The sequence below is a fragment of the Cryptomeria japonica genome, chromosome 5, assembly GCF_030272615.1.
Source record: "Cryptomeria japonica chromosome 5, Sugi_1.0, whole genome shotgun sequence".
Lineage (NCBI taxonomy): Eukaryota > Viridiplantae > Streptophyta > Pinopsida > Cupressales > Cupressaceae > Cryptomeria > Cryptomeria japonica.
This window is the reverse complement of record NC_081409.1, coordinates 266,463,233-266,535,321: the sequence shown is the minus strand read 5'-3', so window position 1 is coordinate 266,535,321 and position 72,089 is coordinate 266,463,233. Positions and strand designations below refer to the sequence as shown.

Sequence of the window (72,089 nt, the reverse complement as noted above, 5' to 3'; positions counted from 1 at the left end):
TGAGGAAAATCTTAATTATTGGTCTATAAAAATCCATCTATCATTTCTTAGATAGTAGGCCATTGGTATCCATCTTGCAAGATAATGGCACCTTAAGAAAGAGGAAGACAATTATTAAGTTAAGAAGCTTATTATTATTGTATCAACCTATAATATTGAAATGTTGTTTAAGAGATTATGTGATGGTAAAGAAAACTTGGCTCCACTAGTGTTCGAATCTTTTATGTTGTCTTATGCCATCCTTATGTTGCTTCGTGCCTTAAACATAGGAAAGCCTTTAATCTCTCACGTTTATTATGGATTTTTTAAGAAGTCATTTTTATGGCCTCAAATGGCTTCAACCCATTAATTCATGTCGGTATTGATGGTTTAGTGGCTTTAAGCAATGACACCTCCAAACAAGCATCCTCAAAATTTAGTTTTGAAGGTCTTTCACAAGACAAGCACTTTGATTCTCTAGTGGATGTGGTTTAAGCCATCCCTCAATTTGATAATGCATGTGATTGGTTCAAGCATTTTACTTTGTGTCATGACCCCTCCCTAAACATTATATATATAAAACCTAAATGAAATTATTATTATTAATTAATGTTTATTAATGTAAGATTAATTGAAATTATTATTTAAATATTATTATTTAATTAATATTCATTAATAGTATTATTCTGAAAATATTCAAATAAGAGTAAATCGGTATTATTATGAACATTACTTATTCTATAACAATCATGGATGTAGACACACAACTAGCCAACCCACCAGATCAATCCTTTATAAGAATCACATATGTAACAACTAATGATATAGCACGAAGAGATCATTCAGGATTACCGTGGATAATAATACATATCGTAGCTATGGTGCTACCAACCCTTCATTAACTGCTGATTACTATGGATTAGTCATGGGAAAGACTTAATTTAAACCAAGGCTTTCACTGTCTACATAAAAGAATATCCAAACAGATTGGAAGAATATTAATCGTTGGGGAAATAGGAACAGTACGGAGTGGTTGTAAACACGAATCAATGGATGAATAAGCGGTGATGATTACGAACTATATGTTCATGGATTGATTAGTCATGTTCACTGATCATAACAGAATAATGAAATCATTTATAATAGACATCTCTCAACTATATTGTAAACAATAAACAAAAATATAGATTAGATTAACTACACAAATATAATTGACATTAAGAGCTAATTGGACAACAATCAAGTCTTCAAATAGAATTACTAAGAGAAGCCACCTTTAAAGAAGATTGATTATCAACCAAATTGTTGGCAATCACTAAGAGTGTTATTGGTATAATGAACTGATGCGAATGAGGAAGATGTGACTTATCAAAGAGGTGTGACCGTTAAGAGATGACGAATAAATGAAGAATCAAATACATTTAATGGGGGGCATAAGAGGTGCAATGGAAATAAAGAAGGATAAATGTATATTATCTGCAACACCGATCAGAGCATATCAGAACTGTTATTAAGTAACAAGCAGTAACATCCCTGTTCTGGGTGGTATGCATAGGGGATGTGTTTTAATAAAGATTGCTTAATATATGTAGCCCGATAATGTTTGTATGCAGAATTTAATAATAATAATATTAACATAGACTACAACAAAATGTATAATAGTAATACTAATATAAAGGCATTCCTACTTATTTTCACATGATGTGGCAGACCAGATCTGACGCATGTCAGATTTGTCTGCCATCACAACCATTAGGTAGAATAATGATCAGTGTTTTGGTAAATGGCAGTGCTAGTAATTTATATTATAGGAAATATAATTTTATATATATATATATATAAACAAGGGTTGATCTTACAAATAATATTTTATAAAGAATTACTCTGTAGTAAAACATATGGTTTAATACTATCTGAAAATAAATATATAAATATATATATATATAGAATTAGTAATTTAAATGAATAAAATAAATCTGAAACTATGAGTCGGATTGAATTATCAATTCAATAAATAGAAAAGATTACGTTATCATTGATTTGATTCATGTTAAAATAGATTTGTCTCCTACTCAAGTTAGTTTTTAAGTTAAAATGTATAGAAATAGATGAATTATGGTTAAAACAGGCCTAAACTAAGTAGGGGACATTACACTTTGATTGCATATTTTGGGGGAAAACTCCCCTAGAAAGCTTGCTTTGTGATCGGTTTAACAAGCATTGTTCTAAACAAATAGAAATTGAATTCTAGCTGCGATTCCCACCCAGGCATTTTCAAATAGCCCTTGTGCCCCTGCCGTTGCGAATGGTGCAACTGTTGGGGATGTCGCTGTTGTGGGTAGCGGTGGGGGCTGCTCTGCGCCCTTTACCGTTGCCTCCCCTCTCCTTTTTGTTGAGCGTTCTATGCGATATGCTCCCCTGGTGGTGGGTTGTGCTGGTTCCCTCACGGCCGGTGTCCCTGATCTGGTTTTGGATTTGGATGCCCTTGTTGTTGTTGTCGATGCTCAGGTTAATAGGGACTCTCCTCATACTGGTGGTGCTCTTGACGACCCTCCTACGGCTGCTAATGCTCTGCCCAGACCTTCTTTTGCTAGGAACTATAGCTTTGCTCGTGTGGCCAGATCTGTTGCCCATCCTTCCAAGGGGCTTCATCCTCTTCCTTGTGCCAAGACTTCCTCTATTGTGGTTTGTGGCCAAGAGGTTGTGGAGAATACCGATTTCTACCAACACAGTGCTTTGGTCTGCAGATTTGCTAGGTTTTGGCCTTCCCTTCCAAAGCTTCATCATTGGGTGAGTAATTCTTGGAAGCCTTTAGTTGCTTATGGCATTGAGCTTTTCTCGTGTGCTAAAGGTTTTTTCATTGCTTCTTTTACCTCTACTCTTGACCGTGATTTGGTTTTGGAAAAGTTGTGGTCTTGGAAGGATCACTCTCTCTCCATTAAGCCTCAGTCTTCTTCCTTCAACCCCCTTACTGAATCTCTATCTATTCGTTCAGTTTGGTTCTGCCTCCCCAATCTCCCCCTCCATTTCTGGGAGCCTTCTTGCTTTGAGGCCATCGGTAACTCCATTGGCAGTTTCTTGAAGGTTGACGATGCCACGACCTCCATGGGTCACTCTACCTTTGCTTGCCTATTAATTGATGTTGACATATCTCTGGCCCTCCCCAGGGATGTGGTTCTTATGGTTGGGGATAAGCCATGGGCTCAACCGCTGGATTATGAGGGCCTCCCCTTTTGCTGTCGAAGGTGCTTCTCAACGGGCCACTTAGCTTCAAACTGCTCTCTCTCCCACCGCAGAGGCGCTGCTACTTGGTGGAAGGACGCTACTGAAGATCACTTGACAATTAATGCTTCTGACTCTGTCTCTGTTGAATCCTCTCGAGATGAGGTGCCCCTTACTGCTAATGATGCCTTTGTTGAGGTTACTACTATTGTAGACTCTTTCGTCCCCTTGGCTCCTACATTTGTTACTCCTGATCCTCAGCTTCGCTCTTCTCCTGGAAATTATGTTCTTCTTCAGCAACAGTCTATTGTGTTTCTGCAACAACAGTCCACTAGTGTTTTGTTGCAGCAGTCTGGCAGTGTCTCTGCGGGGTCTCCCCCGCCTGATTTGTCTTTGAATATTCCTAATGGTAGTGTTGCCTAGACGGTTGTTTGTCGCAGGCGGAAAGGAAAATCTACCCCTCTTCCCTAGCCCCCCCTTCGTCAAGTTGTGGATTCTCCCCACTCTTGAGCTGGGTTGGTTTGTTGATGGTTTGATAGATGGGTTTGTTTGGCCTTTCTAACTTTGTTTGTTTGGGGTTTACACCCCTGCTTGGTCTGTTTATTTCAGTTAGCCTGTTAGCTTTGTAAAGGGTCAACGCCCTTGTTATCATTGCTTTATTTGTCAAAAACAAGCATTGTTCTATGCATGAGTCCAATTTAATTCTATTCAAAACCTTAGTAAAGGGTTCTTTCTTTTTCACTTTGTTGATTCCAACCATGCCAAGGCCATTTCAAGCATGTCCCATGGTATTTTTGTGTGTTTTGATTAGTCTTTTAGCCTTGGATGCATGATTTTGCCATCTCGAATGAAAATATGCTTTGTGTGCCAATTTGGCTTGAGTTCCTTGGTTTATCCCTTCCCTACTAGAACTTTTTAAACACCATTGTTGCTTCCCTTGGGAAGGTCATATGTGTTGAGTTTCTTATGTTTTGTCAAGATCATTCAGGAAACGTGTATGTGTTGATATTGACCTATACAAGAATTTGAAAGAATTTGTGGGCATTCAAATTGGACATCTTTGCCACATTTAGCATGTGTTATTGTTGTCACATGGATTTGCACCCGATGCAAGCTTGAAATTCCTACAATCCAGTGACACATTGGACTGCTCTCAGGATATGGGTATCCTATTATGAGAGCAAACCTCCGGATTATAGGTCGGCTTCCTATTTGATCACCTAAAAACTTAATTGAATTTCTGAGAAAAGGGAAGAAGGATATGCATAAAATGAAACTATAGATAAAAAGGTGATCCACCAATGACTAAAATTGACTTGCAAATGCTTACAAACCTCACAAAATAATCAAATAATGAAGCTTTGTAATCTCACAACTTAAATATGCATGCTTGCAAAAATGATTCATATGAAAAGTTTAAACTTTTATATGTTTGCAGGAGGAAAACACTGATATTTTCACAACTTCAAACATTAAAAATAACAACACATTCACTGACTTGCACTATAACATGTTGCATATGATCATAACACCGAGGCAATAAGATGAAAAGAAGGATTCTATAAAAATCACAAAAAATCACTCTAAGATCTCACACACAATGCTCGAACAACACAAATCTGAGAAGGAAAATGGACTTCTTTATTGATCAATAGGAGGTATCTGCATTACAAATCTTGAAAACTCATAAGAAATGAGTTACAGGAGCATGAGTATCTTCTGCTCCCTTATCTCCAAACTCCAAAACTCTCTTTAAAAGAGTGAAAAACAATCACTTATACAAAAGCTTGCAAGGCTCCAAGATGGATCAGTTGTCTAAGCCTTTCCTCAAAATCAGGGGCTTAACTGAGAGAGAAACTCCTTCAAAACTGCAAAAAGAGTAGCCAAACTAAAAACAATTTCACATCATTTCGCGTCGAATTCACCTGGACGGATAGTTTACAACTCGCGCACCTTCCTATCGGGTTATCGGTGTAGCGTCAAAACACTCCCGCCGATATTCTAATGGCAACATTCCCAACAGTGTGATATCTGATGGCGCGCTCCCAACAGTATACTTTCCTATCGGGTTACCGGGCGACACAAAAACTAGTCTTGCCGATACCTGATGGCGTGCTCCGCCACGCACTCTGACTCGCTCCCATCTGCTCCAATTCGCTGGTGACCTCATCAGGATATCGGGGTAGGTGGAAAATGCTTCCACCGATATCCGATAGCTCCTTTTCGGCCAAACTCATCGGGCATCGGGGTAGGGTGAAACCGGTTGTTCTGATAGCCAGTGGTAGCACTCAACAAAATTCTTGTCGGGCCCCACCATTTGGTTCTTTCTCGTATCCAATCAACCACTATCTGACTTGCCACGTGTCTGCCATCTCACCTTAGGCCAGACCCACCACTGGACTTCTCCTTTCTTTTTCGTTGATCCGCGATAGGTAACTGTCAATCATCTTTGCATTGTGGAATAGCAACAGCCATTGGATCGGCTCCAACCTACTCGCTCCTTATCTCCTTGTCCATCCGTGCCATGTGTCAACCTCTGTTTCACCTCGTGGATCCACCTAATTGCCACTTGGACTTGCCACTAGACTTGGGCCCACCCTGGTTCTTCTTCTACGCTCTGCCACATGGCACATCCTGATTCTTTCTAAGCCCACCTGGATGGCCACCTTAACTGCCACGTCATCAGTCACTAAGTTGCAAGGAATAACTATCGAGCATCTTCATCTCGCGGTATAACGACGACCGTTGGATCTTCTCGAACTTGCTCAACCCTTATCTCATATGGGCACTCACCTTTTCTGCACGTTCTTTGTCGCTAAGCGCGGTGAGTATTCGGCGATCATCTTTGCATCGCGACATAGCGATAGCCATTGGATCTTTCTTGATCACCGTTGATCTATCTAATTTGCTCGGACTTTACCTCTTCGTCCATCCGTGCCACATGTCAATCTCTGGTTTGCCACCTGATCCACTTGAGCACAGCCTCATCCGCCACCTCAGCGCCACCAGACCCATCGTTTTACTTTGGTTTGTTCGACATCAATCTTTCGGCCAAACTACCTCCCTCGATGAACAGTTTTCATGTCTCATCGAAACTACAGTTTCATCGATACCTCTTATTTCGATGAAACTGATGCATTCGGTGAAACCATTTAGAGATACATTGCGGCCAAGGTTTGTTCGACATTCACTTTGATGACATGCCACATGTTCTGCCATGTGTCACCACGTGTCACCTTGTGATTTGCTTAGAGTCCACCTCGGCATCACCTAACCTGCCACCTGTAACGAGGGTATTCATTCTGGGCACTTCACAACCGCGGTACAACGATAGTCATGGATAGCCCCAGAATGTCACTCCACCGTTCGATCTTCCTTGATCTACCGTTGCATCTCAGCGATCTGCTCGAGCTTTAATTTTCCCTTTTCGGCACGTGCTTTGTCGCCAAGTTGCAGGGAGTATTTGGCAATTATCTTCCCATTGCGACATAGCGACAGCCGTCGGATCATCTTGATCACCATTGATCTATCTCGAACCTGCATGACCTTTAGCCTCTCTGAGCGGCTCTCTCTTATGCCACGGTGTCACCACGTGTCAACCTTTGTTTTGCCACATGATCCACCTGGGTGCCACCTCAACTTCCACATGGACGCCACCTCACCAGTTGCTAAGTCGCAGAGATTAACAGTCGAGCACTTTCGCATAGCGGTATAGCGATGGTCGTCAGATCCTTTGCAACCTGCTCGCTTGTTAATTTGCCCTTTTACTGCAAAATTTGGTCGCTTTGAGACGTGCGCACATGCGGGGGGCATACCAATGCTGAGTTGCTCCTTGTCAAAAGCCCATAAGCTTTGACACTTAATATGTGTGGGACTTTGCCTTTAAATACTAAAATGCTCCTCCCCGCGGTCAATGTGGGATAAATGGACTACGCCTAGGCCTTTCCATCGGGTCATCAGGATAACCTGAGATAGCTCCTTCTGATAGTCGATGATTTCACACACCTCTTTGCACTTTCCATCGGGTCATCGAGATAACATAAAATATCTCCTTCCGATAGTTGATGACAACATTCTGCACTCTGCACCACTCATCAGGTCATTGGGGTAAGTCTTGCCAATCAGGATAGGTCTCGTCGATAAGGCAAAAATTCAAAAAACTGCGAAGAAACACCCATCTCCAACAACATGTTGGGCTCAATCCTTGTGGGAAACACATTTTAGCCCACATGCTATAATTCAATGAACAAAAAGTTGTTTTCCCTGTGTCTGCACATGAAGCAAACAAGTTAGACAAAAACATGTATTGTTTTCATACTTAGCACTTGTTTCTCCTTCTAAGGCATATTGAGCTTGTAGCGAAAATAGGTAACATTTTTATTTTTAATTTTCCCAATATGTGATTTTGGTGCCAATCTACTGAGCATAAAATTAATGATGTTCCCCTTAGGTCAAATCACTCCTTGGTTTGTTGAGGTTTCTTCCATGAAAATTGCAAAAAATGAACTATGGTTTCACATTGCAAAAATAAGAATGCCAACTTTGGTGACTCCTAGGCTAAAGTCCAACCCACTTTGGATCAACTAGCTACCAAGACACAATGAAGAAAAGCTTCAAACCCTTCTAAGAAGGGGAAAGAGGTTATCGCACCTAGTGGTTAGCCTTCCTCCAAGCCAAGTTCTCTTGAATGCCACAATTGGTGTTTGTTTCATCTTCTCAACCAAAAGCTCCTATCCATTCTTCCCTCTCTCCTAATTATTTGTGGAGTTCTTGCAATGTTACTGGGTAATTGGAGGAGGGAGAGTATATTGCTAATACAAAGATTGTCAATTTCCAACATTTAGTTGGGCAGTTTTCCACTAGAAGAATTAAAATACATTAAATAATATTTCATGAAATACTAAAATATTATGTCTATGATACTCCCTTTCACCATTTTGTTATTATTATCTCCTCACATTGTTATCTCAATGCTTCATTATTAGTGTAACCATTCACACTAATATCATTTCTTAAAGAATCTTCTTTCATGACTTGTATGAATTGACTTAATAGCACTTTGAGGGTCTTATACAAGTGAACTTTTTTCCTCTGTGTTGTAATTGAGTGAACATTAAGATGCTATGTGTAACTACCAAAATATATAGCTCTCTAAAAAATGTGAGTTAAAAACTAAACTTGAACATCTAAGTATAATTTACTACCACAAAAGTTGATATTTTTTTATTTGTAGGGATAGTTGGTCATATGGTGCATGTCAATTAGAGCATTGACATAAAAACTAGTATACATATCTAAAATATATTTATCTAAAAAATATCTAGAAAAGTCTTGAATTATTCTATTTTATTACAAAACTATTAAACATGTTTATTTTTATTTTATGTATATGATCATGACATGATGCTTCTTGTCTTGTTACCAACAGAGTACACCTTTTAATGGAACTATCAACCAAAAAAATGAAAAATTTCAACAATATAATAAAAAGAATATGGTGATAAAAATTATGACATCAAAGGTATCTATAACTAAAATTGTAGAACGAACTTATGTGTTTTGTACTCATTTTAAGATGATTTTAATGAGTAACCATTATATTAATGATATTTCTCTTTATTTATGTTAATAGTAATCAAAAGGTAAGGTGACTCACCTAACACACAAGCACCTTTAAATATTTGTTAATAAAAAAAGGATCAATAGATAGATGTAATCAACTAATTTAGACTTTTCATTTATAACCTATTCAAAGGGAGAATCAAAACCCTTTAACATCAATCGGGAATGATAAATAAATAATGAAGCATTGAGAATCTATCATATATCAAAAGAGATGGATCTAGAGTAAATAAGTAACATAAGCATTTAAAATATATCCTAGATTAAGATCAAAAGAGTTGGGGATATAATTAATGTATTAAATAAAAAATTTAAATAATTAATTAATGAAATAATGGTGCTTAGTTGGAAATATTATGACAAGTGATAGAATATGATTGTCAATTGTGTAGGGATATCAATGATGACCAAGCAAATGCTTCAAAATCAATAAATATTTCAGTTGTCAGGTTGAGTCACTTTTGTGACTGTGGAATCGATCCTTTGGGTGCATCATTGACCTCTACCTCACAATTTCATCTCTAACTTCATTTGATCCCTACAAACTTTCGAAATACCAATTCATCCATCCTTGATGTCCTTATTTTGCCTTTGCATAAAACTATTTTTTGGTGTTCATTGGTTTACACTTGCAGCATAGTTGTTTCCCTTGAGTCAAATAATATAAAGATGTCAGTTTAAATGGCATATAAGAGACCAAGGATAACACTCTCAAACATACAAGTTGTCCTAGATGATTGTCCAATATACATTTTTGGAGAAATGCTCCCTTGATAATGCATACAAATAATAATTGATAGTTTAAATATGAGATCTAGAATGTAATTATTATATCTAGGTAATTATATTGAAATGATCTTAAATGAACTAAGGTTACCTTTTAAATACAATACCAAAGGTTAAATGAAATGTTTCCTTCTTTGGTTGACACATAATAATCGCAATAAGAGGTAAAGTGGATCCCAAATTTGAATTTTGAATTTTAGAAATTGAGATATTGTTTTTGCAACTACTGATCTTGCTAGAGAGAAAAAAAACATAAAATAAAGATCAAATTTGAAACGTGAAAATAAATACAATATAAATAAATAAAACTCAACATATATCCCTCTCAACTAAAAATATATCTTTCGTTACAAAAACTATTAGAAAGCTGACATATAAAAATAATAAAAATTAAAACTAAAATCATAAAATAGCTATTAAGTGGATACAATTAAATAAAACAATTTCAAAGTAAATACTATTTACTAATTTATATTTTATTTACTTAAGTATATAATTATTTACTATTTTAATTATCAAATTACATAATAAATATTTTTTATTACAATAATAAAAATAACTATTTCAACAAAAAATAAAAATAAATAAAGAACAATGTAAATAAATAAAAATACAATTAAAATAGTACCTCCACAATGAATGATATCTCACGATATATTTTACATAAAAAAAAATTAAAAATAGATCTATACTAGTATATTTATTATTATATAAAAATTAATCAGATTATAATAAATTAAAAATAAAAATACAAAATATACGAACTCTTAAAATAGCTTTAAACAACTTAAGATAAATAAAACCCAACAAAGAACTCATGAAAGAAAGGAAGTACTTGTTTGAGGGGTCCACAACCCTTTTCATTCCAACCATTGAAATCGCTTCATTTTATGCATTCCCCAAATAAAGTGACTCAAAAAAGCTGAAAGCACGCTAGTTATGATCCCACTATGTGTGTTTGATGGGTCACATGAAAAACACCCTAATAATGGCAATCCCTTTATCAAAAGGAAGTGACTATCTCTTTAAGCCCCTCCCATGCATTCCTTGTTTATTCCAACAAACATTATATCTTTCCCCACATATCCATCATAATATGTCGTGAAAAACATTTTATTTTACTCTCTTAAAACTTCTTTTATTTTATTTTATTTTATGACTTCCATAATTTTTATTTTTTTTTGGATTTTATGTTTTTTAAATAAATTAAAAATAATGATCTATTTTGTTTATAAAATTCATTTATGTTAACATTTAAATATTTATTTTTTAGTTTATTTATACACAAAAGTAATAAAAATTATACATATTTATTTATATCCAAGTATCATATTTACATGATGGTAGGCATTGGTATCTATATCAAATTCAAGTATTTATTTAGGTTGCTCCTATCATATGAAGTCCTCTAAGGAGTGGTTTTCTATATGTATAACTTATGATTGAGGAGAATTTTTCCTTGGAATCAACAATATAAAGTTGGTTGTTGGTAAGTAGAGTAGTATTTTAGTGATGGATTGTTAAAGCCCTTAATGATGTTATACATATTCCAAGACTTGCAAGAATTTTTTTTTTTTGTATCCAAGTTGAATCGTTCTAAACATGTATGATATTTGAGAAGTTTGATTACAAGTTGGTAAAAGCAAACTTCATGATTGCTAAATGATATCAGTTTGAGACCTTTTTTAGGTTTAATGCATCCACATTTTAGAATTCTGCCAATGTTATTGGCACTAAAAATGTATATATGTTCTGGCATCAAATTTGGGCCACACAAGTAAAAAAACGTCTTATGACCATTACTAATAAAAAGGTTATTGACTCTTTTTCTACTTATTTTGTTGGCAAAAAAAATTATGAGCATTATGTATTTGACAAACATAACGGATATTTATTTTCTATTGGAAGAAATAGAGCCAAGAGATTGTTATAAAGTATTCATTTGGATATGTTTAGTTGAATGGATGTGGGTTCTATGGAAAAATATCTTTATTATATTGCATTAATTGATGATCCCTCGAGATACACTTTTATTTATTTTATACATTCGAAATCCAAAGTTTTCACTAAGTTTAAATAATTCAAATTTTTAGTTGAAAAACAAATGGATTATAAGATAAGGGTGTCGAGATATGATAATGGTGGTAAATATTACTCCAAGTAATTTGATGAAACATGTAAGCATGCAAGTATTATTTAGAAGAAGACTACTCCTTATACTCCCAAAAAAATTAGTTAGTAGAAAGGATGAACCAAACTTTGATGGAAAGAACTAGAAGTACGGTAAGTGGTACATAAATAGATAAACATTCTTAGGAAGAGCATGTAAGTATTGCTTGTTATTTTATTAATTTTTATCCGTGTTTACCTCTTGATGATAAAAATCATGCTAAAGTGTGGATAAATAAAAATCTTTTACTTTAATATTTAAGGATATTTAGTTGTGAAGCTTATGCTCATGTCCTTAGAAAAATAAATATATATTGGATCTAAAATCTTAGAAATGTATCTTCGTCAGTTACAATGAGAATATTAAATGTTATAAGCTTTAGGACCCTCTAAAATAGAAAATATTATTTTTATTTTGAGATACCTTTTTCAAGGATTTTAGAGCTTATTGAATTGAATAATAACCAAAATAAAAGTAAATAACAAAATTAATGCGCTTAAAATAAAAATAAAATATTAGGAAGATGCACGTAGAAGAATAGTTAGATGGATCAAAGGATGGAGAAGGAGAGCCTTCAATGAGGATGTGTAGGTTGAGCACATAAAGGGATAATAGGTAGAGCCCATCCATCATACCTCAAGGAGATCCACAAGACAATGGAATCCAATTGATAGGTATAGGCCACTAGATTTATATTATGTGTTTTCTTTGTTGAGTACTAACAATAAACCTAGAGCTTTTAGGGAGGCACTCTCTTTGAAGGATAGTGAATCTTTGATGTGCGGAATGTAGGAATATATGATAACCTTGGATGGTTATGGCACTTGGGATCTTGTTAGTTTTCCCAAAGGAAGAAAACCCATCGATTACAAGTGAGTGTAGAATAAATTTGGTCTAGATAATTAGTTATGGAAGAAGGGCTAGTCCCAAACAAAGGGAGTTAATTTTGGCGAAATTTTCCTCCAAACAATCAATTATCTTATATTAAATTCATTTTATCTAATGTTGTGGTTTACAATTTTTAGATTGAGTAAGTATATATTAAAACTATTGCATTTAAATCAATTCATTGATTTACCAAAAGTAGAACTATTGATCAGTCGATTATTTAGGGACAATCATCTATTCTCATTTGAATTGAAAGGTTGGGCTAACAATTTGATAGGATTTTTTTTTTTAAGGGAAAGTGTGAGCAATTGGTTCATAGGTTCCAACAACCATTATATGGTCTAAAATAGTCTCCCAAAATATAGTATAAAAAAATTGACGCTTCCACATTAATCTTGGATTTTGTTAAGAGCAAGGAAGATCATTGTGATTATACTAAGATTACCAAATCTTAGTCATTGTCTTGCACGTGGATGATTAATTATTTATTGTTAACGATAAGGTCGTGATTAGGGAGCTCAAAAGCCAATTTTGTATCACATTTGATATGAAGGAATCAAGAATTATAAAGTATATTTTTCAATTATTTATTAAGAATGATCAAGTACACAAAAACCATTAGTTGAGTCAAAATAAGTATGTAGATACCATTTTGTGATAGTTTCTTATGCATAAATATAAAGTAATAAATATTTTACTTCTTGTTGGTACTAAGCTTACTTTTTACATGTCCTAAAGTTCATTATGGTTTTGTTGGGACTTCTAATATTTCATATGCTAGTGTTGTTGGTAGTTTGATGTATGTAGTGGTTTGCACTATACTAAATATTACTGAAGTACTCAGAGTTTTAAACGAGTTTATGTTTGACCGCAATAGAGAGTATTGGAATTTTGTTAAAACAGTGTTTATTTAACTACATGAAACTTCTAATTATGATTTGTGAGCTATCGAGGTACTAATGATGTGAATAAGTCATTGGACATACAAGGGTTTATTGATGTCGATTAGGTAGGCGACTTGGATAGTTGAAAGCTTGCTAGTGGTTGTGTGTTTTCTTTGTTTGGAATTGTAGTGTGTTGGATGAGTAAAATTAAGCCAATGATTAATTTTTCCACCACTAAAATAGAATGTTTCACATGCCTCTACGGAGGTGGTTTGGTTTCATATATTTGTGTAGATATTGATTTTGATTACATAATTGTTAGAATTGAATGTGATAATCAAAATGATATTTTTTGGCTAGGAATATCATGTATCATTTGTATACTAAGTATGTTTATGTTTAGTATCATTTTATGCAATAAAATGGTTGAGAATGGTAAGGTCTTGTTAGAGAAGCTTGACACTTTGGACAATGCTACAGATTCACTTACAAAGCCAATTACTACAGATTCACTTACAAAGCCAATTACTACAGATACGTTTTCTTGGTTCAAGAAGGCCATGTGCCTTGATTCTTCTACTTATGTTTTTTTTTTCAAGTGGATGTATTTGGAATACATAATTTCAAGTGGGATAATGTTAGGATTAAGGTTCCATTTACCTTGTAATCCTACATATATTTTATGTATCTCCAACGTTTTTGTAAAATTGTTCTTAAACACCTAAGGTGAAATTAGGAAATAATTTATAATATAAAGTTCCTTGAGAATATTGCAATCAGTTGTTATATGCATTCATGATGGAGGTGGGGCATAATGGCGGCAATTATTGTTGACTTTGAACTCATTAAATACACTTTCTTTATTATGGGTGCTAGGATTGAGGAGTAGAGGAAATTTGCATATCAAATAGGACCCACATGATTTGGCCTCTCTAGAATGCAATGATGATCTCACCACTCTAGAATGGAATGCTACACTTCAACATGTGATTCATTAGGAGACATGGAATTATTAGATCCCTAAATTCCTCTCCATGCTCCTAGAGGAATGAATCCACACCAAAGCTAACAAGATGAGATGTTGAAGTGGAAGTGATTATTTTACCAATAAAATATATGGGATTTAGGACTAATTTTTGAGAGTTCATATTTTCTCCTTTAGTTCAAGCTCAACTAGAAGGTCCTAGGAGGATTTTCATAGAGATATCCTTAACAAGATTTATCACAATTAAAGATAAACAACCTAGAAGTGTTATAGTAGTATTTAATGTATGTTTGGCCTAACCTATACACATAAAACCTCTATCAAATTGATATGAAAATCATTACAAAAGTGCAAGATGAAGGTATTCAAAAGATGACCCCTTAGAGTAAAAAATCTTATGGATCACTATATATACACATTTGTATGGATATCTATAGACATACATACATACATGCATACATACATACGTACGTACATAGAGGGAGACACACACACATATATATGCATATACATATATTCTTTTGTGAGTATATAAAAAAAATAAAACACTTGCCTTGCAAAAGGGGATATTTTTAAAATTGAATATACACACACATACATAACACATGTTTTCCTATATATATTTATATTTTATTTATCTTGTATTTATAAATGTAATAACCATGCATTTTTTTGTGATGGTAATCTTATCACGTGAACAACAATCTGAACAAGAAAGAATGCAAACAAAGTTAATGTCCAATTATCAAAGGTACAATGTCAATCGAATAAGGCAAAAATAATCATAATGATATACCTATGACTACGTTATGATGTGAAGTACTACCATACCAATGACACATGAAAGTATCAAATCAATATATGCAACAAGATAATATACTTTGTGGGTTCTTGGAGTAATGATGTCTCATCATTCTCTCTGATATTCTTCCCTCTCTACAGTGATACTCTCCCTCCTTATCTGAGAAGGGAAACTAGTTTCATCTATAATCCTCATTTAACCAACAAGGTAGTTAGTCCAACCATAATATCCATAACATAATATAGACATTCATTGAGCAATAATCATTGAGATAAGAAATCACATATTTTTATTTTAACATATCATAAATAAAACAAAACAATCTCAACATAATTATCCTCAATTCACAGTTTTCATGACATAATTTAAAATGCATAACAAAGTATTTGACTGATAAGTAGTTAAAATAACATAATCAAATCAATCCAAAAACAGTGTATGACAACATATGATTTGTTAAAATTGATTTTGAGTAAATTTCATCAATCTATATTTAATTATATATAGGGGAATTGTAAAATAACAAGAAGGAATCTCATGGCGTGATAATGTACATTAAAAACTTCCAACTTCAAATTAATAGGCATCTGCATATTAATATTATCATCTAATAATATTAAAAACAATGTATGACATCATCTAATAATAAACATAATATTAATGACATCATCTAATAATAAACATAATATTAATGACATCATCTAACAATAAACATAATATAAGTGATATCTTATTAAAATACATTAGAATTACTAGAATTATTGTGTTATATTATATGTTTTATTAATATGAAAAAATAAATAAAGCTTAAAGATATTAATTTATTTAAATAAAAATAAAAATAATTCCTAAATACAATTAAAAGTTATATAAAAAAGCAAAATAACTCTTCAAATAAAAATAACAATAGAGATAAATAAAATAATTCTAGAGTTATTTGATTTATTTACATTGTTTATTTTATTTGAACAATTATTTTTATTTACTTAAGAGTTATTTTATACCTATTTTATTTATTTATGAATATTTTTATCTAAATCAATATGGAAAAGGTCCTCGTGAGCCATAGAAAGAACTTTGAAGCATTCATATTCCAATAATTAGCTAGTTCATTGAATCCATTCATAAACAAATAGTAGTTGTTGGCATCTAAAAATGGTCAACGCTTGCGGTGCCATACTTTAACATGTCCATGCGACCTTATTTTAGGGTTGTTTGCATCTTATTGACATTTCCTCTATGTTGTGCATTCGATCTTCATTGTTTGTCGACAATGCATCTTTCTTTTGCATTTCTTTCCTATTCGATTCTAATTCTCTCACTTTCGAATTAGGTCTTGTCAATGTCATCTTCGAATTGCAATCATGGGTCGTGATCTACCTTATCATGTCAATTGGACATCATCAATCCTAATTTGTGTCAAATTAGGGTTTTGTCCTAGATCTTCAACATTTTCAATAATTTTCAATCAAGCTTCAATCATCTTTGATCAATTATCAATCAATTTCAATCAATTTGGATCTCTTTTCAATATTTGATTGTTAATCCCTTATCATTGTCAATTGATTTGTCACCGGTTCTTTTGTCATTTGACCTTCATCAAGTTGACCTTTTCATCAATCTTTGATCGATTTGTCATCGATCTCAATCAGTCATCAATCCTCGTCGCTTTTGGATCGATTAGTCATTGATCCTTTATCAATTGTCATCTATCAATTTGATTATTTTTGTCAATTTTAATCAATTTGTCATTGATCTCCATCAATCAATACCAATTTTGTATCAATTATCAAGTCTTCATCATTTAATCTTTTGATCACGATTGACCTTATATCAATTGCTTCGATTGTGTCTTGTCCTAATTCATTTTCTAAGTCTCTTGGGGTTTTATGATTTAATTATTTAATCCTACTAACATTTCTTCTCTCTAGGTTAAATAAATTTATTTATTTATCCTAGGTCTCTCATGCCACAATTAAATACTTTATTTAATTGGCTAATTTGTCTTTTTGTGAGTTAATTAATAAATGTGAATTTATTAATTAATGTCACTCTTTTTCCTAATTTCTTTAATTTTCCTTTTCCCACCTAATTTGCTAATTTTTCGAATTCAAGTATTCCCTCCTAACTTTTCCCACTAATTTCTCCTCTTTTCATGCTTCCCTTTTGTCATAATTTATGAAGCTATTTTCATGGTCATTTTGTCATATTTTTGAAAGCCACTTTTGCTCAAATTTGTCACAATTCAATGAGAAAAATTTGTGGCCAATTTGTCACAATTGATTTGCACAAAATTGCTCTCAATTTGTCATATTTGCACATAGTAATTTGTAATAAAAATTTGTCATTCAATCATTGCCAATTTGTGAGTCACTTGCCCTTCTTCAATCTGGAGACTTTTGCCTTTGAATTGAAATCTTTTCTTCATCAAAACTAACCACACTTTGAGTACCCTTATGTTGTTGTTTTCACTTTGCAATCTTGCTTCCAATCACACTTTGCATCTTTGTAGGTGAGATCCACAAAAGTCCTATTTGAAGGTGAAAGAAGAACAATGAAGAATCATGGAGGAGACATTTGTAATGATTTGCATTTAATTTGATTGTCTTGTCTTCATAGCTCTCATTGATTGAATTAGGAGTTTTTATCATAGCTTGTTAGGTTTGTGGTTGCCCAATTGTGTGCTTTTGATGCTTGTTCCCAAATTCCTAGTTACAATAGCTCTTTCAAATCTTCAAAGATACAACTAACGTAGTCCCAAAATCCAAAAATCACAAGCCCTAGCCTTGCAATATAAAATAAAAACTCAAAATATTAATCATTCTACTATTTTATTAATGTTATCATTCTTTTCTACTTGTCCATACATATGTTAGAAAACCCGGATAATCTCACTAACCTATTGGTCTAGAATATCTATCCATATGAGAGGGAGAGCAAACTACCGCGACCCTCCTCCTATAAGTCTCAAGTTACAATTTTATTAACACCATGCACATGGAGGGGGACAAATTAGATAGGGCCCCACCATTCCCAAAACTATTAACACAATTTTTTGCATATCTTGTCATTATATAGGTGAAGGATTATCTTCATTATCATCTTCTAACACCTCACAATAATAGAATGGTATATTAAAATCAACATCAACATAAATTTTAAACTTACATTTATTGGTTAACTTCACAATGGTTTGATGCAAATAAAAAATGTTGTCACATAGTCCATGAAAGAGGTACAATTAATAGTTGGAAAATGCCTTCATTTGATGATACAATAAAGCAATATCTTTGTGTTGCAAATATGTGCTCACAAGCACTAATACCATCACTACACTACTTAAAGATTGTCAATGTAACATTGAACACATTATGTCTACCCACCAATTGATTTGGATCCAAAAGAAGCTTGGACATTGCCTCCTTGATTCCTACACATGAAGAGGCATCTACTCCTTCACTATCTCCCAAAAATAGGCCACCCACAACCTTAGTTCAAGATTGTCTATCTCCCCTTCTAGATAGTCTATGAAACTTCTGAATATCTCTTCCCCTCCTAATCAATCCTTTCTCCTTTGGTCAACTAGAATGGGGCTATCACAATTCTTTACCTCTCTCCACTTCCCTTGCTACTGTTAGAAGAAGAAGCCATCTTTCTCTTTTGCATTCCCCCACATCCAACACTTGCAAGAACGAGTATCACCCAAAGTGTGGGAGCTAAACATTTGTAAAATAAAAAATGTTTATCATTAAATGATCCACTAAAGACTTACTTTATTTAATTAGTTCTTACCATTATGAAATATCAACACTTCCTTCACCATTTCAAATAATATTAAAGGTCAAACAAATTAAATCTTGTAATCTCATCCAAATGATGGTTGAAATGAAACAAATAAGGCAACAAAAAACTTACCATATCAAAAAATTTAACCCCACGTGGGACATGAGAAAAAAGCTTACATAAGAGCGACTATTAAGTAGAAAGCAAAAAAATTGATAGCCCAATAAAAAACTAGCTCTCATAATCTTAGATGTGAAGCTACAAACATGTGGTGTCTAAAAGGGAGTGAGAAAAAAAGAATATGCCAATTTTGTTCAAGGGAGTGGTGGAGATAGCATGACACTTGATCACAGAGTGCTCAATGTACAACATCATTTGTATCAACTATGAAGACACCTTAAAAGTTGATAATCTAGCACCTTGTATGAGTAGGCAAGGTTAGACTAAACGACAAACTTCAACATCAAAATCCATGTAGAAGATCTAATCTCGGAAAAATTTATAAATTTTATAAAACTTTGGTATTAGGAGGATCGTGTGCTACTCTTGAATCGAATAGACTACTTTCATCTTATGAATGTTATAGATAAATAAATCTTTTAATATGCACAAGCTAAAAATAACTTTGTTGTCAAATGACATTTGATTTAATGAGAAAGGTCATATTACATACACCTCGATAATGCTGAATTCAAATCTTCTACAATATTAAAAAAAAAATCAATAAAAAACCTTTCATTCATCATTCCAAAAAAACAAACCAGTTTCATTAAACAAAAGAAGGGTATGCTTCATTTATAGCAACTTGCAAGAAAGCATTATTTATGCGACGTGTGGGGATGTATATACAATGACCTCCATTTGAATGTAAACAATGATCGCCGTGTGAATGTATACACACAAAACCGCAAATATTGGTTTGGACGTACACACAATACCGCGATCGTCGTTTGGAGGTATACACACAATCCAACTGAACTTGTCCTCTACAAGTCGCGAAATGCAAATATCTCAAATCACTATAAGACCGACAGCGATCGCGATTTAAAAGTCCAAGATTGCGTAAAAACCCTTATATTCATTCACATTCGACTAAAGCCGAATTGGATTACTTTGACGTATATACACAATCTGGAGGACATATGCACTAACATACATACTCGATCCAAACAAACACAACTGACATATAAGCACAACGGACAGCACTCTGATGATCGACGTAGATAAACATAACCTCGTTGAAAAACAGTTTACAGAATCTATCAGTGTTAAAAAATATTTCTCCCAGGTTTTTATTGCTCAAGAACAAATTTATTCTGATCATTACTCTAGCATAAAAATACTTGGTTATTGAGTTCTTTAAGCTTTAGTTTGTCTTATAGGATCTGTATAAATAGTGAAGGAATTCTTTTACAGTTTACAGAATCTATCAGTGTTAAAAAAGATTTCTTCCAGGTTTTTGTTGCTGAAGAACGAATTTATTCTGATCATCACTTTAGCATAAAGATACTTGTTTATTGAGCTCTTTAAGCTTTAGTTTGTCTTGTAGGATCTGTATAAATAGTGAGGGAATTCTTTTCTTGGCTGTGAATTTTGCTGAAGCTGAATTCCTTTGAATTTGTAGGTGTAGTTGAATTTCGCCAAGGAAAATGCAGTCTCTCGCTGCCTGTCGTGTGCGTTTTCTGCAGCTGAATAACTCTGCTAAGAGCTGTGAAAATTTCGAAGTGCATAGAAGCGGTAAAGATGGCAAGGCGTTTTTTAATCTGGCTGAGGGTTTTTCGGTGCATTTAAGGTCTCTTTCACGCGGTGTGGCTGTGAATGATAGCAGGCGGTCTTGGAAAATTCCTGTTTCTACTCAGGTACGCTCAGATCTGTACTTGCTTTTGCTTTGGTTAAATACCGGTAGTCTTGTCGATGCGTATGCTGCTGGAATAGTGGTTATTTTGATCAAAATCACGATTATGCTAGTGAGTAGTGCTTATTTTGTTCTTATGCTGGTAAATTAGTGGTTTTATTGTTGAAACTGACGATTATGCTAGTGGAGTAAGGATTATTTGGTTCAAAATGTTGATTATGTTGGTATTACAGTTGTTATATTGCTCAGAAATATGATTCTGTTTGTGAAATGGGGGTTATTCTGTTCAAAAGGATGGTTATACCGGCGAAATAACTGTTGCTGTGCTTAATTTTTATTATTATAGAGATATATGGTTATTCCGTTTAAAATGATGATTATGTTGTTAACATTGTTGTTATTTTGTGAGAATGCTGATAGTGCTGCCGAGGTACTGGTTACTTTGTTCACATAATGGTTATGCTGTTGAAAATCTGGTAATTTTTATGATCATGATTCATTGTAGTGATTATATTCTTAAAATAAGGGTTACTTTCTTGAAGTTTTAGCATTTTCAATCAGAAGGGTTGCGAGGCTGGTCAATAGTGGTTTATTATGGGGTATGGTAGTAACCTGATTATGTTCTACGATAGTGGTAGTTTACTGAAAATGATAGCTACCTTAGGTATGACGTAGAACATTGATGAATTTTTTTTATAATGATAATTTTACCTGTGTACTAGAGTTTGCTCTGTGAAATAATGGTAATTTTGGTGAAACAGTGGTTATTGTGGGGCAAGAAGTGGTCCCTCTACCCGCCATCTCTGTTTTTTGCTAGTTCCATAGTTAACTGGAGGCTTGTACCCTGATTTTGTTTCTTGCCTTCTTTATTGGCAAAGCATCCGTCTCACAACACATATGGGGACGGCTGTAGACACGAAGAGACTTTAGATGAAGATTCTTAGTGTCTCACTCTATACATCTTTAGAAGCGTCCTTTGAAAATTGGAATATTTTTAGATATATCATATAGATAATTACATTTGCTTTTTCCTTTGTCAACAAGAGCCAAAAGAACTAAATCATCACATATAGTTTTCTAATTTTCAATTTTTTTAATAGAAAGATACAAGATTTTTTGTGGCAGAAAATTTTCTTATCAAATTTCAAGGAGGTACTAGAAAGAATAGAAGCAATAAAAAGTCTTAAGATGTCTACATACACTGAATTGAGGTGGAAAAGATGTGTACTCCATGATGATAGTTTATGCTATGTATGTAACACTAACACTAGTGCTAATATGCATCCACAATATAGCTGCTTTCAAGTAGAGCCTTGTACCATGTATTTCAATTTTCAATAAATCCATTCTCATCCTGGTTGCTGTCTCTGAGCTGTTCCTTTCTTCAGGTAACTATGGGTGATTCTGATTTTAATTATGATTTTGTACCATGTTTTTTGATATTGACATTCCTGTCCTGGTTCCCATCTCTAAGGTGTTTAACTTTAAATGATGATCATGCTAATGAAATGGTGACTCTATATGCATCTATGATATTTCTGCCTTCTAGAACCCCTGTACCATGCTTTTTAAACAATGCTGTTCTCATCTGGATCTTTGTCTTGTGTTCCCGAGATGTCTCGCTTCTCCAGTTAACTATGGGTAGTTCTGGCCTAAATGACGATTCTGCTGATGAAATTGTGGTTATTCTGTTTAAAATGATTATTCTGCTGATACATTTGTGGTGATTTTGTTCAAAATGTTGACTGCTAGTGAGATGGATTCTTTCGTTTAAAATGATAATTGTGCTGGTGAAAAGGTACATTATTTTTAAATTTTTAATGAAATACTTTTAATGTTGGTAAAAATAATTATTATGTAATACGGAGCAATAACTATTTTTGAAAGAAATCACATCACCATAACTTATTTTTGTTCAGCTATATGGATTGTGGAACTTTAAAATCCTCTAGTGATGATTATGTTTGTAAAATAGTGCTTTTTTTTGTGAAAATGATGATTGTCAGTAAAATAGAGGTAGTGTGGTGAAACAATTCTGATTTTGGCCAAAATCATGATCCATCTGGTTAAAATAGTAGTTTTTTAACTGAAACTGTGCTAGGGTTGGTTGGAAGGATGATTGTGCTGGTGAAATAGAGATTATTTTTGTGAAATATATGTAATCTCAGTCAAGTAGAGTGACTATATTGGTAAAATAATAGAATAACGGATGTTTTGGAAAAGTAATTGTAGTTTTGATCAAATTTTTCTACTAATAACTTTTTGTTGCGAAAATAGTGATTGTGTTGGTGATTAGTGGTTACAACTTAATTTAGGTGAACTAGTAGTATTTTTGTTTAGAATTTCTTTTGGTGGAAAAGTGCTTATTTTTAAATAATGGTAGTTATTTGGGAGTAATGGTTACTGTGGAGAAATTAAATTTGACCAAACTTTGGATTTTAAGGTTTAAAGGAGGACATCAAATCTTAGTCTATAGATATTTCATATTTACATTAGTGTCGTGTTTTAATTTCAAGCTCTTAGATTTACTGATGGCTGGGATTATAATCCCAGGCTTTAGGATATTGTTAGAGCTTCTTTTCGCTTTATTTTTTGCTGGTCATCATTGTGATGCTATCGGGTATCTACAGCTAGTTGGAAGAGGGTTTGAGGGATTTTTTGGTCCTGAAATTTCACCCCAAATCTTAGCCTATAGATATTGCACATTTATGTTATTGTCGTGTTTAGATTTCAAGCTCTTAGATTTGTTGATGGCTGGGGTTATAATTCCAGGCTTTAGGATATTGCTAGAGCTTCTTTTCACTCTATCTTTAGCCGGCCATCATTGTGATGCTATTAGTATCTACAGCTAGTGTGAAGAGGGTTTGAGGGATTTTTTTGTCCTGAAGTTTCGGGTGAGCTCCATTAACCCATCTTCAGAGAGTTAAACAAAAGTATCATCTAGAAACCTTTGATTTGTTATTGGTCGACAATTAATTGTCAGATTTCTTTGCACTCATTTGTATTGCATAAACAATATGATTCTTAATGCTTGACAGTAGATCTGCTCTCTGAGAATCTGTTGCTGCTTGGATAGAGCTTTTGTTTATTTGTTGTGTGCATCAATTAGGCTTCTGATAAGTTCAAGGGCTGCCATTTGGTAGCTGAAGGCCTTACTTAATTGGCAAACCCATTTAGCTATAGTGTCACCATTATGTGGTTCAGGACACTTGGGGAAAATTATCTTTTAAATGTATAATGTCCCTTTCAGTTTTTCTTAACTTTCCTTAAATATAATACCAATCTGCTCAGATGGTATCAGTTTTTTGCTTTTTTTTAGAATTGTTGATTTTCTTGAAGTCTGCAGCAATTTAATGCAATTGGATGCCTTTGGTAAAGAACTTCAAATCTGCCCAAGTTGGGTTTTTGTCCTCTAATTTTCAGGCCTAGAGGGGTTTTGTTCTCAGACTATGCTCTGCAGGAGACAAAACCAGATATATAAAATAACATTTGATATTCTTCCACAGTTCTCCTTCCTTGAACTCTTTTTATACCCTTCCCCTTTAAAGGATGCAACTCTTCTTATGTCTCTTATTAACAAGTAATTGTAATTAATATTAAATATTCCTTAAGCAGGTTCTGCTCCCTGAATATTCATACAAACCTACTGGGAAACTGTTTTCTTTTATGAAATGTAGTGAATGTTGATTGACCTCTGTTTTCCCTTCATAAACAAGGTGGCAGCCTGGAGAGAGTGATTTGCAAGGAGCAAATAGGCCATTCCTGATAGAAAATTAAGGAGGGGACATTACAATATGGCAAATGTGTAGATGACACCCTTTATAGTGCCAGATAATGTGTTGCCCTTTATGACAGCCTCTGCTGTTTTCATTTATACTTGTCTACATATCAAGGCTAGTAATGGTAAATAAATTACAGATTTTATCTCCTATGTTTCCTTTTGCAATATTTTTCATCCCATTTGATAAATCATTTTAGAGTGCCACAATTTGGAGGACTAGTTCTAAATTTCCAGTCATTTCTCATCAAATTATGTGACAACTAAAGAGTAAAAATCTGGAAGGATATGGTTCTTCCTTGGACAAGATATTTGCAAATAGTTACATACTAGAGACAATAGTGCTTGTACTATATACATGAATTAGAGGCTGCAAGACAAATTGCCACTTTGTAAAGTAAACTATTAATATTTTTGTCATAAAATATTGTACTTGTAACACTTATGAGGCATGTAAAAAGGCCCTCGTTCTTGGTAGGCTTTGAGCTTGAAGCACAATAAATAATTTTGTATATTGGAAGACTTCAAATTTGTTTGATTGCAAACAGGCTTTGTTTGATTGCAAACAAGAGACTGGAATTACAGAAACTTTTTTAGAGTTGATCAGGGGGTTTTTCTAGAGGATGTGGAAGTGAGAAGAGAGGAGCACATTCAGTGGTGGGTATAACCAACCATTCAAAGTAAAACCAATAGATTATCATTTATATGCTTATTGCAAAATTTTTTGAGGTCACTACACAATTGCCTTTCACAATAAGAGTGTTCAATCACAATATGTACATAAATGAATAGATCGTGTGATTCTGCATCTTTAGATTTATCCTGTGACTGACTACACTTCCTTGAGCATGCAATTTAGTTGTCAAGATAGTATGATATTGATAAAACAAATATACAAGATTGTCCTCTTGGATTTATCTTGTTTCTCATGTACTTTTTATGGTAGGGAAGCAATTAGTCATTTGTTGTACATGTAGACTAATTTTCTTGTCTCTTAGTTAAGAATGAATTTCACTTGAAATTTCATTGTCACATTGAATATGATTCAAATATCTTGTAATCTTTTCATAATTGTTCACATGTTTGGAAACAATGAGCTACAGGTCTTTTCATCAATCATTGTTAAACTTCCAACATAAGAAAGAATGATTGAAGCTAGTACCTTTGATCTAACTGTACATTTACAATACAATTTTTTCAGACATTGTAGTCTCAAGATAAGCCTTCTTTTGTCATGCCCCCAATCTGACATCCCATCAACAGCAAACTTGGACATCGAAACAACATACTCTAAATCACCACTCACATAAAGTCGAGTTGTTGCATTCATAAAAAGATCGATTCTCTCCTAGCATGCAGTTATTACATTCATAAAGGATGATTAGTTAAAGGTTTGATCACATCCATATCCATTGATTAGTCAACATGATTTTTGAAAGGACAGCAGTCAACCATGAAAGGATGCCTCTTTCACAGACATTGCAACTCATGGGAAGGACCATGACTCTCCAATGCCTAGCGAAGGGTATAAGAGATCTTTTGGCACCAAAACAAAGGGAATCAGCATCAGCTAAGGACAGTAATCAGCAATTAATAAGCAGACTCAGCAACTGTGTAATCAGCAGAAATTTAAGTGGGATCAGATTCTCATTAACCTGATTCAGACCCACTATAACCAGCATCTAGCAATCTATATAATTGTGCATTGTCGTATGTAATTATAGTTCATTAATTATCAAAATTCATTTCTTATATACATATATAAATGATTGGATATAAATTGCATATGTTTGTTTAATAAAACTGTTTGTCAACCACTATCATGTATGGTGGAAGGAGGTGTAAGAAAGAGTGAATCATAAGGATCGCCATCTAAGTCGGATACCCTGAGTGGATGTCCATGTTGCCTGCCACCAGGGCCAAGAGGGCCAAAGCTCCCCTCTTGGGCTTAGATAGGACAATCGAGGAACCTCCATTACAATCTCCTCTCCAACTCTATAATGAGGGCTATTAATCTTAGGAGATGAAGCATCGATAGGGAAAGTAGGTACAAGCACCCCACTAGGTAGGATACCTCGAGTGGATGTCCATGTTGCCTGCCATTGGGGTCAAGAGGGCCAAAGTTCTGCTCTTAGGCTTAGTTTGGGATGGCTTCGGGCGGACCTATCATGCTTCTTCTCCCACACCCTAATGTGTTTGGAATGATGTTATAGATATTATATGAATATCATGTGCTATGGACTAACCCTAATAATGTATATATATTATACATGTGTATATGTTTCTTATGTTATGATTGCAGGATTCAATTCCCAGATCACATTATTTTAAAAGGTATTTTACTTGGTAAAGATGTAACCCTAACCCTAATTCGTGCAATGGTGATTCTAGGGCAAACTCTAGGGCAATTAGGAAGGGGACATTACATCTTTGCCATTCTAACTATTTAAAGTATGTAGACTTCATCTCATGGTTGATTGAGACTCTGTAACTAAGTGTTGGTCAGGTTTTGTTGCCATATAAGATTCTCGTAAGAATTAATTCAGCTCCTCTACAAACCATTGCCTTTGGCCTAGTTGTGTACATTCTCTCCCCCTTGTAGAAAGTCTTGACTCATGTTAACAAATTTCTGCCATTGGCCCTTGCAACAATCTTCCTAATTGATCTCAAGTTGCCAATGATACTATCACAATGTTATGCAACTTTGTAGTGTGTGTAGTTGGTTGGTGATCTTGTATGCTAATAAGCAGTAGAGTTTGTTTCCTTTCTAATCTATTCAAAAAACCAGAGTTTGGTTGTTTTGTTGTTTTGTTGTTTTGTTGTTTTTATTGGCTTTTAAAATCACTAAAATACAAATAAAATACCTTTACATAAAGACAGTTGGGCTGTGTTCTAGAGCACACAAGTCCTCAATTGGCAAGCGACTTAATAGTTGAAGACCAATAATAATCCTATGGCAATAGACAAAAGCCACATAATACAGAATAACTTCAAAAGGATGCAAAGCAAGATGGAGTAATTTCTGAATATGAGCAAGCTGATGTCAAAGAAACTCCTTGCACGGGAATGATCAATTGAATGACAGCACCACAAATCTTGTACCTAGAGGCTGATCTTTATCATGCCCATCAAGAATGTCCCAAGACTAAACTAATATTATGAGGCTTAGAGTGAGGGGCAACCACGTTGTATCTATCATTATCCCCTTGATTACATGTACTAGGAAATACAATTAGCTCAAGTGGTAGACAATTTTGAAGATAGTGGCGGTGGATTCTCAAGATATGACAAGTTTGAATGCTATCAGTCTATTTAGGCAAGATATGCATAGTTTGAAGTTTGAACACTACCATGACATAGAGATCTAGGCTAGCTTGAGGTTGGGCTAGTCCCATTAGTCGTGCTAACTTGGCAGGCTTGGTACTGGTAGGTGAGTTTTCTGTGGCCCTCTGTATAGAGGAGAGCAAGCAGCTAGCTAACATTGCTATTTATGACATCTTATTAGTTATGAAGATCTCACGTGGAATCGTCTACCAGCACTTAAGCTATAGTGTAGGCAGTGTTGCCCCCATTCAGCAATAAGTTTGCTCAATTTTCTTGAGCTTTATTACAACCATCTTGTTCTTGCATCGAATTTGCATATTCAACTTGGAAGTCATGATGATATTGCTGGCCCAAGTGAAATTCCAAGAACAAGGTTGTTGGCAAAAACTTCAGTCAGATATTTTCACAACAAAGAGTTTTTCAAGTCTCTTTTGCAAGATAGAACAAAATGCACATGCTATTAGGAAGTGTCAACAATAAGTATTATATACCAAGAGATGTTAACAAGGGTAACGAATGTGTAGCTGAAATCCAAGCGGATTTGGTTGTCATAGGACGAACAGTGTACTTGACAATCTCATGTATGGCCTAAATGTAATGTTTGGGTCAAGGGATTCCTAATAAAGTAATAGTGTAAGTCTACAGCCTAGGAGCAAACCTTGGAAAACTGAAGACAAGGATAGACCACCCTCTGTCAGGCTCCACAGGGGCTTTTTAAATACCCTGCATTCCATAAGCCAACAAAAGTAATATTCGGTATAATAGGGCAGGCTAAGACATTTTCATTATTCATCTCTAGTTAAAGGCAGTTTCATGACCCAACTTTTGGAAGTGCGTATCAGGATAAGCTTGTAATTTTGTAAACCCATTGAAGAATCTTAGAATTGTCTCTATCCCAGAACTTAAACCTGTTTTTAATCTCTTGCCATGAGACTGAAATTCCTTGCTGCAAATAAAAGATATCTCTCACTGCCCAAATGCCTTTTTTAAAGAGATTACTATCAGAAAACCCATTTCTCTTTGCTAATTATTCCTCACCCTTTAAGAGCACCAGATACCACAAAAAGAGACTGCAAAGTTGATCCCCCGTCTAGTGAAAGCAGCTTTTGAAGGATTCACAAGCTTTCCATGTGTGTTTGGCAACGGAGATCTTGAGGATGTTCATTAGGTACAGGAACAGTAAACACTAAATGAAAGCACAGGCTTTGCCACCCAACTCTACTATACAGAGTATTTGATGTAATGCAGAGTCCAAGCAAGATTCTTCTCTGCCTTTTACAAACTCTGAAATGGTTGTTACCCTCATAAATTGTAGGGAAAATTTTTGAAATCAGGGGATTTTTTATTTGGTATGTGAAGTTGTGTCTTTTACAGCTACTCTGATGATAAGACTTGATCACAATTGATCCTTTGGATGACAACAAAGTTACAAACCCATGAGGAACATCCCTGCCTTCTTTCATGGCCACCTTACCTTTTCATTATTATGCTTGGTCTTTACATCCTTAAAAAATTCCTTTGACAATTCCCTCCAACTTTTACCCAATAATATAAAGTAAAATTTGCGCATTTCCGTTCTCATAGGCTTCACCTGTCTTCATATGACAACAGAGCTTCACTCCTTGATTCTGAATCTCAAAAGATCAAAAACAATGGTAGAGTTTAAAGCATTCAATGACATATTCCTTGGTTATAGCATCGTAGGCCCTTCAACAAATATTGGCAAGAGATAATTTTAGAAATGGAGTTCCATTATGAATCCAAGAAATGTTCCTTCTAGCATTCTCTCCTCATGGTTGGGCCTCTTCTCATGCAAGACATCAAACATTTGAGTTGATTTTGTGAATTTGAAGTCTTGTCTTGCCCTAAACGATAGAAAATGATATGCTATTAGAAAGTGTTGCCTTGGGGACAACTTGAATAGGTCTAGCACTACTGCACTTAAAAAGTAAGGCTGTTTTTTTGGACCAAATATCTTAGTCAATTCATTTCACCACCTTTACAGTGTGTTGCAGGAAATTGGACATGAAAACCATATTAAGAGGAATCCTTCTCTGGGCATTGGCATCAAAGATGTTCCAATTTGGCATTGAGTCCATACCAGTCTTCTCCTTCCATGCATACTACTTGGAGGCAAGTTTCATTTCACTTAGAGATTTGGTATTGTTAAGATCTCAAAAAATAGGTCCTTGCAAAACTAAGAATATTCTCAGATACCTGAAATTTTAAAAGCATGCCTGGTAGCAATCTAATCACATTCACACCCAAATTAGCAGCAAAAGGACCAGCTGGTTTGAAGCTCTCTTGAGTAGATTCTGAACAAAGAAACACAAAAACACTAGTATTCCCATTCTTTTCTTCTTCATGGGCAATTGAAAGATTTCAATTTGGCAAAATGCAATTGACACTTTCTACAAAGAAAAGATGCTGATTTCCACTTCCGAGTACAAAATGCGTCAATATTCATCAGCTCCTGCACATTTGAAGATAAAGCAGTCATCAAGTAGAAATGGAATCTAGGATCACACAGTACCCTCTTAACCTCAAATTGGTCTGAAACTTCAAAGGTGTTTGATGAGGAAACATAGATTTTGTGAAAATGAAATCTGCAAGCGTAATCTCGCACTGTTTCAGTTGTTGTACCTTTAAGTTTGGTATCATAGAAAATGAAGGCTTTTGAATCTTTTTGAGGCTTCTTGTTTTCTGTTTGGTTTGTAAAGTACTCAGAAAATTATGCACGGGAGGCTCCATGAACAAGGTTGATTGGTTTTTCAAGATTGATTAACAGCATGCAAAGTTTTGGCAGATTGGAGCAACAAAGGTGAGGTTTTGGAGGGAGTCTTCAGAGACATTTTGTAGCCATTGGTCTAACCTTTTACACTTCAGATAGTGACAGGTCTGTGTCTTCTAGTGGGAGCTTTAAAGGGTCCTTTTCTTAGCTGCTAAACTCAACTTAGTCTCTTTAAACTCATGAGACTTGATTGAAAATGACAGTGTTCTGCACTGAGTCACAATACTGAAACGAGAACCATTTTGTGAGGTTTGAAATACCAGTCACATGCCAATCATGGTTTCCCAAATTAGAGGGAATCTTACAAACAAAATAACTTACCATACTAATTTTCGTCAGAGAACTATTTTTTCATTTTCCTCTCATGAACAACTTGACTGTTTTCAAAATTTGATAACCAAATGCAAAAGTAATCTAAGAACTAGTAATGGTAATTTAAATAGTTTAGAGTTATGTATTCTTCATTATTGATGTCTATGATCTATGCTGAGAAATGAGTAGAAAATTGTTAATGACAATGGGAGGCATCATTTTATATGTCCCCTCAGCATAACTGACAAACATGTAAGAATATTGAAGAAACTGACTTTGGTGTCTTTATTTGTAGAACACCAGATCTACTTTTATACCTTAACTCTTTTCTTCTATTTGTTGAAATTATGTAGCTAGAATCGGATTCTACTTGGTGCATTAAAATTTAAATTAATTGTGATAACTTGTGCGATCAATTATGTAATTGGGCTGGGCCCAAATATATTAAAACTTGTAAATTGGGGCCAACCTAATCTGGGCGTGCACACTTCATAAGGCAAGGACCTATTTAATAGGTAACTTATAATTCAAGTTTGTAATTTGGCGCCAAGGCCGACCTAGAAATAAAGTGTTAAGAGCATATATAAGAAGAGTGACTTGAGGTCACAAATATACAATTCAAGTCAAGCGATCATCTTCTGCCTTATGCAAATTCAGATCTGCAACACACAAAGTCACCAAACTTGGTCTAGAAGACAGTGAATTCCGTATCTAGCCCAGCTAACTCAGTCTTATATATGGCGAATCTGATTTCATGCAATTCACAAGGGTTCTAGCCAAGCGAAGCTCTTCTATGTTATGCGAATTGCTTCTATTGCTGGGCGAACTCAGTTAGACTGAAGATATCTGCTCCAACAATCAGAGAACTGGTTCTAGGGTCTGCACATCATCATTCTGGAAACTAATTAAGTTCAGATCAGAACTAAGATTCAGATAAGTTCGCTCCTATTGTGCCCTAGCTGGGCAAATTTGTAATTGTTTATTTTCTGCCCTAATACAATCAGATCTGAGACCTTTTGATGCTGGGTTTTTCCTCCAAGAGGGATTTTCCCAGGTTATCTGTGTGTTATGTGTTTGTTCTTCATTGCATTCTGGTTTTCTGATTTTTATTGATTAATCTGATTGCTAAAATTAACACTATTCAGTTGTCAATGCTTTGCTACATGGATGAATCTTTTAATCTTTTAACAACTAACCTGGAACTTTTTGAGAATCTTTATTACATAGTAATGAGTTTATAGATTTTTGAGGTATGTCAATGCTGAATATGCCTGATAAGATTCTTTACTGATTTTCAGGATGAGATGAGTTCTGGGGATACTTTTAAGGATACCATCCCAGATGATTTAAAGACTTCTCATAAAGAACAAGGTTCGTTCTGTTATGCATAGTTCTATTAGCTTTCCATGTGTTGGATGGATATCGAATTTATGTTTGCTAAAATTGCATGATACCCTACCAGAAATTAAAGTTCTCATAGAGAGCAAAGTTTGTTATGTTCAACATAGTTCTATTGATTTTTGATGAATGGATATTCATATAACATTTATTCTTGCTGTTATTCTACATCTTGGCATCATACTGCCAACATGATAGCTAGTGAATGCTGCCTTTTCCTTGAACTTGTAGCTGAGATCTTCTAAAATGGCAATTAAATGGAGGAAACTTTAGCTAATGAACTTTGATTATAGTTAGTTACGTTGGTCTCTAACCTTTTGTCTGCCCAGAGATGGGTTTAGTTTCTTTGTTAATGTTTTTTAAAAGTTTAAACCAATGAAAAACTTGAACTCTGACATAAATCAAGTCATGGCACCAATAATTGATATTAGAATGTTCAACCTATGAATACTTTCACTGTTTCTAGTCTGTGTAATGTAATTATAATGCCTGGTATTTTGAACGTTGTTTTTTCCTGGGGGCAAAGTAGTGAGAAAACAAGGATATCATTTGCAAATTTATAATTGGTCTCTTTGATTAGCTTTTACTCATGAATGAAGGTTCAGAAAAAGATGGCATTATAATAAATGAATCACACAAGTATCAATCATTTTAAGGATTTAAATTTCCTGTTTTTAATTTTCACTGAAGTGGTGTTCTCTTTAAAGCTGTAAGTCCCAATTCTTTAAATTTGGGATAAAGTATTTCCTGGATGGGGTATGATTGACGGGGATTACTTATGTCATCGTATTTTGTGGGGATGTGCCCATTAAAGATGTATGAATGCCTTCTGGTTTGTCTCAATTTTACAAGTCATTTATGGAGTATTTATAGGTATCCAATTGTTTTCACTTTTGGGGGTTTTTGGAAAGAAGACAAGGACTAATTGACTATAATGAAATAAAATATTCCAAGATGGTAGCTGGGATGCTTACTGAACATCTTGAGTTAATCCTTTTTAATGCAAGTCAAATCACATTTCTTAGGTAAAATAAATCTAAAATCAATGAAATGTACTTTCTGTACACGGGAATAAGAATGTGTTGAGCTTCTACTCCTCAATAATGCCTTTAGTAGAAATTAGAATGAAAGTAATATTTAGGTTCTAATGCCAGATTTTTTCTACTGCTGCGGTTACAATTTTCCATCTTGAAACTGCAAAAGCACTAAAGAGGATAGGGAATGCAGTTGGCAAGTATATTGTTGCATCAGAGCCTTCTTTTCCTCAAATAGTGCTGAACTACGCACAAATTTGTCTCAAAATGGATTTGGAAAAGGTCTTACCATATGAAGTATTTCTAGGTTCTCAGGGATGACACGGAACAGCCACTGGATTATTAAAGTGTGCTCTTCAGATGTCGAAATTGTCAGCTATTGGATTATCTAGTCAAACTTTGACCCATTCTAGGTTAAGAGCAAACATAGAGAATAACATTAAAGAGAATATCATGGAAGGGAAGAAAAAGAAAACATAGATGGTGTTAGAAAAAAGTTAAAAACACAGGAACTTCATTTGTTGAGAGGAAAGTTCCTAGCAGAAAGCATTAGGGGCAAGGTGGGGGGAACAACAATGTTATGAATTCCTTCTAAATTAGCACTATCAACGAATGGTGGGAGTGTTTTTCTCATATGAATTTGGTGCACTGTAGTCTCAAACAATAGATCCTAGAAGGCTGTCAGAGACTAAAGCCCTGCTAGAAATCAGAGGCTGGTTGTTAACACAAAAAGGTAAACTGTTGATAGTTGGTGGAGATTCTAAGATTATTAAGTCAGAAGAGGAGAATCAGTCAGCAGGCACAGTGGATCTTTAACAAAACTAGAGGATAATATTATGATAGACATGGATTTTTTCATGGTGTAACAGGAGGAAAGAAAATAACATCATTGAAGATAAGATTGCAAAGTTTCTAATCTCAAAAGAATGGATCAATGGAAGCTAGCAAAGCGCTTTCATTATCTTACCATTGTAGAGCATTGGAATCCAGTTAGACAAAAGTATTCCTTTTGAGTTATGCAAATCATAATTTAATTTTGAAATTATTTAGCAACACCACCCAAAAATACATTAAACATTACAAGATATACATATTTATTGGTCCTTAGAATAATCAGAAGCAGTTTCAAAGAGTGGATCAAATTAGCCATTAGAAATCTCTTTTCTAAGGTGATATTATTAGGTGAACACTAGAAAATCTAACAGAATTACTAAGTTGATGATGTCTTTGGGTCAGGATTTGTGATTATTTTCTCTGTTTTCTGGAAAGTTCAAGGCTTTGACAAGCAAAGGAATACAAAGGCAGCACAAGATAAGACTATTGTGTGTTGGGTGCACTACATTTATTTCTTTGTTAGTAGCAGTATAGTTTAGGACTTAAGAAAAATGTGTCTTTATTGTTGTACAGCCAAGAAGTCTGCAAATTTGGAATATCAATACCCTGTACAGTTTACTTCAAATGCCAAGAAACTTTGATGAATGTATGAGTAATTCCAATGCCATGGCTCTTCTGCATATCTAGAAACTTTCACTGGCTGATCTGGTTTTTTTCTCTGAAATTAGAAACTAGGCTCAGTTATTTCTTTGTTATATTTGTTGTAATTTGAACACATAAGTTTTGAATGGAAGGATTTCTATTTTGGAAATTTTAATCATGATATTATATAAACCATTGACTGTCAATGCTATGTAAATTCTTGACACTACATCCACTACTGTGACTCTGGAAACATATTTTTTCTGATAGAGATGGAAATTTTCATGATAATTATAAATGTTTTAGCAAATGTTGTTTGTTGCAATCAGTATCTTGAAACACAGTAAGAATCCAATTTATCATAAGGAATTGTGCACACAAAAATGAAGCCTTTCTTATTTGTTGCTCAGAAAATTGAAAGTGAAACAGTAGTTTGTATGAATCTGCTGTTATATTTTGTAGCGAAGATCAATTTAAAAGGCAGAAAAGTTTATTACAACACTTTACTGCTTTGGCTAATCTTTTATATTCTACTGTTCTACAAGAATACTATAGATATTGTGAAAGTTGTTAACATATACACTAATTTTCTATACCATATTTATTTAATTGCAGTTTTTAACTTAGGCAACACTCTTCTGCTTTGGCTAATCTTTTTTTTCTACAGTTCTACAATAATACCATAGATATTGTCAAGGTTCTTAACTTATAGACTAATTTTCTATACCATATAGATAACAGTCCATAAGCTAACATGCAGTCAAACTGGTGTGGCAATGTCTTGAGTTTCTGGCTTCCATTTTTGGTGAAGGTTAGTGGCGCAACAGCCTAGATAAATTACCCGCACAAGTAGCGGAGTTGGCTTGGGCTGTGGGTTTGCTCCCCATTGGTCTCAGGTTCGACTCCGAGGCTCGGGTTTGCCTGATGCACGTGGTTTGCAGGTGATTGTGTGCATCCCCAAAGTATTGTTAATGCATGATAGCTTCGGTAAGATAAATGATTGAATGAGAGATAAATGAAGTCTCTCATTCAACCATTTATCATATCGATAATTATGATGAAAACCTTCAAGCAATTAATTCTTCTTTGATAGCCATTCTACATTTGCATATAATTAACCTATTCAGTTCGATCAAATCCTTAACATCGATAATCATACTATATCATTGTTTATGTTCATCGATTACTAAATCATGCTCATGCATTCCAATTTGTATCGATTAACATAATTGATAATAAACAAATGATTAATCAAACACCGATAGATATCGGGTTATATGTGCTCCGATTAATATCAGGTGGCCTGATAAAGTTTACCGATAGTTATCGGTTGTTAAGCATACGCCGATAGTTATCGGCTGTTAAGGTTAAGTATATGCCGATAGTTATCGGCTGTTAAGATTATGCAAACACCGATAGTCATCGGGTGTTAAAGTATAAACATATACCGGTTGGCATTAGTAATTAACATGCATTGTTTGGTATTAACAAAGAGGCACGATCAACTAATGTCTTGATCGGTCATGACCGATCAAGGCATTGCTTGATTGTACCCCACTTGTTATATACATATATCGAATGGCATTCGTGAGAAAGGACATAGAAAATAACAAATGCTCCTCTCACCTGCCACAAATAAGAAGATAGTCAAATTCATATGTTAATTCAGTAATATATAGAGCAAGATAATATTAAATAGAATATAACTTGCATATTGAATGTAAATTGAACATCATTTACATGGTATCAGAGCTATAGTTAAATCAAACCTGAGGCTGTTCAATTTTACGTAAAATTCAAATCAAGCATATATTCAAAATCACAATCCTATCAATGGCTAGCGCTATCAGATTTGAAGACAGGCTTGCAGGAGGTGATGACTTCTCCGCATGGAAAATCAGAATTCAAATGATTCTAAAAGAAAATAAAGTTGAATCATTTTTAAAAATTGAAACTGAAGAACCTGAGACCGAACCTAACAAAGCAATCTGGAGAGAAGGAAATGATAAAGCTATCAAAATCATAGTTGATGGGGTGAGAAACAACATTATGCCCATTATAAGGAAGCATGAAACAACCTTCAATATGTTCAAAGAACTTGAAGATGCTTTTGAGATATCTAATGCCAGTAGAACCTTGGCTCTAAAAAGAGAAATAAATCACATAGCCATGACAAAAGGAGAATCAGTCAATGCCTACTTCATGCAAATATCTGCCCTAAGGGATGAACTGGCAACCCTTGGATATGAGATCCAAAGCAAAGAATTAACCTTCATTGCTCTAGATGGGTTGCCTAGCATATGGGAAACATTCGTCCAAGGCATCAGTGCAAGGGATAACTTTCCAAAGTTCGATAGGCTGAAGGTTGATTGTCTCCAAGAGGAATCAAGGCAAAATAAGAAAGGGATCAAACAAAAGAATATAGATGAAGATCTCCAAGTTCTTAATACGAACTCAAATAAGAAAGGCAAGCAGAAGCAATTCAGAAAGAGAAAAGGGCGTCACGGCAAAAACTCCTTCAAGAAAGACCTCTCTCAAATTCAGTGTTACAGATGTGACAAATTTGGGCACTATGTTGCCAAATGTCGAGAAAGAGCTAAACAAGCCACATTTGCCAAAACAGGAAAATCTAAAAGGGAAGAAGACTCTAAGAAGTATGTACTCTATTCAGCACTAACAAATCAAACATCAAACAAAGTGAACTCTTGGGTGATCGATAGTGGCTCATCCAGACACATCACAGGATTCAGAGAAGTACTAGACTCCATGAAAGAGGAGAATGATGAGGAAGCAACTATCAGAGACGATTCTACACACCCTGTCAAAGGAGTTGGAACCTGCACCATCAAACTAAAGTCAGGTGTATCATTACAACTTAGAGGAGTGCTATATGTTCTAGGCATCAAAACAAATCTAGTCTCAATATCAGCACTGGAGGACAATGGATACAAAGTAACCTTCATGGACAACAAAGTACTGGCTTGGCCAAAGAACTCATCCATCAAGAAAGCTAAAACAATTGGTCAAAGACAAGGCTATTTGTATGAGCTATGTACAGAACCCAACTTAGCCCTAATTCATGAGACCACAGATGCAAATGAAATCTGGCACAAAAGACTAGGCCACCTAAATTTTAGAGCTTTATCATCAATGGGGGACCTTGTCACAGGTCTACCCAAGTTAAAGCAATATCATTCAGGGGCATGCACAAGATGTGCCCTAGGTAAGAATACTAAGGGTGCTTTTCAGAATAGTACTAGGAAAACAAGTAGAATTTTAGAGTTAATTCATTCTAATGTATGTGGACCTATGTCCGTACCTTCATTGGGGGGATTTCTGTATTATATAATATTTCTTGATGACTACTCTAGGAAAACTTGGATCTACTTTCTGAAATGTAAAGAATCAGAAGAGATCCTTAATAGGTTTAAAGAATTCAAATCACTAACAGAGAACTCATCAGGAAATAAAATTAAAACCCTAAGAACTGACAATGGGGGGGAATACACATCAGAATTATTTAAAGAGTTTTGTAAAAATTCAGGGATTAAGAGGGAGTTAACAATAACTTATAACCTCAACAAAATGGGATAGCTGAAAGGAAAAATAGGACAATCGTTGAAGCTGCCAAAGCTATGATTCTTGATCAGAATCTAAATATCAATCTTTGGGCAGAAGCAACTAGCACTGTTGTATATATTCAAAACAGATGTCCCCACTTTCATCTTGAAGATAAAACCCCTGAGGAAGCCTTTACTAAATCAAAACCTAATATTAGCCACCTTAGGATATTTGGATGCCCTGTCTATATTCATGTACCTAAGGAGAAAAGATTAAAACTAGAGCCTTCTGGAAAAAGGGGAATCTTTGTAGGATATAGTGAAACCTCCAAGGCTTACAGGATCTATATACCTAGCCAAAAGAATATTGAACTAAGCAGGGATGTGATCTTTGAAGAAGACTTAGCCTTCAAAAGAGCCCAAAGCTCTCTAAACCCTGAAGTCTATATCCCCACCCCTAGCATAAATAGAGATCCTACTCCTGAGCTTCAGAGGGAGAATCCTAAGGAAACTATAAGTGAAACTCAAAGTCCACCTAGAGAAAACCTCAAGAAAAGACCACTATGGGCCACCAAAACTGTAGCAAAAGCTCAAAAGTTTGTTGCTCCTTCAAGGACCTTCAGGGAAAGCAAAAGGCCATAGCTATGTTGCCCTTATGAATAATCTCTCTAAAGTCGAACCAAACAATGTATCAGAGGCTCTTGAACATCAAGTATGGAAGGATGCCATGTTTGAAGAGTATCAGTCCATTATGAAAAATGATGTTTGGGAGATTGTTCTTAGGCCAACTAAGAAATCTATTGTTTCATCTAAATGGCTTTTTAAGATTAAACATGCTACACACGGTAGTATTGAAAAACACAAGGCTAGATTTGTAGCTAGAGGTTTCTCTCAAAGGGAAGGGATAGATTATGAAGAAACTTTTGCACTAGTTGCCAGATATACATCAATAAGAGCTGTATTAGCCATTGCAGCAACATATAGATTTTATATGTTGATGACTTATTAATCACAGGAAATGATCATCTTATAGATCAATGCAAGAAAGATCTATCAAAAGAATTTGACATGAAGGACTTGGGACTCCTTCATTACTTCCTAGGATTGGAAGTATGGTAGAATTCTGACAGCATTATACTAAACCAAGGAATGTATACCTTGGATATATTGAAGAAATTCAAAATGCTGAATTGTAGGCCCATGACCTCTCCTATGGAAACCAATTTACATAAACTTAAAGAAGCAGCAGCAGAGTCACAACCCACTAACTCTACTCATTACAGACAGATAATTGGGTCCCTGATGTACCTGGTGAATACAAGGCCAGATATCTGTTATGTAGTTAATGCCTTAAGTCAGTTCATGTGTGAACCTAAGGAGATACACCTAGTTGCAGTAAAGCACATCATGAGATACCTACAAGGTGCTCTAAACCTTGGTCTCAAATATGAGAAAGTTGACATAAACCTCCATGGATTTACAGATTCAGATTGGGCTGGAAGTGTAATTGACAGAAAAAGCACTTCAGGGTGTTGCTTCAGTCTAGGTTCAGCCATGATATCTTGGATCAGCATGAAGCAGTCCTCAGTAGCTCAAAGCTGCACCGAGGCAGAATACATTGCAGCTTCTATGGCTGCCCGAGAAGCAGTATGGCTTAGGAAGTTGCTTGTGGGGTTGTTTGGAGAGCCTATGAAACCCATTGTTATACATTGTGACAATCAGAGCTGCATAAAACTTTCAGCAAATCCAGTGTTCCATGACAGATCCAAGCATATTGAGATTCCATACCACTATGTGCGAGATATGGTAGACAGGAATGTGATCCATTTAGAATATGTTTGTACAGGAGATCAAATTGCAGATATTCTGACCAAACCTTTTTTCAGAGTGAAGGTTGATCACTTCAGAAAAGGTTTAGATATGATAGAAAGGTAATTTGCTTTGTAATCTGTATTTGCATATCAATAAGATGTTTAATGTGTAAACTTCTTTGTCATGATAGGACATTTTGGATTTTTATCCCCTGAGTTCTTATCTAAAAGGTGACGATCTCTCAAGATAATGAACACTTGTATGGAGACATTATAAGGTGACGATCTTATAATGTCCAAACTAGTTATCATGTTGGATCTCTGGTGTGTCATGGATGTGCCATGATTGTGTTGTGATAAAACATTTGTATAAAGTGTTAGTGCACATATCACAACTTGGATAAGATGAGAAGTTAATCCCTCTCATATGATTATCCTTAAGTATTGCGTGTTTAGGCAATACTAATATCACATGCTTAAGTGATGGACATCTGTATCACGTGTTTAGGTGATACTTCATATCATGTGATTAGGTGATATGATTTTCTAGAATGTCAAATTAAGTAAAGAATGCTAACTATCATTTGAATTGTGATGCTTGAATATATTGTTTACATTTACCTTACCTAGCTAAGAGGGAGTGTTAATGCATGATAGCTTCGGTAAGATAAATGATTGAATGAGAGATAAATGAAGTCTCTCATTCAACCATTTATCATATCGATAATTATGATGAAAACCTTCAAGCAATTAATTCTTCTTTGATAGCCATTCTACATTTGCATATAATTAACCTATTCAGTTCGATCAAATCCTTAACATCGATAATCATACTATATGATTGTTTATGTTCATCAATTACTAAATCATGCTCATGCATTCCGATTTGTATCGATTAACATAATTGATAATAAACAAATGATTAATCAAACACCGATAGATATCAGGTTATATGTGCTCTGATTAATATCGGGTGGCATGATAAAGTTTACCGATAGTTATCGGTTGTTAAGCATACGCCAATAGTTGTCGGCCGTTAAGGTTAAGTATATGCCTATAGTTATTGGCTGTTAAGATTATGCAAACACCAATAGTCATCGGGTGTTAAAGTATAAACATATACCGGTTGGCATTAGTAATTAACATGCATTGTTTGGTATTAACAAAGAGGCACGATCAACTAATGTCATGACCGATCAAGGCATTGCTTGATCGTACCCCACTTGTTATATACATATATCGAATGGCATTCGTGAGAAAGGACATAGAAAATAACAAATGCTCCTCTCACCTGCCACAAATAAGAAGATAGTCAGATTCATATGTTAATTCAGTAATATATAGAACAAGATAATATTAAATAGAATATAACTTGCATATTGAATGTAAATTGAACATCATTTACAAGGATTAGTCTCGCCTCAACTCGCCCCTTCCTGACCCCAACTGGGCAGTAAGTAAGACCAAGGCAAGGCAGGCTGGGTCGCAGGGATACCCCTGAGTTAACAAAAACAACCTAGATAAATTTTACTGAAATCAAGGAGATGGTTGTCTTTAAAAAAAATGATTGAATTAGTCTTAAAGCCATTCACAATTGACAAGCTTGCTAAAGTTGACTTTTCCTTCAATAAGGTTGACAAAATGATTGCAACAAATTTCATAATTATTCTTTGACAATATCAGAAAAGATAGCACTTTATGAATGGTAAACAAAAATAATATCCTCAAAACTCAGAAACTATTGTAATTTGAATTTGCTTTTGCTTAGATTCATCTTTATAATTAGGCTTAAAATTCCACCGTAAACCTTAAAATTTGTTTATTTCAGGGCAACCTCTGGTTAAAGTGAAGTTTGTCTTACAAAAGAAATGCAAATTTGGCCAGCAGTTTGCTGTAGTTGGTGATGACCCACAGTTTGGAACATGGAATCCAAAAGAAGCTCTTCCTCTTGAGTGGTCAGAGGGAGATGAATGGACAACAGAAGTGGTAAGTATACAAGTTAATGTGTGTATCTGTGGTCTACATATTAGTTAAAGAAATATCTAGTAGTAAAGAAATATTTATGTGCGTTCTGGTCTTCATAGAGAGTTACTGGAGTTTTGTCAATTGCTACTGTCTACCATGCAAAAATAACCAAGTACCACTTCTCACCATAAATGCATACAAAGTCATGTTGTTCCCGAGCATTAAACTTGCTACTGTAGTGTGCTTATCACTGAGGTTTCTTTTAAATATTAGCATATAATTCATTAGTTTCAGCTCAGAATGGTAAGAGCTTCCATTCTCATCACTGATAAGTCTTCAATGACAACTGTTTCAGAATGACATGCTTTTATTTGATAGAAATTGAATCGGTGTGACAACCGTCAAGAGGCCTCGATTTCCTTGATGACCATCCATCTTGTTTTATTTATCAGTGACCATAAAATTTTTACTGATTCTTGATCAGCAAACTCAGGAAGGTATTCCTCATTGTATTTCCAACTAAGGAAGCTGCTTTGGAATAAAATAACGTTCTTTGCATGCTTTAATTAAATCTATGATAGCCTTATCTTTAAAGAGTTATTGGTAATTTGGTGGGACCTCACCTCCAGCATCCTTCTTCAATTCCACCAGATTGATATGCTACTTACCTATCCTTATGCTGGCCAAGACAAGTTTTTGTTCTTTGGTTTTATAATTTATTTAGTCTGAAGAAATTGAAAATTGTTTTTCACTTTGGTCCATCTATTTTGGCTGCCTGGCTGTGGTAGACTTAGTTACTGCTCTAGTTGTTTCTTGATTATGCCAAAAGAGGCCTGAATTCCCTCATCTTTCCAGCCATTGTTCTAGCTGAATTTCAAATCTGTTCTCTTATGCTGAACTTTGTGTGCCTCTCTTCGTCCTTCTCTTATTTTTACTGCTAGCTTCCTGTATGCTCATGAATTTTCATTTAACTACCCTCATCGTTGCACCTTTCAACTAAAATATCCAACTGCTATCCACAAAGAGCAACCACTGCTATATGGCTGTAAAGCACTGTTGCATTTCATGATTTTAAGATCGATCACATTCAATTTCTAGTTCAGTCAATTGCTTGTGATTATGATCCTTAACCTGCAATTTTTTTCGAATGGGGAAGTAATCAGATGACCAACCGGTACCTTGATTCCTCTCCTTTGGAAAGTAAAATTTCAAAACTCTGCTGTTACGGATAGAAAATACATTTCAGAAAATTAAATAATCCACACCAGCACCATTAGCATGGACCTCTGTCTTTTGCTTTTTATCTCTACATCCATCCGTAACTTCCTCTAAACCCAGCCCACAAAACTTAACAAAAACTTCCCCAAAAATAGCTCCCAGCCAGTGTGGCATCTGCCAGCCTGATCACTACACAAAACCTAAAAAAGTTTAGCAAGAGAAAATAGACGGTTACAAAAACAAAAGGCAGCTATCAAAATGGAAACAACAACAAAGAAATTAGAAAGCTAAAAATAGCTTATCTTCTGCTCCATGGTCAAAACGTGGGAAGAGGCAGTTATGGAGATGCTCTGCATCATTCACTTAAATAATTAAATTTAGATAAAGGGTTGAATTGGGTAACCCGGTAAATATTCCAGCATCCAAGCAGTGTTTTGTTCTTTAATGACTGTGTTCAGTGTGTAAATATTAAATACAACAAAGGCCTAGTATCCTGTCTGTATAACAAGGTTGCCCTGTGCACCATTCTATTGTTCTACCATGCAAGATTTATCCAATTACCAAATCCCCAACATTTCCCAATTTACACAATTCAGAACTTAATAGGTTGCAACATGATAATATCAGGCTCAGCTTTCTCTTGTTGACTCTATTCTAACACTAAACTTGTGGAGAGGGGTTGACAAGCCTCTCGCTTTCTGAGATTTTGTGTTATTCATCTAAAGTAACAGTTGCATTGTGTGTTTTTGTATCAGTTATTCCCGAAATCTGCATCTCCATCTACCCTAAGATATTCTAGTTTTCTGGTTCTCAGAGTCTATTTGGCAGTTGATTGTCATTTAATTAGAATGGAATATGATCATTTTGGCATCATTTAGATAACATTGCCACTTTCTCCTTGATGAAATTTAATTTGTGTCAGGTTTTATCATATCCTCTATTCTACATCATTGTAATACATCTGTGTAGGAGCAATACCTGCAAGTTAATGCATATGACACAGGCCTTCTTGTCTTTCTCATTTAAGTTGAAGGACATATAATGATGGTTGCAGTTGCCGCTGTGCACTCATCACTAAGAAATAACAATATAAATTGTCCTGGGTAATAACAGTATGCAGACATCACTAGGTAATAGCAATGTCTGAAAAATATACAAATTTCACATTTATAATTTTATTTCCTGCACTAGTGCACCTGTTTATAAATTCCTCACAATGTGGTATAACTTATACCAATATTTACCAATGTAGCTCACTTTTATCATCATCCACTTGCTTTAGTTGCATTTATTATAATGATTTTCAGCTTGGCTGTACAATTTACCTGATGAGAATTTTAGAACTGTTCCTACAGGGTGTTCCTATGGGTAAACAGATTGAGTACAAGTTCATTTTAAAAGGTAAACTTGGAGAAAGTTCATGGCAACCTGGTCCAAACCAAGTGTTTGATACACTGGAAGATGTTCCATCAATGGTTGTATCTTCAATATGGGAGAAAGAGAAGGAAACTACTGAGACTAGCTACGAGGAAAAAGTACTTGAGCTTACATCAACGGAAATTACAGAGCAAGGGATCAAAGATGCAGATTTGGGAGAAATAATCTCTTTGAATACTACTACTGATCAAGGTGCAGTAACAGTAGAACCAGTGGATGTGGATGATTCACCAAATGGGGTGTTTGGGGCTAGTACAAAGGATACAGATGGCAATATCAACAGAGAGTATCCTACTTTTGATTATTCTGAGATTCCAGATGAACTGAGTCCTCACAGTGGGGAGCAGAAAGAGAGAGGAGCAGCTTCCACTAGCGAAACAATGTAGTTAATGCACAAAATATGCAGGAATATATGTATACAAAAAGGATAACATAGCAGACTGTCAATGGAGTTGTGTTTCAGTGTTAAAGACTTTGACTTGATTTGGTTTATCATGTAGCCAGTCATGATCGATGTTTTCTATATTACACATATATGCATAGTCACAGATGAAAGGCCATATGTCTAATTTTCCGAGAGTGAAATAAATATGGGAAGTGTTGTTTAAAGAATGAATGACAATACTGGACTCTGCCTGTGGATTGTGAACTTGTAGTTGGTTTCAAACAGGTTTATACAGTGTTGAAAAACGTATCTTTGACAAAATGTAGTTGTAAGCATCATACTGCACTAAAATCTGGTCCATTATCTGATGAAGACGGAATACTTTTATCCTGTAAGTAGCCTTATATTTTTGTACTGGTTTGTAGTGATCAGACAATATATTTGTGAATCATATAAATTGATATTATGAGCTGATAGACATCTGTGATAGTTCTAAATTAATGGGATTTCTGATTGTAGCAAATTTAATTTTGTGTCAAATTCTGATCATATGGCTGCATTCTGTATTGTCCTGTTATCTCTAATAGTTCTTTGTTGTGTGTGTGCATCTACTTTTCCATAAGCTAAATGATTCTTTGTGCATTCCCTTGAAAATTTGACACATTGTGTCTAGTGGACTCTAAAACATCTTTATATGCACCTAGTGGACTCTTAAACATCTCTATTTTAATTGCTGTGGTAATTTACCTAATAAGATATTTTTACATCTTTCAAGCTATGAAGAAATTTCACCAAAAAACTTGCCACATTGTGACTAGAAAAGTCTAAAACATGCCCATAAAGTGATTATTTTAGCTCTAACATGTCTCTTGATTTAGTTATTTTTGTAAATCTCAAGTCTAGAGAGTGTTATGCAATGTTTGGAATCCAAATATTGCTTTTGCTTGACTCTCATAAGTAGGCTTGAGAGAATCATAGTCTATGGAGTTACAACATATTCAACATTTGTGAGTATCATGATCTTGATCAAATTGTGCTGAACAAGGAGGCACAACTTGAAGACAATCTAGAGGACTATGACTAAAAGCATAAAAAAGCTTTAGTGCTTCTAAATTGCTTGTTGCTAGTCCACTAGTACTTGAAATTAGAAATGCCGCTGAAGCTTCTACATTGTGGGAGAATTAACAAAACAAAAGATCAAACGTAAAATGTTCTGATACTTCATATTTAAAAAATCTTTTGTTTTCCATTAAGATGTAGGAAGGAGAATTTGTTTTTTACTAGCTTTTCTATTTGAAGGATCTCAGTGATCTATTGGTGGCCATGGAAATGAAAGTAGTTATTAGGATCCGGTTGCTTTGGTAATGCATAGTTTGCAATCATCATTTGATTCCTTTGTTGAGTTCCTATACCTAATGTACAGACTCAAGAACTTGATTTTGATAAGTTATCATGACTTCTTTAACAAAAGGAATGAAAGCAAGAATAGTCAAGAGCAACAACATGTAACAGCACAAAGATTGCACTTGGTGCACAAGACAAGAATAGAGAAAAACAAAATGAAGCAACTAGCTCATCAAGTGAAACTTTAAAGGGCAATAAATCAATGCAAAGATCCAAGTGGAAATGCAACTATTGTAAAGAGCGCAAACAATAGGATAGTTGAAAGCGACACAAGATCTTGCAAGCAATCAAAATAAATCTTGGTATGCAAATGTTGATGAGGGCAATGGAGAAGGAGCAACAAATAACCTTGCTTTTGTGGCATTGTATAACTGATCTAATTTGTCTACAACTTGGTATTTTGACTTCGATGCTTCACAATGCTATATGGTTTGTACGTAAGTTTCGGTAAGGATAAGAATATTAGTGAATATATTTCTTTGAGTGATGGTTGGACTTACTTTGTACAAAATTGAATAATAGTGTATGTTATACATTTAAGAATGCTTGGTATGTCTTTCACATGAACAAAAACCAATTATGTATGTGTAAAGTTTCAATGAAACAAATGTATGGTAACAACATGAAGATAACATACTGATTACGATTGCCATGGGTGAAAAGGGGCTGTATAATTTGGTTGATCCTAGAACATAGGCACATACACTAGCAGCAATTGAGAGTACCGATTAATTTGGCATGAAAGGTATATTAATATGAATCATTAATGTCTATTCTTAGTAAGACTAATATTGTGGATGGACTTCCATCCATTTAGGAAAGTCAAAATCTATGAATATGGTGTTAGATGGGCAAACAATGTTGACATCCATTTGATATTGATAAGGCATGACAAGCCAAAGGGGTTTTAGATTTGGTATAGTTTGATTTCCATGGTCCTATAAAGACTCCTACAATTTTTGGTGCAAAGTGTTTCTTGTAACTTGATGCCATTTCTAGAAGAAAAAAAAGTGGGTTTAGCTTTTTAAGAATGTATGTGTTTCTAACTTTGTGGCATGGAAAACTTTTGTTCAAAAGCAAACAAATAAACAAGTCAAGATGCTTAGATCAGATGATGGAGGTGAGTTTATGCTTAGATCAGATAATGGAAGGTTATGCATTACCAATATCCTGCTCCATGCATCTACAAATAATGGAGTTGTGGAAAGAAGGAATATGATAGTTATGGGGATGGCAAGGTGCATGGTGCATAGTTGAAATGTGCCATATAGGTATTGGGTAGAAGTTGTGAAAACAAGAAGCTACATCCTTAATAGAAGTCTTTGTAAAGCCTGAAAAATGTCACTCTTGGGGAAGCATGGCTAGACATAAAACCTTTTGTAAATGACTTTTGAGGTTGTGATTGTATTGATTTTGCACATATTCGTAAGGAACAAAGAAGTAATAAAAAAGCAAAAAAAAAACCATATATACTTGTTGGTTATAGTGAACAATCCAAATTATATAGATTACTAGATGTCTGTGGTTAATAGAGATGTTAATGTACATGATAAAATATCACTTTTCAATTAGTGGCAATTCATAGGTAGTAGAGAATGGATAACTACTCTCGATTCTAGAACAAATTCTAATGTCGGAGTCAAAAGAGAAACATCATAAGCATCACATTCCATGGTGGGGGATCAATTGGAGAAAGTGATTGTTCATCTTCATGACACATTTAGGAGGGCTAGCAAATGAGACCAAAGAGGTACCATACCACAATGAAGGATATTCAAGAGGATGAATTGCCAAGCTAATCTACAAGTTCAAAAAAATTGTGCTAGGTGGTGAGAAAGTAAATTTGTCTTTCTTTTTTTATTGTTTCATACATATTCAGGCCTAGTATATTTGTAGAGGCCAAAGGAATGTTTGAATGGAATTTGTCGTGAATGCAGAATATGATGCCTTGATGAAAAATAAGACAAGTGATGTTGATGTTGCCCCTAGGAAATAAATCCATTGATTGCCAATGAATTGATAAAGCATAAATTAGATGCATTTTTGGAGAAGTACAAAGTCCACCTTGTCACTAAAGGATATGCATAGGAGGAAAGGTAGACTATGAAGAGACCTTTGGTTGGTAATCTACATTGCTGCTCAATTTGGATGGAACGTATATTAAATGAATATGAAAAGAGTTTTCTTGAATAGAGACCTGGAGGAAGACATCTACATGAGTTACTTGCCAGGTTTCTAGGTTCCAAGGAAAGAACATTTGGTTTGTAGGTTGGTAAAGTCCTTGTATGGACTTAAGTAGGTTCCTCAAGCTTGGTATTTTAAAATTGATCAATATAATAGAAATTTTTGTTTTAGGAAAAAAAATATTTGAACCCACTCTCTATATCAAAATTAATGGTAGTGAAATAGTGATCTTGATTGTTTGTACATTTATTATCTTGCATTCACCAAAAGCAATGTTATTTTAATTAAACATATAAAACATGATATATGTTCTATTTTTTAAATGATAGATCTAGGTCTACATCAATATTGTTCAAGTGTGAATTTATTACAAATTGGTCATAAATTTTTTGTATCACAATAAGTACGCCAAATTTCTTTTACAAATAATTCAAATGATTGAATGTAATCCTACATCTAAATCTATGAAAGTTGGGATTAAACTATCAACTAACATTGTTTCATCAATATTCAATAAAACTATGTATTGACAATTGGTAGGTAGTTTAATTTATCTTACTACCTTTAGACTATATCTATGTTTTGCAATAATGTATTTCTTAGTTCATCTCTAAGACTTTAGATGAACATTGGCAAAGTTGTAAAACAAGTCCTTTAATATGTCCAAGAGTTCCTTGACTTTGGCATTCAATGTCAATACTCTATTGACTTCATTCTGATTGGATATTCTAATTTTGATTGGGTTTGATCAATTGAAACAACAAACTACAATAGGTTATGTTTTCCTTCCTAGTTTAGAAATAGTTTAGGAATAATTTGTGTTACAACAAGCTATAAGATATAGCTACCTTATCTTCCCCCAAAGAAAAATATATAGCAACAACAATATAGGTTGTGAGGGAATGTGCTTAAGAAAACAATTGATTAATTGATATTCTACTGGATCAAACTACACCAACTTCACTTTTCTATGAAAAACTAAAGTGTTCTCAAGATGGTGAAGAATCTAGTCTATCACACTAGAATTAAACATATTAAGTCCATCATCATTACATTTACTAGTTGTTTGATAATTAAGACAATTGTCTATAGTGTTGTCTTACAAAGGTCTAGATTGTAGGCAATAAATAAACCACTTGATAAAGATAAAATTTTCCAAGTTTAGAGACAAAGTTGGGATTGTATTTGGGTTAGTCATAAAGAGGGTGATAGATTAATATATATCAATGTTTGGATTACAAGATATATCTTAGCTTTATGAGATATATGCTAGTTTTATATTTGTAATTATTGTGTTGTCATTATCACATTATGGTAAGTTGCTTCATGTAGGTTATTGGGATTTTATTTTGAAATAATAGGATTGGTCATTTCGTTATTTGGCTTATATAATAATCCATTCCATAGTGTAATATAATGATAATACTCTCATTAGTTAGTAAAAGGAGAGTACACAAACATATATTAGTTTTAGTAATTAGATTAGGTAGGGAGCAACGAATGAAGGATCCATTGTTGAATTTAGACCTTGTAAATGAAAAAATAAAGTTGCCAACAAAGAAAGAAAATATTCTTAATCTCAAAAGCATAGAGGCAATATGTTGCATTTATAGTGTTCATGTGAAGGATATATGTGGTTATATATGGTATGCAACAAAATATGAAGATTTTCTCAAGGGGATAAAAGAAGGGTCTTGTGTCCATATTTGTATTACACAATTGTAGCATCGTAAATTGTGTACCCCGTACAATTTCACATGGTGTTTAGCGCTCATTTTGGAACTACGATTAATCATATGAAAATGTGCCTATCTCGAGACCTGATTAGCAAACTGAGATATATCCTATAATGCTTGGCCCTGTAAACTATTAAATAAGGCAAGACACTAGCGCCCAATGCTAGTGTCCTCTTAGTTTGACTCCTTGACATGTCAAATAGGGTAGGTCACTAGCATCCAACACTAATGTCCTAATTTGGCCCCAAATTCAAATGTTTAGAAGCTGGCTTCAAACCCTTAACAATTGCATTGTCATCGACCTCTCCTGAATAGTTTTTGTAAAAAGGTGCAAGACACATATAAATTGGCTCACTTTTTCGGTTAAAAGCCTAATTTACCCTCTGGAAGCACTTTTATTATCAATCTAGCAATTCAAATCTATCTATCAAGAAACCAAGGCCTATCAAGCAAGAAAATCCTAAGATTATCATCAGGTATACTAAGATCCTTTATCAAACATCATTTCTTGTTATCATGTTACACTAACATCTTGCGGACTTCATGAGAGCAAGTCATCATCATATTTCATAGGATTCAAGGGTTTCATGCTTACAATAACTATTAGATTTTATTTAATTAGTTTTACCTCTGCTCCATCGAGGGCACACACTCTTTATCATCATCATTGATATTATCGAGGTGGGGAACACAAACATTGGCTTTGAATTAGGCAAGAGCCTATACAACACAATCTTTTTCCCTCTTTCATGTGCATAGGTGTAGATCCAAAGGATTTTGATTGTGACAATGGTACAAACAGACAAAGAAGACTATGACATTCTCCAACTTCAAACAACCAAAAATCCTCAAACATTAGAGTTGAGCACTAGTGTTCAGACACTTTTTCTTGAATATTTGAGGACAACAACTCAATAACCCCCTAACTCCATTTCTAACATTGACTTTTGTTAGAATAAATTTTAGGACACAAGCACCTAGCATTTTTTTTTTTTTGATCAGTAACATATAATATTATATTGCTTTGAAAGAGAAGTATTACATTCGAGGGGCAAAAAGACAATCTGCAAATCCAAGAGGTCACGCCCCTACTACAAAAAACCCAAGCATCTACCTACTAAGACCCATAGTCACAAAAAGGGTCACTTACGAATACAAAAAGGACCACACCACAAGCCCCAGCAAGCCCAACCTAACTACGAAACCATCCCAGAGCTTCCTCTTTTGAGAAATTGGGAATACCCCTACTGGAACCAGCCACCTGCTGCTCACTCCCACCACCTGGCACCGTTCCAGGCCTTCCTCCACACAACGACCCACGCTCCACCACCTTCTTTGGTTTCTTTGGGAGTTGATGCCTAACCAGAGGCCTCCCATTCTCGTCCAGGGGGGCCTCAGACCGAATGGGAGTCACCTTCCTGCGGATGTTGAAACGCTCAGTCGGCCCCAATTGGCGAACAAAGTTCACAATCTCCACCCAGCCATTTCTTGCATCCTCCACCTGCGCAGCAACTGGCTGAGAAGCAGACCAAACTACAAAAGGCTGCAATTCCCCAACATCCACCCCAATCCTTCTGCTTGGGCCCTCCGCCATCCTCAACCCCACACCAATGTCAGAACAGGCCACCACATCCTGCAAGCCTCCTGACCATTTGGGTCGTAAAACCAGTGAAGCGATCCGCTGCACTTCCTCCTTCGACTTCCCCACCTGCAAGGCCAAAGCAGTAAACAAAGATGAGATGTCAAGATTTGTTCTGGGTCGCTAGTCCTAGGAAAGAAATTCCTCTCCCAATAGGAGCCGAATTGCCCTCCAGAAGACATCTCCGTCCACTCTGAAAACGTTCAAAAGCCTGATGCTCAAAATCGGCCCTCGAAAAGCAAGTAGTTGTCCGTCCGACTCCAGCGAAAAATTTGCCTCCATTCTATCTCTCTGCTACACAGAAAACAACCTTGAGCACTCTGTCAAAAACCAAGCTTTCCCACAAAATGCCATGAATCACCACACAAGGGACTTAAAGGCCGCCTCCATCTCTTGTCATGAAAGCTTCACACGCTTCACATTACTCCCAACATCATCGCCGGTCACTCCCTCCGCACACCTCCATCATCAACCAACACTTCGAGGCCACTTGCAACAAGATTGAAGAACACACACCATGAAGGACTTAAATTCCCATAGTGCTAAGGTGGCGAGTGGTCACAAAAATTCGAACTTGGGTTCACTTTTCCAAAGCCATCAACTCGAGTCTTATTCAAGAAGACTACAATCTCTAAAGTCCTCAAACGTGCTAAACAAATTTTCCAAGGAACCATTTGCTCCCACATTAGAAAGTTTGTCAGCTTCCAAATTAGCCTTCCTCGGGACATGGGTAATTTTAAAATCTTCAAAATTGTTCAGCAGCAATTGCATCCTACGCACCTGCTTATCTAGAAACCACGCTTCCAATCGCCCTCCCACAATCCCATTCACCACTACCTGAGAATCACCTTCTAAATGAAGTTTCTTGACTCCCAACTTCCCAACCATAAGTATAGCTTCCACCGTAGCTTGACATTCGGCAACATTGTTCGATCCATCCACCAATCGCTTGGCCGCAATGGCCAGAATGTTACCATAATCGTCTCGAGCAATCACCCCAGCACTCGAGGGCCTTGAATTGCCCCTCGATGCTCCGTCAAAATTAATCTTAATCCACCCCTTCTCAGGTGGAGTCCACTTCGGGGTTAGATTGCCCTTACTCTGAAGATTAGCCCTCAGCAGCCCATTAACAGGCCTGTAAGCACCTAGCATTTTAGTCTTTCCCAGTTAACTCCAAATTTCAATACCAGGTGCTTCTTTAAATCTCATTTCTAGATCTACAACTCTCTTTTGTATTTTTATTCTATATTTTCTACATTCTGTCAAATTCGTCTAATTTAGCCTCCTTTAGTGTGGTTCATTGCACACACCTAACAAACCCCTATCACATACATACACACAAAAGTGTGAGTCCAAGACAACATTGGCTCTTGTTATGGACAACAAGCCTAGTACACTCACATCTCTAATGTTGTATGGGGAGAAGTATTGACCTAGTTCAATACATATGTTAGCCTAGGATCACTTTTCCTATACAGTTCATTTTGGTGAACCTGACTTAGCTTACACTTGCAATTCTTTTGATTATTTGCGTATCTCATTCTATTCATATTTGATTGATTGATTAATTGATTAATTGATTAAATAGTTGCATTCATTAATTAGACATTCCTATTGCATATGTTGTATGTTTAAAAAACATTCTCTCTTTAACCAATTTTTCTTTTCTTTTAGATTAGAAAACCAAACTTTAAACAAACTTTCTTCTATCACTTAATTGACATGTCCATCTTGTCATTACCTTTTGTAATGAGGTGAAAATTAGGGCTTCCACCACAAGAAGAATGAAAACCACTAATTTTGCTTAGGGACTGTTACATTAGGGAAATATAGGAACTTGATAGATGTAAACCTAATAGATTTAAATGGTGATCAAATTCCAAGGGGCCTTGGATGAGTCTCTTCTTTCCCTTGGGTTGAATTGATTTGTTGAAGGTGTTGAAATTAGGGTAAATGTGTTGGAATTGATGTAATTATGCATGAATAGTGAGCTATAGTCGTCAGATTGAGCCACAAACCTTGATCTGAGAATTGTAAGAGGATTCGGACTTGTTCCCAGAAGGAGCTCCTGATTTGTCAGGATCGGTATGGTGGTCACTCTAGTCCTCCGCACTTTTTGCACTCCAATGGGGGATTGATTTGTCACTGTAAATAAAGTTTATTCTGAAGATCACAACTTCATACCTATTCTTGTGCACACTAGGGAAGGGAAATAGGGGTTTGCCTAAGTCAAACCCTTGTTTAGGAATTAACCTTGAATGAAATATTGCAAATACTGAAGTAAATGATGGAAAGATATACCTCAAATCTACACTGATTGATAATGATGCTTTGCTTCTTGAATATAATCACATATGTTGTATGAAATGGCATGAACATGACAAAACCCTAATCACACACACATGCTTGCATATGAATGATGTACTTTGATCCACAATGGTTGCATGAAGGAAATGCAGCCTTGAAGATATCTGGAAATGCTTGATGATGAACACTTTAATGCTTGATTGATTGAAAAATGGAGACTTAGAATGCTTAGTATGAAATTAAGTTTATCAAATGCCTTTATATATGAGATCCTAGGTCAATTTACCGATTAGGCTGACATCCAACAGTCACATAGAGCCACCAAATTCATTTCCCATAGGAGTGATACGTCACACCCTCCCCCTAAAAATTGGGTCCCACTGAGGGGGACCAGGGTGCTTCTCCTCAATTAGGGACCTTAAATTGGCCCCAGGGAGGAGGACATCATCCCATAGGATCATTTGGTAGTTGTATGTGGCATAAAAATTTGGAGCTAAGGCACTGAATAGACCCTGATAGGAGATGAGGGGGAGACACACTAAAGTAGGGGCACAAACATGAGGCATAAATTGGCCCAATGAATTTACGATGCTACATTTATCCCCCACTTTAGCGAGAGTATGAGCCTATGCAAATACTCATGGTAAAGTAGAAGAAAGAGAGATGAAGAAGAGGAGGAAAGGAGCATAATCACAAGGAGTATAAGACATCACTAATTTCAAGGAACAAAGCCCCCAATCTCAGGATCTTAACTCACTCAAATGCATGCAAGGGAACACAAGACAAAACACAAAGTTTAACAAAAGGCAAACAAAGACAATCAAAAGACAAAAAGGCAAAAGATACACAACATAAAAGCTAAAGACCAAAAACAAGACCTCAAGTCAACTAGCCGAAGAGACCTTGATATCAAAATGTCTCAACAGCTAATATCATTCTTGAAAGATGCCATCTCAAGAACACAAGTGATCACATAAAAGAGCAAAGCACATATCATCCATGAAGCACCAATAGAAAAGCTATGATTTCATGAGAAGAAGGAAAGAGAGAGCACAAATACACACTAGATGTGTTTTTCTATGCTATCCATGAGAATAATGATGAGAAAGGACACAGGTACATACCCTAGATGTGTTTTTCTAGGTGATCCATGTTGGGGAGGAGAGTAGGAATAGTCTAGTTGTGTTTTGCTAGTTCCACTCATCCTCGTACGTTTGTGCAAGTGATGTTTAGTTTCAAGTATATAATACCCCGTAGAAGAGTTTGATTACTCTAGTTTCGAGCGTGCATCAACCTGTTTAAGACATATAATGCAAATGCAAATGACAAGGGGTTGGTCTAGTTCTGGGAACATCTCATATAAGAGTTTGTTTACTCTAGTTTCAAGAATGTGTAACCTCGTACAAGGCAGATACATGCCTGGTTTCGAGGACATCCCATGTAAGAGTTTGTTTTCTCTGGATTCGGGAATGCATACCCCATCTAATACATATATAAATGCTATGTCTGGTTTCAGGCATGAATCATCTTGTATAAGAGTTTGTTTTCTCTAGTTCTAAGTTTGAACACCTTGTTTAAGACATGCAAAATATGGTACAATATAGTACAAAGAGGGCGATATGGGTGCCCCCCTTAAGATGTCAACATAGCCCTATGTTGATGTCTTAAGGAAGCTAAGATCAAGGATACCCACCTTCAACACCAAGGAGATATCCTTTAGGCAACAATATCATAAATCAAAGCTAAAGAGAAACTACTCTTATAAGCAAGGATAAGATAGTTGAAAAAGAGATATCTTGCAACAAGTGTAAAGAGGATCCTTGGAGGAGACGAGATCTTTGCTCAAAAGACCTCTACCTCCAAGAGGATCTCTTGAACAAACATAACATCTTCTACCAAAAGAAGGAGAAAAATAATGCATATCTTCCTCCTATTGCTAGGTGAAAGAGATTTTGATGAAGGATGACACACTTTTGACCCAACGTGAGGGGTAAGTTTATAATAAATATACATTTCCAAGTGAAAAAGAGGTTGTAGCCAAGGACATGCACCTCTTGCATAAGAGAGAATCCTTGAGTAGACAACAACTTCACACAAGGAATGGCATCAAATCATAAGCAAACACCACCCAACAAAGGAAAAGTGGATCCTTAGGATAAGAGAGAGAGATTATTGCCCCCAAAAGCATAAGGACAATGAAAATAATTACACAACCTCTAAGGAGAGATTAGACATAAGAAAATGCACAATGTACTGACGTGAATAAATATCCAATGTAAGATAGACATTAATATATGTTAAATGCAACTCTAAAGAATAGGTAATCTTCAAAGGAAAAGAGAGAACATCAGAATGAAAGATCACATATTCCGCTAGAGAGAAATATTAACCATAAAAAGACATCATTTCATGTAAGAAAGGATATCAAAACATGAAGAATGCAACCCCAAAAGGGAATAGTGAAATTCGAGATAGAGAGGCAAGAAAATGATAAGAATCTTGCCCCCCAAGTATAGAGGCAAGAATGAACTATTTCGCTGCCCCAGGATGTTTGATTTTGAAAAAGCATCACCTCTTATGACAAAGGGCCCCCAATTAAGCTAACTACTTGTGTCATAGGGCACAACATGAAGGGTGAGAAGAGTGCTAAGGCACTACTTTCTCACCAAGAAAGAGAGAAAGATTAGTTGAAAGATCTTTTTGAGCCCTATCAAATTGTTCTCGAACAAATTCTTATAATGCTTTACATTTTCCAAGAGAATGAGAAGACAATGCTCACTACCTTCTTTATGCTTATTGCTAAACTTTACGAAAGGAAAAACAACATTCTTATCATACTTTAATTTCCAAAAGATTATAGCTGCTAACGTTTCCTTATCATCAATGGGATTGGGCCTTATCTCTTGTGTTATAGGACACCGATTATTAGAAGAAGGATTGTCATCTATGATTTTAACTACTCCTATATCAATGAGTCCTTGCATTCCATTTTGAAAATCAAGACAATCACAGTTAGTGTGATCTTTAGTTTGGTGATATGAGCAAAAAGGAGTTTTTGAAGAAGAAGAACTTTTAGATGAATGATAGGTTTGTTGTCTTGCAAGATGATCTTTGAAGTTTTGAATCCTAAGGAGGTCATCCATAGGAGAATTATGATAATGTCCTAGGCCTTCTGTGCTAGCTTGTGTAGGACGGTTTATAGGGACTCTGATTCCTTGTTCAAAATTTCCAAGTCCGTGTCCTCTAAAACCTTGTTTTGATATTATGTTATAGCCACTCCTATAAGAAGTTTTTAATTGAGAAGGAGGAGAAACATTATAATGAATTTCTTAGAAATTTGTAGTGTAAGTGTATTTAGAAGAACAAAGGGACAAGTAGATGAAGAAGGAATTGTTGTCACGTGGATTTGCACCCGAGGTAAGCTTTAATGTCCTGCAATCCCATGACACATTGGACTGCTCTCAAGCTATGGGTATCTGGTGCAGGAGCACCTAGCTTCATTCTCAGCTTCATGTTCATCACAGGTTTGATTTTTGTTAGTTTTAAGTTGGAAAGTTGTCTAGGATGTTTTTGAGGTTGTTCTAGGTTGTTTGGATGAGTTTTGAACTCATTGTGTGGTTTTGGTTTCTTGTTTTCATCTTTTTGCTCAAAGTTGCCAGTTTGGTGTTGCCTGGCAAAATGATGGAAAAATGAGTTTTTAATGTGGTTTTTATTTTAAAAGGTTTTAGACATGTTTTATGCTTGGGTTTTAGGTGTGAGAAGTGTTTTTAGGTGATTGTTAGTCTTTGAGGTCAATCTTGCATTTTCTAGGCACCAAAAGTTGTCATTTAGGCATCAAAATGTCAATTTTAGGTGCTCTTGGACATGTACCTATCCGTACAGGAGGCTAACCAACTAGGAAAGGTATTTAATCTCCTACTTGAACCATTGTAAGGGTTGATTTCGTGGATTTATGAAGCATTTTCCAAGTTTGCACTAGTTTTACTTGGTTTTTCTCTAGTTTTTAACTCCATGTGAACAGCAGTCCGTACACCTACTGTACTTGGCCGTACTGTTCTTGCATTTTTGGATTCTATTATGGTTTCTTAAGCTTTTCCCTTTGGTGGCATCTAATTTTATCAAGTTTTGAGTTTGTAGCAAAATTAGTTTGATTTGACAATTTCACTGCCTTGTCTAGGAAATTGGCAAGGATGCTTGACCAACTTGGCTTCTTGAAGTCCTAAAATGTTCATGGCTTCCCAAGAACCAGTTGGTCAACTTGTAAACTATGTAAATACATGTTTTGTCTTCAAGAATGCAGGTGCAAGGAGTTATGTGGCCATGGAGCCCTAGGCAAGTGCGCCATTTGGCTAGGGTCTTGTAAAGGTTTGATGCTTTGCTCTTCCATAGCAAATGCATTCTTCAGGTGGACAGACTTGTCTTGTTGTCCAAGATTGTAATTGAAAGCTAAGAGTCTTTCTAAGCTAAGAGAAGGAAGGTTACACTTTCAGTTTGTGCTAAATGTAAACAAAAACAGTGAGTCACTGTTTGGGTATTAGTTTTCTCTTCACTTGTTTGCTTTCCACCATTTATTGGTGTGTGTAAAACCTTGCATCTTCTTTGTTTGTTTGCAAACAAGAGCAAGGAAAGGTGTTTGGTCCTGCCCATGGGTTTGTGTTGCCAAGATCAAGCAATGATCCCTTTAGGCAAAGTGAAACGCCCAGCAGGCTGCCACAGTCATTTATGACTGGTTTTAGCATTTTAAATGATGTTGTTAGTGCATTTTTCCTCTTCCACTTAACAGATATGAAGGACAACAAACTCTAAAGATAGAGAAGTGATAGAAAAGCACCAAACAGTCCTTTGCAAAGGTGTTTGACAGTGGTAAAGTGCAAGTCACAATGAAAAAAAACCAGTGAAAGGCAAAAGTGCAGTGACAGTTAGCTTTGACAGTGAATGATCCATTTTTTTTTTGTAATTGCCTAATGCTTGTGTGCAGGGACAACATGAATCTCCTTTGTCTCTAAATGGTAGACATGTTTACATGTTTGAATGTAATTGGTTTCTTGCAAATGATGTGTTTGAAAGAGGCAATAATGGAAAAGTTGTAAATCGTTGCATTCTCCTCATTAGCAACTTTTTGTAAAATCTTGTTCTCCAAACTTTGAAGTGTAAATATTCTTTATTGTGGCCTAATTATTCAGTAGCATGATGACACTAAAGTTTCTTGTTCCATATTGGAGGTCTCTAGTTTGAATCTTGGTTTTCACCATCAAAACCCTACCAAACCCTCCTTTTTCACCCATTTTTGGGACAGTCACGGAGAAGGCCTGAGAGACCCTGAGACTTTGAAAATATTCAATTATTCCCAAAAGGGTATCCATATATGTGAAGCTTTTAGTTTGGAAGTCCATCGCTTGAACAGGGTGAGCACAAAACCCCAAATGGAGGGCTAATGCCTAGTAGCCCGTTTTAGGCCTAAAACCAAGTTTTTGTCAAATCGGGTATGCCAGTGAAGGTTGCAAAGCATGAAATCCAACAAATCAAGTTGAAACAGGTTAACCTAACATGAATTCAACCTATTTGGTGAGTTTGGCTTCATAAGTCGGTTTTGGAGCACTTGAAAGGATGACAACAACTAAGGAGTTGGAGCCTTTGAGTAGCCAAGGAGAGTTTGACATAGGGAGGTAGAACAAGGTGAGTTGTTAGACTACCTTTGAGCTATTTGCACTCTGTCCTTGGGGACTACACCTTGAAAACAGTAAGGATCTATCACTTAGCAAACATACTAGCCACTTAACAACCACCTAGCATTATCTCCCTATCAGTATCCTATTATGAGGACAGACCTCCGGATTATAGGTCGGCTTCCTATTCGATCACCTAAAAATTAATGAAATATGACTGGAAAACGGATATGAAGATATGCGGAAAACTAAAAAATTGACTACTAAGGTGATCCACCAATGACTGAAAATGACTTTGCTATGACAAGGAACTCACAAGAATCCAATAATGAAACTAAAATGCTCATAACTCAAGACTGCATACTTTGCATAAACACCTCATGTGAAAGGTTTAGACTTTGTGATATTTTTATGAAGGAAAACAAAGATAGTTTTCACAACTCCATTTACCAGATAATATAACTCAATCACTGATCTGCACTATAGCATTCTTAACCATGAGTTAAACATTGAAGGAAAAGAGATAAAAATGAAGGATTGTTTGATAATAATCACAACTAATTCATCCAAAAACATTCACAACAATATTTAGAACACAAAAAAATAAGAGAAGGAACCAGCTATCTATTGAAAACAAGGAGTATTTCTCATTACAAAATCTGAATGATCCTCATGAAAATCTAAAAATACTCATAAGTAATGAGTTACAAGATCTCTGCAACTGAACAAGTACAAACGCCAAAACTAGAGAGAAATCAGTGAGAAAGAATGACTTATACCATCTACCTCCAAAAATTTGAATTTGAATTTTGGCTCTCAAAAATAATGAGTTGTCAATTCTTCACTAAATCAGGGACGTAACTGAAAGATAGCTCACTCCAAGCTGCAAAAAGAGTTGGCAAAATGAAAACAACTTACTTGGGTGGATTCAACTAAAAATCCCTCAAAATTAGGGATGCAACTGAGAGAAACAATGATTTAAGAGCCTAAAAATCCTCTTTAACTCAACCTTCAAGCACTTGGACTCTTAAACTAGAGAAAAACTCATAATTAAGTGAATAAATCACTTAATTTCACTCCACGGTTTGGCAAAAATCCCTCCATACTTAGACACTTTGCCTAACTACTCTTTAATCACTCCTAGATACACTCAAATATGCCCTCCATCTTTTGCATTTCAAATATCTTTTAAAGTGATTAATAATTATCACTTAAAAAAAATTACAATTTTCAAAACAAATGCTTATAAGGTAGAATGCCACAGTATAAGCATGTCAACAAAAAAATTTAAAACTAAAAGGAAAAAATGCCTTTCTTCTATCGAGTTCCATTTAGGGTTTCAACCCTAACTCAAGAAAAGGTAAAAAGATGAATTCATTTCATCTTTCTTCATTTTGCCTCTACTTGACTGCTTGGAGAGTTGCTACCATGAGGACTTAGCATTTGTACTCAAGGGCTTGCACTCCATCTGCTATTGTTCTTGATGATTTGATGAAGATTCATTGCAGGGATTGCATGGTAAGCTCATTATTCTCCCCAGATCTGCTCTTTTTGTTCCTTGGTGATTTTGTAGAGGCATTGTGATCTCTGCTATTATTTGACTGGGATCAGTATGTTGCTCATGATATGTGATCCTCATCATTGTCATAGGATTGCAATCATTTTCCTAGCATTGGCTACTCTTTGGAGGAACATGGACTTATTATTTTGTCTCAGGGAACTATCCTTTTTGCACTTTTTCATACACCCTCTGTCATAGCTGATCCATGCTCATTTTTGGGCCTTTCCTTGATGATGCTCTGTCTAACAAGTCCTTGACTAGCTTATTATACTTTGTCTTGATAGTAACTACCTTTATTGTATTTTTGAGAGGGCCTTTGACGATAGTGCTATGTATGAGGAGTTGTGTCTTCATAGTCTGATTGCTTGCATTTGACAATTAGTACCACAACCTTTTAAGACCGTCTTCATTGAATTTCATTGTCCTAATTTTTGGATGTATCCACGTGCTACTCTATTACCCACACTTTTATGATTGTACCTTGCTTTGTCTACACCACTATACCTTAGATTTTCATTGGCAATCTCATGTAAGGTATTTAAAACTTGATGGATTGAAACATAAGATGTGTTCATATGTCTTTTCACAAAGTTCTTTGTCCCTTCAAAATAATCACATCTTTTACATGAATTGAAGTAGATAAGAATAGTCAATAATCTTTTTCAAAACAAAAATGGTTATGACCTCCTTATTGCCTTGACCCTGATCATAGACTCAATCTTATCATATATGTTGCCCATATCTTTGTCATTTGCATCTCAGATTGTCTTACTTGATAGTGCTCTGCTTTTGGCTTGTGTTCCTCATGTCTGGGACTGCATGTATTTATTGTATCTTCAAGGTTACCATGAATACCATGACTGGTCCAAGATACTTTCCTGTGATAACCCTTTGCTGTGAACTTTATGACCTTGCTCCTTGAAAGAGAATTAGTGCTATTGCTCTGAGGATGACTGTGAATGCCACTACACTATGATTGTCTTTTTGTGGCATTAACTGCACTTTGTAGATGACAATGCTTTGAGATTAAATACTCCTCATGTTTGATAGTTTTCCACAGGCTGATAGCACTGAAATGCTGACATTTTTGTATTCAAATCACTGTGTATGCATTTATATATGCTAGTATTACATCTCTTCTCTATTGTACCTTGTAACTACTCATGTTGAGTGTGATTGATTCTTTTCAATGGATTGTAAAAGACTGATATATCTATTTTGGCGAACTTCAAATTATTTCCTCGAACATGCACTAGAAATGTGTTGACGGTCACTTCATTTTGTTGACTATTTGTGCTTATGAGGACTGCTTTCTACAGTGGCTTTAAAAGATGCAGTTTGACTTCTTTTCCTACCTTATTCCTTATTCATTGTTCTTAATGCTACAACATCTTTTCTCTCTATCTTAGTTGTATGTTACAAATCTGACATGACTGTCACAATCTTTGTATGAATGTGCAAGTAATACTAAACAGTACATGTGACTGTCCTAACCAAGAAGGGCTCAAATCCTCTTTTTGGTGCATGACATCTCTGTTTATAAACTATGATTGTTCCTTTCGTTGTGTATTGAGATCTTCATACTGTCATAAGACTCTTGATTGAAACAATCATTATTGGTTGTGGTTTCTCTCTTGATTATGTTGCAATAATCGTACCTTTTATTGCTACAGAATGAGTCTGTAGTCTGTGTAGATGTCACTGTCTTTGAAGGACCATGAATTGGTGCCACTGTGATAGTGATAAGCCTGTATATTGGCCACTACTCTTTTTCTTCTACAGGTATCCATGACTGCAACTCACTGGTGAATGCCCTTTTATGCGTACATGGTCTTGATATGGCTATGATTGCTCCTTAGCCTTTGGTCAGCTTGATCTCTTCATCCTGTGACTGCTTTACACCAAATACAGTGATCTTTGTTCTCATGAACTTATGAATTATGTTTTGTCCATCATAGCCTTCTAACTATCATATCATTACTCCTTTGAATGTGCACTAATGGATTCTTGAATTTTCATGCACTAATAAAGGTTGTCTTTTCAATGAATATCATATTTGTGATTGTTCTTAATGACTATCAACTTCATCTATGTGACTGTATATGAAGACTGTTGTGACAATCTCCTTATTTTTTGTTATAAATGAAAGCCCTATTGTTAAACCTTTAGGCACCTAGGGCAGTGACCTTCTCATCTTGTATGCTACTATGATGGTGTGTGTTATTACTTATGATGACTGCATTCTTTGTGTCTTAGTTGCAACTTTTGACTAAAATGGCAAACCAAAGTTGTCTTCTTTTCACTGTTGTTGTCCAAAGTTTGTTCTTTGATAATGGATATCTTGTGATTGTATTGCGACTGAAAATGAGTTTAAATTTATGCACTTATAGTTACCTTAACTAATATTGTTGACTGTTATACTATGATTGTGCTCTTGATTGACGTTGTCTATGGACACAAGGTCTATGGCTGCTCCAAAGACTATCTTTGTATATCACAACTCTAATAATGCATTTCTTGTATCACATTAACATGCTTTTGGTACAAGCTTTCATTCTTTTAATTATTGTCTCAAACTTCAGGGCATTGTCATTATAAAATTGATCCTTTTATGAGCATCGTCTTCTCATCCTCTTTTATTTGATCTTTGAGACTCTCTACTCCCATTGTCTTTATCTTACTCTTTGAATGATTGACTTTTGCAATGTTGACTGTGAGCATAAACTTAATAGTTCTTTTGCCTTCATGATGTGTAGATGTGAAATGACTATGATATGGAAATTTGACATTTCTCAATGGCAGTGCCCCCTCAAATTTTGCTTAAATAATGATTTGTTTGATTGTCTTAAACACCATACATGATATTAAGATAACTTCTCTCGGACTACTTCCTCATGGTGGCTTATTCACTGTTGTTGGTTATTGACTATATATCTCTAAACAAATTTATGCATTGATGGAATATATGTTGCTCACTGTAATAAATACAATGACATGCACTTGACTCAGACTAATGCATATGGATGACTAAAAATCCTGCTATGTTGTCATTGTCTGGATGATTGTATGCTTTGTCCTATAGGTCTAAGATGACCTTGATAGTGATTTTCCATGGTGTTCCAATACAAGTTATGCTCTTGTCACTCTACCACTGTACTGTTTGATTTTTCATATATCAACATGTTGGGCTCAACCCTTGTGGGAGCCACATTTTACCGTACATGTTGTAATTTGGTGAACGCTAACATTACTTTTCATGCATCTGCAAATGAAGCAAACAAGTTAGACAAAATATGCAGTTGATGATGATCTGATCTGGCATTTGTTATCTTGGATTTATATGGCATGTTGACTGCTAGTATGCATATGAGAGATTTATTATGTGTTTGTACATGTATGTGTACATAATAGATGATGGCTCTCATTTCTCTAACACAATTTTCCTCAAATGCAAGCACTCAGATGGATGCAAGTTGGGCGGTGAACCAAGGATAACACAAGGGAACTCAACTAGGACTCGTCATTCAGGCAATGACGAGTCACCCTCTCTTATGTACATTTACATTTTATGCATTTATAAATACATAGTATTTTATTTATGTGCATACATATCAGTTAGTCTCATGACTTGTGCGATACATTATACATTCATATCAATAAAGACTACTCTTTTCCAGAAAAATGTGTACTCTTGTATTGTTCTGAATTTGAAATCATTTGAATGTAATATTCTTTTCTCTTTTCATGTGCATGAATGTAATAATAGGAGAATAAAATGTACCTTTCTAATTATGAAAACATAAAAGCTATACCTGATTGAGCTTGTTAGTGAAAATAGGTAACATTTTTGGCGTCATCTACTATATGTTTGCCTGCTAAACATTTGACCAACTGCCTTATGTTTTCCATTGGGCACAGAGTCATTGAAACTTTAGAAAATTGAAAACACAACTTCTAACACAGCAAGAACTTTGAAAACTCCTCAAAACCTGTTCTAATCCATTGATTATAGGTGTGTAATTTGTGACAGTAAGTTGAAACAGCTTGCTATCAGGAATGATATGGTTGTAATCAATGAAAAAGGACAAGGTAACAGCAAAAGAACTCTTCTAAACACTATTGCAGCAATTTATTGTAGCTATATGACGGAGATGCCTTTTGTGTGTGACAAGGGATAAACATATTCCTTGTTTTATGTAATGGACACCTTTCTTCTATAGCTTTGATGGATTGCAGCAGTATGACTCTTATTACTCCTTCAGGACTATGCACTAGGCACTTAGGGAAAACAAAACTGCAAACTGGCCTACTATGCAAAGCACTTATTACAACTAGAAAAACTGAAATATGTACAAATTTTAGGCATACCTCAAAAGCAATGCTTGAGGTGAATCCCATTGACTGGGATTGGTTCAACTTCACCATCCAGCTTAGACAGCTGGAAGGCATTGTGTTGCTTGCACTCAGAAATCATATAAGGCCCACTCCAAAAAGCATCAAACTTTGTATGCTTGCATGTCCTGCTCTTGAATTCATCCCATTTTAGGACAATATCACCTTCCTTGAAGACTCTAGGAGCAGTCCTCTTATCAAAAGATCTTTTCATTTGAGCTTCGTGATGCTCAATCTGCCTCATTGCCTCATTTCTAACTTCTTCCAACTCAACCAGCTGAACCAATCTTGTTGTCATAGGCTCTTCCTCAATCATATCCAGTTGGTTTTCTAGATCAAGTGTTGTAAATTCAAGTGAAATTGGTAACCTTGCTTCTCTCCCATACACAAGCATGTATGGTGACATTCCAGTAGATCTTTTTTGCGTAATCCATTCAGCCCATAAGGCTGATTTAAGCTTGGTATGCCAAGCTCTCTGATTTCCTTCCATGGTCCTCGTGATGATTCTAAGCAGATTCTTATTTGTGGACTCAGCTTATCCATTACCCTGAGGGTAATAGTTAGATGAGGTGTTGAGATAAACACCATTATTTATTGCCCAATCAAATATTCTGCTCCCTACAAAAGCAAGATCATCATCTGAAACTATAGATTCAGGAACACCAAATCTAGTTATCAACTCATCATAAAAGTTCAAAATAGCTGTCTCATTTGCTTCCTTTAGTGCCATAGCCTCAGTCCATTTAGTAAAATAATCAGTGGCTATGAGCACCCACTTGTGGCCAGCACTTGAAGGCAGATTTATGACTCCAATGAAGTCTAAACCCCACTTCATAAAGGGTTGTTCTACTTGAATAGGCCACAAAGGCAGCGCTGCCAACCTCTCTTTTCCTGCAAACACAACACATTCTTTACACTTTCTAACCCAGGAATGTGCATCTCTGAACAAATTAGATCAATAATAGCCTCCTTTCATAACTTTAAGAGTTGTAGCTCTTGCTGAAAAACGTCCACCCGATCCTTCATGAAACTCATGCAATACCTTATCAACCTGATCAACATTTATGCATCTCAACAATACACCATGAAAATCCTTTCTAAGCAAAAAATCGTTCAAGAGTACATAGGGAATGGACTAAAGTTTATAGTGCCTTCTCCTTGACTTACTCAATCCATGAGGACACTCACCAATCAGCAAGAAATGAGTCATTTCTTGTACCCAGCTAGTAGGAGGAACAGGAACAACTACTTGTTCTTCATCTTGGAGCACTAAAATAGCCTTCTCCTCATCCTCTTCACTGTTGTTTGTGTGATCAGCAAGCTGCTCACACAGCCCCTTACCTTTGACCAGCTTGGTGACCTTAATATCAACATCAAATTCCATCACCTTAGTCACCCAACCAGCCCTCTTATCATTTAAGTCCCTGCTGAGCAAAAACTCATTAACTGAGGGGTGGGCAATCATCAACTTAATCTTGTTGTTACACAGCATATGCTTAAACTTTTTCAAACTCCTAACAACAGCAAGAACATGTTTTTCAACAAAAGAATACATCTCCTCATAGTCCTTAAGGCCTTGGCTGAAAAAGCCTATGGGTTGCTCTAAACCATGCTGATTCTCCTAAACCAACATAGCTAATATGTTGTCAATGTTGCCATAAGCATACAAGATAAAGTCTTTTGAGAAATCAGGGTTCAGCAAAGTAGGAGAAACTTCAAGTGCCTCCTTTATCAGCTCAAAACTCCTCTTTCCATCCTTAGACCAGCTGAAAGGAATATTCAATTTTGGCATAGAAGTTAGAGGCTTTAATAATTCTACAATATCTGGAATAAACCTTCTAACAAAATTAATCCTACCCAAGAAGCTTTGCAAGCCCTTCTTGTGTGCTGGTAGGGGAAGAGAAAGAATTGCACTTACCCTCTCTGGATCAATAGTAATACCTTCTTTTGACACCGCATAACCTATAAGCTTACACTCATGAACAACAACACACATTTTTTTGGGTTAAGAGATACACCATATTCCCTGTACCTCTCAAAAATCTTTCTTAGGTGAGCTAAGTGTTCATCTGAATTTCTGGGATAAACAATGATATCATCCAAATAAACAAGGACAAACTTATACATTAAACCATGAAATGCCATATCCATGGCACGCTGAAAAGTGGCACCAGTGTTTGACAAACCAAATGGCATCTTTTTATATGCCATAGTACCCCATTTGGTCGTAAATGTTATCTTAAACTGATCCTCATCCTTCACTAAAACTTGGTTATATCCTGAGAAACCATCTAGTAAGGAAAATCCTTTAGAACCTACAACAACTTGCAGAATCTTCTCCATAGAGGGCAGCGGATATCTATCCTTTAATGAGGCTCTATTGAGGTATCGAAAATCAACACAAAGTCTGATTTCACCATTCTTTTTTCTAACTGGGACAAGGTTTGACACCCAAGAGGTGTGTTTGATAGGGAAAATAATGTTTCTCTCAATCAGCTTATTAAGCTCCTTGACCATAAGGGGCTCAAGCTTTGGGTTAAGAGGCCTTTGTTTTTGCCTCATAGGTCTAGCATTTGGCTCAAGCTCTATGGTGTGCTGGGCAATGCTAGGGTCAAAGCCTTTTAAATCAGAATATTGCCAAGCAAATATGTCACTAAACTCTTGGAAAAGTAAAACAAATGCATGCATTTCCACTAAAGTACATACCTTTCCAAGCTTTAAAATCTTGTCCTTGAAAATCTCAACATTTTCATAGCATTCCTCCTTGATCTGCAAGCTGAATTTTTTTTTTTCTCACTTGGTTATCCTCATTGAAAATTGACTCCAATGTGACCAAACCTTTAGGTAGCTTGTTTGATTTTAGCTGTATGATCTGATCATCATACTGTTGCTTAAGCTTCTCTTGATTGCTACCTGAAAATTTTGCTTCTTCTCTCAAAAAGTTAATAATCTGTTGATCACTATCAAAAACTTGCCAATGATCAACATTGTTAGGAATAGAAGACCTAATAATCACTTTTACATACTTTTGTTTATTAATATTGTTGATATCACTTGGAATATCATACTATGCTTCCACTGCAGCAAGTCTATCAACATGTTTATTCAAATTTCTAGGAATGGATAGCAGATTAAAAGCCTGAAAATCTTCAATAAGATCCCATACCCTATGCTTGTAAGACTTCAAAAGTTCATTGTTAGAAGTATGGTGACCTCTTACCTGGTTAACAATCAACTCACTATCACCATATACCTACAAACAGTTAATACCCCTCTTTCTTGCCCATTGTAGGCCATGAATTAAGGCCTCATACTTAGTTGTATTGTTGGTGCAGTTGAAAGAAAACCTCAAAGCTTTATAATACTTATCATCATTAGGGGAAATCAACATGCAACCACCTCCAGCACCATTCTTACTTCTTGACCCATCAAAATAGAGCTTCCAAAGCTCATTTTGATGTTGATCATCTTGTTGTCCTGCATCCTTCACCAAGTTTGGGACATCAGAACCTTGTTCATGAAACATATAAACTCCAAGACTTACCTCACCCATATGTTTAAAAGGATCATCTTCGATATTTTCAGCTTCCCACTCATCTAGAATAATGTCAAGAATATCATCAATAGGGGTGTTTGGATCACGTGGAATGGGCTGGTCCTCTTGCTCATGAATGGTCAAATTGGCATTAGCAGCACTAGGGACACAGGGTTCTATGTGAACATTAGCTAAAGCTTCTAATTTAATAGTGTCCTAAAAAACATATGGGACCAATCAGATGACAAATAACCCCCTAATTTAGTTGTAAAGTTTCTTGACAAGCAGATTGAAAAGTAGGGTGGTAGGTCTATCACATATACATCTTGCGGAATAGCAAAATTGAGGCAAGCATGGAGTGTTAGACTCAGATTTTTAATGACTCCTACAATATTTACATCAGTCCCATCTAACTACATTACACCCTTATTCAATGTCTCAAAAGTCAATCCTAACTAGTCAACCAATTGCTTGAGCATGACTTAGCTACTTGTACCTGAATCTATCATGCAGTTATGTACTAGGTGTTGGCCAATGATTAAAGTGACATAAAAGGGGGGTGGATTGTTTACCTTGGACTGTTGTGACTGTTGTGCGCTCTTCTGCTAAGGCTTATTGGTAAGAACAGCCTTAGAATCTTGCTAATTAGATGGCTGGGCAGTCAAGGAAAGGTTAGACAAAGCATCATGTAACAAATCTTTCTGCCTAGGTAGAGCTAGGGAATCCCACATTGACACACTAAAATGAGTTTTCTTCAATGGATCCAAAATATTAAAATCAGTCATACTAACCTTTTGTTGTCCTTTAGTAACAACAGTGTCTTTTTGCACTTGTGATGGTTGAGGTTGGCTTTTTGGCTTATCTTTGGTCACTACAGGTTGTGATCTCTGAAGAATCTGTGTATTTTGAGCAGAGGAAGACCCTGCCTAAGCTTGGGTACTTGAGGAAGGTTGATTATTATTCTTATCAATTTGTTGCCCCATGTCAATAGCCCTTTTCTTGGATCTTGTGTTGGCTGCTACAGGGATATATGACTAATTTTGAGGCTAATTAACCCCACAAAACTCCTCAATTTGCCAATTCATCAAAGTAACATTAGGACTACCTTGTTCCATGGGTACAAGTTGTTGTTCATTAACTTCCTGAGATTGATTTCTTGGAACAACTTTGTGCCATTAATGCCTGATTCAACATGTCATTGGAGCATGTAGATTGGTTATGTGGCTGGTTTCAAGGAAAACACCATTCGTAGTCAGCTACCAAGTTGTTTTGGACTGGAACAATATCCCTTGAGGAAGTAGTTGTATTAGGATTATACTGCTGAAAGGGCCTTTGGTTAAAATTCCTTCTTTGACCTTGAGAGTTTGGCTGGTACGAGGCTTGGTACGGAGCTTGGAAAGGAATTTGGTAAGGTGGCTGAGTTTGGGCTTTCTTGATATTAACCAGCTTATTACCAAAGTTTTGCAAAGTCTTCTGTAGGTTAGCATTTTGCTCCTTAATACTTATTATCTTTAGCAAATGACTAGGGACAGCATGCTCTTGAATTGCAACTTGAGCATTATATGTTAGAAATGAAGGTACAACAGCTATAACAAGTGGAACTACAGGGATAATGAGTTGTATATCAGCAAAATTTGGCATGGAAGGCCTATGTGCTATCTTCCCTGCTTGGATAAGACTATTCGCGGTTCTAACAGCAACATCAAATATTGTTGGTAAAGTATTCCCCCCATAGACTGTATCATGAGTGCAATATCACTATTCAAAGCCTTTAGGTAAAATAAAAAAGCATAATCATTAGAAGGTTTTACCGATGTTGGAATCCGATTTCAAGTCCTTTGAAACCGGTAGTTGAAGTCCATCATATGCTCATGTGGAGCTCTTTTGATGGTAGTGAGTTGCTCTACCAATGAGAGATGATCTGACTTATCTTCAAAATATTGATTCAAAAGTTGTCCCAGCTCATCCCACGTAGCTATTGAGTTCATAGGCAGACCCCTAAACCACTGAAGGGCTTTCCCTTTGAAAGAGGTTGCAAAAAGCCTCAAAGCAACATTTTCAGCAACAATATGATGCACTTCGCACAAGGAAACCACATCTTTGATATGTTCAATGGTTGTTGTTTGATCCTCTCCAGTGAAAAATGGCAAACTCTTAAGTGTTGCAACTAGTATATCATCATGTTGAGCCAAATTTAAAG

General features: G+C 35.5%; 1 protein-coding gene across 3 annotated transcripts; it reads left to right on the top strand.

The window, feature by feature from the left end:
- The first annotated feature begins 19,999 nt into the window (after positions 1-19,999).
- LOC131035226 (uncharacterized) lies at positions 20,000-45,993 on the top strand. 3 transcript variants are annotated; one of them, XM_057966887.2, is made up of 5 exons: positions 20,000-20,409; positions 20,746-20,980; positions 32,480-32,552; positions 42,289-42,446; positions 44,999-45,993. In XM_057966887.2, the coding sequence occupies exons 2-5, from the start codon at positions 20,771-20,773 to the stop codon at positions 45,464-45,466; spliced, it is 909 nt and encodes a 302-aa protein (XP_057822870.2). In that variant the 5' UTR covers positions 20,000-20,409; positions 20,746-20,770; the 3' UTR covers positions 45,467-45,993. The 3 variants fall into 3 exon arrangements, with proteins under 3 accessions (XP_057822870.2, XP_057822871.2, XP_057822872.2); XM_057966888.2 differs by having other exon boundaries at positions 20,001-20,077; XM_057966889.2 differs by lacking the exon at positions 20,000-20,409 and adding an exon at positions 20,426-20,576.
- The last annotated feature ends 26,096 nt before the right edge of the window (positions 45,994-72,089 follow it).

Excerpts from the sequence above, each read along its gene's own strand:
- LOC131035226 (XM_057966887.2), top strand. The coding sequence starts at position 20,771 with ATGCAGTCTCTCGCTGCCTGTCGTGTGCGTTTTCTGCAGCTGAATAAC. Across the intron at positions 32,553-42,288 it reads GACTTCTCATAAAGAACAAG|GGCAACCTCTGGTTAAAGTG; the intron begins GTTCGTTCTGTT and ends TGTTTATTTCAG. Across the intron at positions 42,447-44,998 it reads ATGAATGGACAACAGAAGTG|GGTGTTCCTATGGGTAAACA; the intron begins GTAAGTATACAA and ends CTGTTCCTACAG.